Below are 72,089 nucleotides of genomic sequence, written 5' to 3'. Positions count from 1 at the left end.
CATGTGGATCCTCCCCATGTATTCACTTCTGTGCTATTCCTTAGAATCTCATGGAAATCTAATTCGGTGAAATCAGTCTTCTCTCACTCCCTGGTAGAGTGTTCCTTCAGTCACAACTCTATGTTTCTTTACAATTCCGACCAAAGAAAAGTGTTAATGACAGGAGAGTCAGATGCAATCATCAGGGGCTGGGAACATGGAGAGCAGACTTACAGGCAGGTGTGTTCAAAAATACCTGAGAGGTGGGCCATCCCACACCTGCTCTGGCTCTATTCTTGCCCTTGCTCTGGTCTCAGGCAACACAGCAAGGTCAGAGGATTTCCCCCATCAGTCTCTAACACTGTGTTTGTCCTTCACACCCACTGGTGACCCCTTCAAAGCACTTTGTTTACTATTTTCAGATTCCTCCTAAGTATTTCTGGATGCACCATTCAATAGTTCTTGTAGGAGTTACACTTGCTTTATTAGTGCTCTGAGATTTCTATTAACTTTGCCCCCCTTTTTTTCCTTTCTTAAGCATTTAAGTATGTACTTCCTTAGCTATTCTGATGATTAGCTGATTTTAAAAGTGCAGATTTTGTTCATGAAACTCTCAGCTGGATACGGCATCAACAGCAGTCTTTTGTGCAGCTCCTCCAGGGTTAGTGATAAAAATGAATTTGGATGGGCCAGACCAAAGTAGTTTTTCTCAAACTACAGCGTTTCTGTATGGAAAATGGGTCTGATTGAAATACTTCATCCTACCCTGCATGCGTTTTCTCCTCAGCTTCGAACATCCTCTGTAGACAGCAGATAAAAGGATTTTGTCCCTTTTGTCAACACCAGGCAGTTCTCAGTCTCCATTCTGCTGGGATGTCCCTGCACACCGGGGCCAGGCGAGCAGTCCTGCGCTGCTGGCAAACACGGGAGGTGTTTGGCAATGTCACAAGAGCAGGCTGGAGCCAGGATTTGCTTTCCATGGTGGCTCTTCCCTCGGGAGGGTCCTGTTGGGCAGAGGGTGGTGGCACTGCCCTGCTGCCCTGCTCCTGCATGGCTGAGATCCCAGGAACAGACACTCTGGGTGCTGCAGTGTGCAGTACACAAAATAAAACCCCCAAACCCCACAGGCTGATTAGGTTAGAACCTGTGTGAGGGAGTATTTGTTGTGTGCTAGGAACTGCCAAGGTTACAAAATCCAGATCTCCCACAGGGAGTTACACAGTCTGAACAAATTTCTTCCCCATCTTACTTTTGACAAGAAAGTATCAGTTTGTATTTTTAAGGAATACTGGGGATACAAGAGAGTAATCCCTTTTTTATTTTTTTATTTGTTTTGGGGTTAGAGATTTATAAAAAAAGCTATTGGATAAATTGGATGAATAACTGTATCATTTCTATTTTTTCCTGTCTTTTAAAAAATGTCAATAAAGAGATGGGAGCTTTTCCCATGCCTTTTTGGAGATTATTTCACAGAGATTTTGTACTGTTCCTTAGCTCAGACTTTCCCTTCTGTCATTTTTATCGTGCTCTCCTTAGCATCACATTTTTGTACACACAAAATAATTCTTTTCTGTCTGCCTGAACAGAGTAACCATAACACAAGTCATTACTCGCTGAAGGTATATATATTTAGTTCATCATCTTTTCTCATAAATCAGTCTTTTCAACCCCAAAATCATTTTAGCTGCTCTTTGAATTGTCTGCAATTTGGTTTTTTCCTAGTAATGAGGTGGCCCAGAACTGAATGCTGTATTCAAGGCAGGCTGCCACTAAAGTAATCGGAACCTGGATGATTTCCATTATCTGCTGTTTGACACAAACCTTCGTGTGAATACGATGCAAGCAAAAGTCTGTTCTTGCAAACGCAATAGTGCTGAAAATGTACATAATCTTTATGGTCTGCATTTAATGCTCTTGTTCCCAGGCATCTGCATTTCTTGTATTGTCCTATTTTTCAATCCTGAAGGTTTGCTCATTAAGAAAAAAGGGGGAGAGGTTTGGCCTTTCGATCCCTATTCTAGATGTCGTTGTCCAGGTAGCTGAGGACTGAAATATGGAAACTCTCATGTAACCATATACTTCTGGTACAGGTACAGCTGCAATTGTTTCAGCAGCTTCTGAAATCCTTCCTCAGCTCCAGCTCATGTCAGGTCACTCTGCTCAAGCCAAGCTCTCGGCTTGAAGCATTTCCTGATCCATTTTTATGGCACAGCCGTCACATAAATACAGCACCAAGTTCTCCTTATGGGCATCTGGGGACTTGCTAGCCAGTCTAACAGCCCTGTTATTTCGATGTTAAATAGAGCAGTAAGAGCAGAGCAAAACCAAAAACCAAGCCCCAAACAAAACAAGAACCCCCCACCAAGCACGGGGCTGCTGAAGATGATTTCCTTCATCTTTCCTTCATCCACGTTCTGGCTGCTCCTGTTCATCCCCGTCCCTCACATCAGTGATGGCAAAGAGCAAAAATCAATAGCAGGAAAGGAGGATCAATACAAACAGAAACGGCAAGTTTTGTTTTAAAAGATTTTGGCAGAGGGGTTTTAAAAAATTATGCCATCTGTGGTTTCTTCTCTCCGTCGACAGCATGTGCTGTGGATGATGCCAGTCCCACATCAATAACATCTGCTAATGCTGCTTCCTGACCGTGCAATCAATCCTGCCCAGCAGGCCCTGGGGCAGCAGAGTGAGCTCACAGACTGCTCCTGCCATCTGCAGCCCTCACCCCAAATCTGGCACCCCAAAGAGAGACCCCTGCCCCAGGCACGGGGTGATGCAGGACCAGTCAGAGCAGGGACACCCTACAATGAGGCCAAACGCCAACATTTGCTTTTCTCTGAGCTTGTCAGTCCTGGGTGGAAGCAGCAGTTTCCCACGAGCACCTCAGCACACCTGACACCTGGGACAAACCCCCTGTGCCACCATGGGGAGGGAACCCGGGGGGACAGACCTGGGCTGCCTCTGTTTTTGGGGAATGCAGATGGGGTGCTGTGGTTTGTTCATAAAACTTCTGAGGATGTGTTCTCAGCACTCCCAGGATGACAAGGAAGGGATGCAGGGAATACCCCAACACTGTTTAAGGCACACTGCCCTGCAATAACTCTTAGCTGTTACCCCAAGAGGAAAGTTTGATGAAATGGCTCTGAAGAAGTTTTGCTATATGAAATGTCCTGAAATCTGCTGGGATTCACTGTAGCACCCACCTGTCAGCCTCAGCCATCAGAAAATGCCCATTTTCCTGCTAGAACATTTTGTTTGCATTGCTTGGGTCTGTGCTGGCCCCAGGCAGCCCCGGGAGTGCTGGGAGTGCAGTGCCTGTCACACTGCACAGCACTCCCTCAAACCAGCCTCTCCAAATGCATTTATATAATGTTGCAATTATGGATGATTCCTTTGAATTTGATAGCAAAAGTCCTTGGGCAGTAGCAGAAAGGAGGTGGGACAGGAGCAGAAGCATTTTCTCCTGGGGCTGGCTGGGTTTGCAGCCTTCAGCATGCAGCCCTGGAAGCATCCATAAGGACTTGTGAAAGTAATGGGGGTTGGAATAAGTAAAATTAAAGAAAAAGTGGCCAAAGCACACAGACTTGATACAAAATCCTAATTTATGGAGGAACTGGCTTCCTGCTAATCTCATTTAATATCCTTTACTGCAGAAACACTGGGCTGAGGTGCTGGGGGAGGATGAAAACATAAAGTCCTCAATTTGAATGGAACATTTCACCCAAATTAAAAGGAATGGCTTTTCCCCAGAGTCTGAATGTGTTTGACAAATAGAATAATTTTATAAAAAACCTTCTAGTTTTTTTAGACCTGAAAATAGGGAGTTCACTTTGCCATCTATTTTTAGGCAGATTGTGAGCATTTATTGCCTTTTCTCCATGTTCAGATAAAACAAATGCTCCCCTCAGAGTTGTTTGCTTTCAATAGCGCAGAGCCAAGCAGTTGTTTTAATTAGATGGTTTTCTACAGACAAGGACATTTCCCTGATACTTCTCCTGCATCAAGACTGAACAGAATGGGAAACTTGCTGCAAAAATTGCTGAGGGCTATCCAAGACAACAAATACAGCCCAAAATGAAAGGAAACCTGACCAGTACCCAACCCAGCGCCCAAGCATTGCCAGTCTTCATTGGCACTATCATAAATGGAAACCTCTGTCCATCCAGCATGAAATTCAGTGCTCACAATGTCACTGGGACCCTCTGCCCTTCTCTGGCAGCAGCATCACAGCAGTCTGCACAATCACCATTTTGGCACTTGCAGGAATCTGGAAAAATGGAGCAAAAAGGAGAAGGAGAATAACACGGTGGACATGGTTAGATAAGGTTTCATTTGTCAAAGAACTGTTGAGGAAAAAGGCTGATGTATTCCAGGCTGTTGTATAGAGTATTACAGAAGCAATCTATTTTTGTTCTGCTATTATGCCATGGAGAATTCATCTCTCTGCAACAGTAGAAGCGATAAAGGAAAAAATTGGCCCTTTTCCTGTAAATCAACTCCAGTAGTTTGGTGCAGGTTGCTCTCCCTGCAGGGGAATGCAAGCCTGTGTATTCCCAAGGAAATAGCTGGAGCCAAGGTGCTCTTGAAGATCAAGTGCAAAACTCAATGACCTGGGACAAGAGAACAAGTCTTGAAAATAATCAGCCTGAGATGACACCTGAACAGCAAAGTAAATCAAACACTTTGAGGTCTGAAAAGTTCAAAAGGCTTTAGGAAAGATAGAATTGCTTGCCAAACAGCTTCTTATTTAATCTTGATTTTATTTTTTCTCTAAGTACAAGGAAATATTTCCAGGAAAATGGCACAAATTCCATGTTATCATTTGGAACAAAAGAAGGCAAAAATTATCCATCAGACAGCACAATTTAACATCTAGCTGCTACCTTTGATGACAACTGAGAGAAGAGTGTCTGGTGTGCTCCAAATCAGAGGCACTGCCACACACATGGAGGGGCAGCTCCTTGTGGCTGGGCCTTCTAAGAATGGTCTTGAAATAACACAAAGGAAAAGGAAGTACTTTGCATTGAAATCATTTGTGCAGTCAAACCAGAATCCAGCCTAGAGCTGGAGAAGTTTGGGAAATGTAGGGTTTTACCCCTTCTATCCCACATTTCTATGGTACTCAGCCATGGACATGGATCCTGTGGTACCAGGCAGTGACTCAGGGAGGCCAGGATGCTTTATCCTGAAAGGTTTGTACAGATGCACCTTCTGTGGCCCAGCAGCTGCAAGATGCACACCCTGGACTTCAGAGAGACACAAAGAACAGCTCTTGGCCAAGAAATGCAAGGACAAGTTCTCTTTGTCTCATGCTGAGGATGTTTTTTGTGGCCCTAAGTAGGAGAGGAAGACATCCTGGGAGGTCTGAGCTTCTTATATCCACTGGGAGTCAATCCCATCAGGGAAGGTCAGCAGCACCTGTGAACCTGATGCTCTGGGGCTGTAGAGGATCAGGTGGCCCCAGGAATGCTTTGGGAAGCTTTCCCAAAAAACTCCAAAATCACAGGGATAAAAGAAGAGAGAAGGAAATCTGGAGAAAGAAAACAGAAAAGAGAGAGGGTGAAGATGATGAGAATAAAGCAGCACAGGCTGCCTCTGTCCCTGCTCTCTCTGTAACAAGGAGGGGATGGGGGATAACCACATGGCAGCCAGGTGTGGTCACTCCTGTGGCTGTGGGACTGCCCCCTGTGTCCCCTGGGAGCTGCTGAGCCACAGCCTGGGCTCACTGAGAGGGGGAGAAGCAGGGAAAGTAGCCCTGAACAAAGCAGGGAGAAGCATGAAGGGGAAAGCCAGAAGGGAGGAGAGCCTCCCATCCCTGTCTGGCCCTGGCTCTTCCCCAGGCACCACAAAGGCACTGCCTCGGTCACACAAGGGTTACAGAGCTGCCTCACGTGGGGAGCAGCCCCTCTGGAAAAGGAAGATGCTGTTTACACGATTTACAGTGAGGTAAGGTGATTTATAATAATGAATAATGAATTCCTACAGATGTTAACTGGGGCAAAAACATAACAGCCCTTAGAGCAGAGTGCCCAGGGATGGCACAGCCTTGAGTCCTGGGGAGCCCTGTGAGGATGGTGATGGGAATGGCTCAGAGGCAAGTCCCTCTTCCTGAGTCTGAAAACAGGGAGAAACCTCCCCAGATAGCTGCAGCCCTCAGTCCTACACAGGCTGATTATTCATTGAGTGTTGTGGGAATGAAAGGGAAAAGTAATCAGAAAAAATGAGGGGTTTTGGAAGACACACAGGTTCTGATGTTCTGGCCCTGCTGCTAACACCCTGGGACATGGTTTCAGTGAGAGCTGCTGGGGGCTGAGGCTCTTTCTTAAATCTAAATCAAATATTCTTCTGAGCTGACTGAGTTGCTGAATCCCAATTTGCATTGCAGACATTTACACTTCTGCTCCATATTTTCCAGTTTCTGCTTACACACATTGTGTGCAATGAAATCAAGCATTTTCAGCCACACTAATTTTAATCTAATTTCAGACAGGTTGGTAAGGTAAGGTCAGCATTCTGTCAATGACAAATTTAATGAAAATAAAGGTCCAGACACCAAAATGTTATGGAACTGGATAAGGCTTTTTGATTGCTGTCATTACAATTGATAGTTCTATTCAGTCACTTGAAATTTTATTGATTTTTTTTTTCCCAAGCACTCCACCTTAAACTTATTTTTCATTTCAAGAAATCAATACTATGGATCCTTTGACACAAGACATGCAGCATTCTGCCACAATATGTATTTCATGATGGAAGGAGCTGGGATTGTTTTTTTTCTCACTTCCTTCATAGTGCAAATAAACTGGGAAGTCTCAGTTACTTATAAAATTACAAATCTTAGGGAAACTTCCTGCCCTTGATTCTCTGCACTAGATCACCTGTGCTGCTCTCTGCTGTGGAAATGTTTTTCCTGAAGCCCTGCTGGTGGAAGGCAGAGTTATGAATGTGTGATGAGGTTTGCCTAACAGCTTTGGTAAGTGGAAATTTTTTCTTCTGTCTGCTTTTTGTCCTGTTTTTTTTGGTTTTTGGTGGTTTTTTTTTTTCTTTGGGGTTTTTTTTTGGTGGTTTTTTGGGTCTTTTTGGGGGTTTTTTTTGTATCAGTTCTGCTTTCCTAGGCATATGAGGAAATATTTTTCCCTTTTTTTTTTTTCTTTTTCCCTTTAAATTTCATCAATAGAATGAAAAAACCAGGCTCTGCATGGGCAAAGACTCTGGGCTGGGGCTCCAGGTTATGTCACTGCAGCAAAGGCAGATGAACTCTGGGGTAGTGCACATGATGGGGGAAAAACATGTGGGGTGGTGAAATGTTATCAGGGATCTTGTGGGGCAGTGAAATGTTATCAGGGATCTTGTGGGGTGGTGAAATGTTATCAGGGATCTTGTGGGGTGGTGAAATGTTATCAGGGATCTTGTGGGGCGGTGAAATGTCATCAGGGATTGTCTGTGTGAGACTGGGGGTGGAGAATGACCCACTGAGGGCACCAGTTTGGTGACTGTAGGGGTGAATCTGCACCCACTGCCAATCCAAACCCACATTTCAAGCCCAAATCCAGCACCCCCAGGTGCCTTGGGACACCCACCCGGCTGAGCAGTGCCAGGGACAGGGACAGGTGACATCTCCTGAGCTCAGGTGGCTCAGAGCCAGCTCAGTCTGGGGGTTTGGGCAAAGAGTGAGCAGCAGCAGAAGGTGCTGCCCTGCACCTGAGGGGCTCTGGTGATCACCTTCACTATTCCATTTGATGGATGAGGGGCAGACATCCAGTTCCCAACTTTCACATCACACCTCTATGCATTTTTCTCAGTAAATGTATAAATTTCAAGGTCTTTTCCATGCTTGAATAATGCCCACCACTTTTCTCTGTTAGGAAATCTCTAGGGAGCAGAAAGAGCAAGGTCATACCTGAAGGAGGTGACCCCTCTGGTCAGCTGAGGGCCTCAGAAATGTCCTGTACTGGGGATCCAGCTGTCCTTCTGACTGATAAATAATTTAGATCTGGGTGTTTTGAATCCCTGGCCTTTTATGAATATAGAAATTTATTACCAGTACAGAAAGTCTCACCTTTATCAATAATTAAAATTGGTTACACAAAATGACTTTAGCAAATGATCTGAGATTTAAGTGAAAAAATGGAGTATTTGTCCTTCTTTTTCAGATAAAAAGAGAAGAGAGTGTTGAGGAATTGATAACAATGTAAGGGCACCTAGGAGGGGTGAGTGGACTACATCTTTCTTCTAAGTATCTCTCTGACCTGATGGATTTGTGGCTGCAGCTCTGTAATTTTGAGGTAAATTAATTCAATTCAGAGAGGTGGAGGGAAGTCTGCCATCCACATTCTTATAAGTGCAACAGGTACAAAAAACAATACCCAGCATCCATTTCTTATTACAACCACCACTAAACCAGAATGTTATTAGCAGTTGTGGCACAACAGAGAACAGGAGGGGAGATAAAGAAATAAAAGAAATCAGGATTGATGTTCTCTTCCTGTATTTGTTATCTTACAGAACCAGCAGCAGAATACAAATTAACCCATCCCATGCACAAGAGGGTGGGATCCTTTGAGGCTCTTGTTTTATGGATGAAATTAATTCAGTTGCTCTATAAATGTAAAGAAAATCTCACCTTTTGCATATCCTTTTCCTCTGGTCAGGAGCTTTTGGAGAGTGGTGTGAAGGGAAGTGCCAACAGTGGCCCAGGATGGTCACAGTTTTGCCCTTATCAGGAGAAATGATCCCATAGACTTCTTCTACTCCTTTCATGGCAACTCCTTCCATGGCAAGTCCTTCCTTGAGGAAGGAAATGGCACTTGGAGATGACAGTGAAATGGCACCCAAGGTATTCTTACTAATTTGTAAAAATTTTTAAAAAGGAGGAAAAAAAACGGGAGGGGGGAAATACTTTAAGAGGAAAATGAGCTGACTAGGAAAAAGTATGTGAGCAAAAGTGGAAAAAAAATATGTTTTTCATGTTTCAGCAGAGACCAACAGTCTGTTTTTTTCCAGTTTTCAGTTTTCTACCTGAAAACACAAGTTTATGTGTTTTACAGACCACATCAGCAGCTGTTACACTCTGAAGGAGCCTGTATCTCCCTGAGAACATGAAAACACAGCCAGCACCAGGCTGGCAAAGCCATCTCACCCCCACCACCATCTCCTGCTCTGCCCTGACAGCACTGCAGAGTTATTTCCCACACTGTACCTCACCTTGGAATGCAACAGAGATTTCACAGCTATCTTTAGGCTGGACAGCAAGAGATGAAGTTGAACTGAAAACGTACCCAATATATTCCTTTATCCCTATTTCTTGTAAATTAACATGGACACGTCAATCTAGAACTTTTCAGGTTTGTACCTTTTGCTGGAATCTATTGATTAACAAAGCAGAGTCAAGAAATTGGTTGTTATAACAATATCCCTCACAAGCACATATCTCTTAAATTTCCATCACAGCAATTATCCTAGAGGCAGTGGAATTCTTGGGGTTCCAAATACATCATTTCTCTGTGAAATCAAACCACATTCAAAACCAAAGGGCACTTTTCAGATTGGTGATGAAATTCTTAATTATGCCACATCAACCACAGCACTGCTATGGAGAAGCAAATTCTCTTACAAATTATGCACATACATCAAAACCACCCTCTGTTTCAGAGACAAATGCCCAATCATTCCAACCAATTTTGCCATCTACAGCAGACATTGCATCAGGCTATTTGATAACTATAAATTTTAATATGTCTTTCCTCACTACAGTCAGTCAACTTGTGATTATCCAGACTCAGGGAGGGAGCTGAACTAACCCAAATAAAGTGAAGCACAGTCAAACAAAACTGATGTAAATCAGGCTTTGGAAATAAATGTTTTATTTTCTATATTAATCTTGACAAAAACTGGAGCGACGATGTAGGAAAGGTCAATGAGGAGAACAAAAGTGTTTTATTTTCGGTGTAACAGGGTTCATTTGCAACTGGATAATCTGCCCACATATAATTAAAAGTTGACAGTGTCTGTATTGCAAGCTAGGCAAGGGAGTCAAGGAAAAAGCAAAGTTGATTTTATTTCAGTCTTTGCAAAGATTCTGCTGCTGAGTCCAAGTGATGGATTAAGATGGAGCTGGGATACAATTTACAGCTCTGTCCCCTGGGCAGACTTTTCAGAGAAAAGAAAGCAGCGATGCAACAGCACAGTGCTGATCGCTTGGCAAGATGTAACCTGCTGCCAAAACACAAGGGGCAGGGCCACAGACAGGGGTTTAAATAAAACCAGCTTGTGAGAGCAAGATCTATAGCCCAGTGGGAGCTGCAGCCAGTGCCCAGCCAGGTGGGGAGGATGGACCAAAGGCAGAGGACTCATGGGGAGGGAGGGATCAAAGTGACCATCACACAGCTCCTCTGGTGCTAAGTCATACAGGAGAGGTGTACATATAGGGCAGGCAGATAATGCTTAGAAGAAATTCTGTACAATCAATAATCATCCTTTTCTGTACACTCAATAATCTCCCTTACAGAGATTTGATTTCCCATTACATTATTCTGAATCTTATTAGAGGTCGCACACAGAATAAAGATTGGGCTCCCTCATTCTTTTATACCTCTAAACCCAGATGGAATGCTAGAAGACAAGAAAGTTCCCTTTCTTCTTTTTTTTTCTTTTTCCTTCCCTCTTAGAGGAAAAGGTGTTTAATAGTAGTTTTAAGATTAAGAAAGAAAATGGGTATTTAAAAAAGAAACATATTCCTCTTGGGTCACTCTGAAAAGCTGCTTCATTATTGCCTAGAACCAATGGAGATAAAGCCAGCATGTCATCAAATCCTTAATACAGCATTAGATCTAATTGAATCTTTTGCATCTATTTTTAATGAGCATCTTGTTTGTTTAATGTGATGGCTACATAATTATGAGTATGAGTTTGTTCTCTGCTTGGGACATATTGGTTCTAATGCAATGACATTTAATTACCACCTCTCAAGGAATTATAAGAAACAAGCTGCCAAGCTTGAAAATGCGGTGAATTATTCCTTGTTCATTGGATGGAAGAGCCCACACCTCGTTATCCATGAGGTGTCCCTGAGGGGGCCAAACCTTTCATCCTGGATTTCTCCATCCACTTTGAGCACTGGAGCTCTGTGCAGGAGCCAGCTCAACACCAACACGTGCAGATGGGTGAGACTTGCCATGGAATGAATCAAAATCCTCGTATTAAATGTGCAACAACTCAGAGCAGTAATAGTGAGTGATAGGAATGAGGATGAGGTCCAGCTGTTGAGACAGAGACAAGAGCACACACAGGGAATGCACATCTGTTTTCTAAGGAGCAGCATCATCTGCTTTCCTTGCACCCGTCTGACCCTATCTCTGTCTACCCAAGAGCCCAGAAATGGCTTTAGAAGCCACCAAGGCTCCTGCTGGGAGCTGTCTGCCCTGATTTCTGTCACCCAGGCCTGAGACTCAACCTGCTGTCCCTGCCACTGTCACTGCCCACATCTCCTCTGCTCTGCTCCAGTGGTTGGTTGTTGCCAAGGGAGGTGACAGGAGTGGAGTTATTGCTGGTAATAACATCCACAGCAAATCTGGCCTTCCTGCCACGCTTTGTCTTAACCAAACCTGTGCCCTAGGAAGGGATCAATCACTTGTAAATTCTCCCAGTGCTCCAACGAGGAGGGGTTCCCAAGGAACCTGTACCTGGTTGGTTTTCCCTCTTAGTACTTCAATCACAGGCATCTGCTCCCCAATAATTAATAAAACTCCTTAAAGATTAAATAATAAATCATTACCCTCCATCCAACCCCACCTCAGAGGGAACAGCCTACATCCCTTGACCTATTCTTTTTAACTCCAGTCAGTATTTCTATTTTCACTAAAAGTGGTTTTCCCCTATTTTCACCGAGCGGCTGCGTTGCTGTGCCTCTGCCCTTCCAGCCAGCCCCGCTCAGCAGGGCTGGACACAGGTCATTTCTCAGCCAGCCAATTTGCCATTCTCTCTCTTTATGCCATTACTCTTCCCTTTGTGTAAGCCTCCCTCACACACGACCCCATCAATAATGTGAGCTGAGCGCAGAGCTCCGCTCCAGAACCAGCCCTGGATCCTCACTGCTGCTTATCCAGCCCAGGCTTAAACACAACAACTGTCTGGGGCTGCTGGACATCAGGGAACCCCTTCAAAATGCCTGGATTGCTTAACAGTGTGTCCTGCCCGCTCCATCCCTGGGCTGCTGCAGTGGCACAAGTTAATTGGAGAGCAATCAGGGAATATCATAACTCTGCTGACATGAGTAACTGCAGAATTGCCATTATTTCCAGCAGAGTTACAGGGCAGTCCCCACAAATAGCTGTACAATTGACTTAGATAAACCCTGCTGTTGTTCTTCAGATGTTTTCTAGATAACACTGTTGTGAGAGATTTCATAGGTATGCATTAACAAAATTAAAGATTAAAGAGTTACGCCAAATTCAGGAACTTCATTGACATTACCAAATCAGACCTTGCTGGTTTATTCACATGAGATACAGCCCAGGTAATTCCTGCCACATTTTTTTCCCACAGAAGGATTTAGCCAGTGAAACAGCACTGTGCAGACATAGCTTCAGCTTTCTTATAGACTGTGCAAAAATGGTAACCCAAGGGACATCCAGAGCAGCAGTTCTGCTGCAAAAGTGATCTAGGAGATCACCCCATGCCAGGAAAAATCTGTATGGACTAGTGATGCAAATGTCTAGAGGAAAACAGAGCTGATAAAAGCCACTTTTAGAATTTCCATTATTTGTTCCAGCTTAGAACACCACTGCAAGATATTTTTAATTTTTTTTTTTTTTTTTAAAGTTGCACATTTTGTCCTTCCAAATGGAAGAAAGGCAGAGAACAGGAGGAGGAGAAGGGACAGCACAGATTAAAACACCAGCTTGGGCTGGCAGTGAAATATCACACTCAAATGCCTGAATAACCCACAGTGAAGCAAAAAATTAGACAAATGAACAATAAAACTGATTGTTCCATCTTGTCCTCAACAATGGGGATGGGGAAATAATGAAAATTTCATGAAAGATATATGGTAAAGTTAGTTTAAAATGGATTTAATGAAAATAAAAGAGGATGAGTACTCATTCTAGGCTACTGATTTTTATTTTCTGTATTTTAGTCCTCATAACCAAGTTCTGTCTCATTAGCCATTAGAAATTTAACACAGGGTTACACATTCAGTCAAAATCCAAGCAGCTTTTAAGACTTTGAAGGAGCAAAATGCTGCATTTTGAAAGATTAGCAAGGGCGTCCTTGGCTGGGTCCTTGCATATTAAAAAGTAAAGTTCAAACCTGGTTTTTTCTTGTGGGATTGGGGGATGGGGAATAATTCAAACCATCATGTCTTTTTTTTTCCTTGCATTGAACTTGGTATAATGTAAAATTATACCAAACTTGCAACAAAAGGAATAAAGGTTTAAAAAGAATTATCTAGAAAATGAGTGGCTCTTGTGAAAATGAAACATGCTCCAAAATTAGCTGAGGGTTTGGTTTGTTGTTTTTTTTTTCATTCTATATTCTTTGTCTTTCATCTGGTTGCAGATTTTAAGAAGAATGAGCTAATTTTTCCCACTTTGTCTCCTCGATGTTTTCCCATGGTATAAATAATAGATCACAGTAACAATATTTGGAAGAAGTGGGATCTGTGTTGGTGTCAGGTGTTGGAGGCAGACACAAAGTGGATGAGGGTTATGCACTATGGTGAAACCCTCCTGTTGAACAGTGAACAAGCAAACCATCCTCAGCTAGGTGTGCTGGAGGAACATCCACAGAGGGATGCTCAGGGATGAGCGACCTTTGAAAGGAGCAAAAATAAGCAGAAGTCCTCTATAAAGCAGGAGGTCACAAAGCACAGCCCCAGGCTGCCCACACTGCTCTGCCAGTGACTCAGCACTGAAACTGAGCCTCTCCTGGCCCCGAGCAGAGAGCAGCTCCTCTGACTCATCCCAGCACAGTCCAAGGCTGCCAGAATGCCAGCGGGGTCTGGTGACAGAGGTGCCACACACCAGCGCTGGGCTGAGACCAAGGCACCCACCCGCTGTAGGGAAGGGCAACGCTGGGAGGGCACACCTGACCCAGGCTGGACACAGACCTGCAGTGACAGCAGTGTCACCTCTGTCACAATGGCCAGCCAGGGGCTAACCAGCTAATAGTAATAACCTAATAACTAATAGAAAATGGCTAATTAGCCAGTAGGTAATTTAGAGTGCTGAAGCCACTGTCAGCTGTGTGAGAGCAGAGATCCAGATCTCTGTCGTTTGACAGCAACGTCCTTGATCCTTTTAGCTGTGTAAATAAGTGCATAAATAAACTGCACACACGTGCTTTCCTTCAGGAACGAATGGGAATTTTCCACACACAGACAAGGAGCATTCCTCTCCTCAAGGTTTCTCCCCACGCATGTCCCCAGGACTCCGGTGTGACAGGATCCTGCTGCAGCCTCCGCTGGCATCCCTGCACCTCTGCTGCCAGAAAGCAGCTGCTGGTGCTAAGTGACTTTCTGCACCACTGGTCCTCTCATGAGCAACACTGATTTTTCTTTCCTTAGCAACTGAAGATGCAGGGTGTGACTTCAGTCAATTGATTTTGATGGGGATCACATCCGGGGAGGAATTGGATGCGCCGCGAGTGCCTCGGTGCTGGAATGAACAATGGCACCAACAGCAAGGACGCACAGGCAGCACACCCCAGGCTGGCACAGCAGCAGGGACAGCCCAGCACCTGCAGGAAATGACTGTGTTACAGTCAATCCATCCACACACTGCAGTGAAACCATCCTGCTCCCAACCTGTCCCAACTCAAAGGGTGACTCATTTCCTGAAACTCAGCTGGGCTTTATTTTCCCATGGGTTGTGCGGTAACTTTGGAGCCCCTGACCAAAATGAAGGAATGCTACCCTAGCAAAGTGAGCTTTTAGATGTAAATTCCCCTGGTGCCTGCTCACTGTTCTGAACTCTTATTCTGATCCATCAGTATTTATAAACCACAAGCTGCTTCTGCTGGGGGCTTTTGCTTTTTCCATCGTGGCTTGACCTCTCAGGCCTCATTCTTGCTCCCAGAGAACAGTCCCACCATCACATCCCATCCAGTGAAGGTGGCCTCTGTCCTGTGACAGTCCTGCTGTGCTGTGAAAGGGTTGCCTGGGCACAGCCACATCCCAGCTGATCAAAAGATGGGGAGAAGTTGGCCAATGGCCCTGTACTGCTCTGTGTTTGATTTCTGGATACTTCTACCCCCAAAAACACAAAGTCTGCAACCAGGAGACTCTCAAACATCACAAGCAGGGCAGCCAGTTGTGTTTTCTCTTCTCCATCCCCTACCAGCACTGTGTGTCTTCTTCTCTGGTGCAGGGGGAACAAATATATTACTCACCACAGCAAATGCCACCCAGACAAACACAGGTACTCCTCAGGCCCTGGTGAGTAGGGCACATCTCTCCCCAGAGAATAATCTCCCTGTGATCAACACATAACACTGCAAGACAAATGAGAATGAAAAGGCCTCTCAAATTTAATAGCCTCCATGAATTACACTGCCTTTCGTCTACATGGACTGTCACTCTTTCCATTAAAGAGTTACTGTCATCAGTAATCCATTTTAAGATTTATAGATGTGGAGATTTATAGACTTGCTGTTCTTATCTGCCTTTTCTCCCCCATGCATCTCCAAGGGCCCCCAAAGGGTGGGATTCTGTCCAAAGCTTCTCTCTGCATCTGAAAATACAAACCTGTGATGGGATGGAGGGCTTTTGATTTGGATGCCAACAAAACTAATAATGCTGATAAGGACAGCAAGGGTGATAACTATGAGGGGGAGAGAGAAGCAATGACAAGGACAGGAAAGGATAAAAGATGAGCAGGAGAAATAAGAGGGGAATATTATAAATTTTTCTCAATTCTCATTCTATAATTCTATAATTTCAAGAGAAAAAGGGGGAGAGAGAGAAAGAGAGAAAGAGAGAAAGAGAGAAAGAAAGAGAAAGAAAGGGAGAAAGGGAAAGAGAGAGAAAGACAGAAATTAGGTTATTTTGACTCTGGTCATTTTTTTACTTAAGAGGGGAAAAAAACAAAAAGCTTGCATCCTTGAAGTAAATGTATTCAGGTTCCATTTTTGCATCCAGGAAGGCCACTTTACAATGCTCACAATAAAGAATATGCTCAGGTGGGAGTATGCTGACATTACAAAGTCTGTTCAAACAGCTAGAGGAATTTTAGTTCAAATGAGCCTCAAGCTACCTGCTTTGCATATTTTTATCTGATTCTAGTGCAGTGGCACAGTTTGTTCTGATAGTAGTTGAATACCCATATGTGGATTAATACCTCCAACACAAAAGCACTGGAGTGTGCTCATGCTGCTTGAAACCAGTCTGTTTGTATGTGCAACTCCATCCTGGATAAAACTGCAAATACTTAGGTGACTTAGAAATCAAAGTACTATTCAAAAGTTTCTCACTCATTCTGGATCTGGTTTTGGGACATGTGTGTGAGAAACTGTTCTAGATATCCTCACTCCATTATTCCTCACATATTATTCTATCAGTAGGTAGTCTTTGAAGCAACACTGAAGAAGAAGCTTTAGACTAAATTCCTTAGGTAATCTTAAAAATTTCTGTTCTGTGTCTTTCTTCATGTATTTGTACCTGCTTGTTTGTAAGAAGAACTAGGACAAATCTTTCCTGAGTTTTGCTGTTGTGTGGAGGAAAGCTGTAATGTTTGGTGAGCTACCAAAGAAAATTCTCTGGTACAAATGGCTATGGTGTAAATCACTGGAAGTCTGCAGGGAGCACTATCCATGTACATCAAAAATAAGGCTCTCTTCCCACATGCAAATTTACTTAAAGAGCAGTGAACTGTGGGGATTGAATGTGTAAAATATTCTAATTAGCTTCCTCTTAATCATAGCCATTACCACAGGCTATCATCATATTGGAAGCTGTGTCTGTGCTGATCCTTTACACCATGTACATGTGACAGCTGCCAAAGTAATTATCAGCACAAATTTCACTTTCTGTTTGTATTTTCCAGCTCCAGACAGAGAGAAACTAGTGGTGGATTAATTTTGCTGTGCTCTTGGGGATAGGCTGTGCTAGGATTCATTTCACATTGATCCTTCTCAAGCTCTTCAGCAGACAGAGCTATTACCCATGAAGTCAAGATCTGCCTTCCTGTGCTCCAAAGTGCTACACAGGAAGGAAACCACGAAGCCAAAGCTGTTAAGAGTCTCCTCCTCGAACAAACAGTTGCCTAAATAAATGTTCTGGGCTCATTGCCTTTAAGAGTGTTTTCCAGTGTTGCCTCAAACACTACCTGCTGTCAGAGTAATATGTAGAATAATGGAGTGAGGATAAGTAGATCTGTGTGTTACACACACATCCCAAAACCAGACTCAATATGAGTTAGAAGTTTTTGAATATTCATTTGTTGTTTTTTTTTTTGTCTGCATATCATTAATATGCTTGTATTTGTCTCCCAACAGCATTATTCTCTTCCAAAAGAGCTCCTATACTGGGTTTTCTTTGTACACCACCTCTTGCATGGCACACCAGCTATTTGAGAAATAAAATTCCACAGGGCAGAGGGGTAAATGCTGGGATTTTAGTGTGCTTAAACTGCTCTTGACCCATCTTTCAGGTGACACCAGAGATCACTTAATGGAGCAACAGCATTGTGGATACCTTGAAAAGAAGCAGGGTGCTCAGCTGCAGGGAAATTCTTCCTCTCTGAGAAGTGCTTTACTGTATTTTAAACATCAAAGAGATATTTGTGCTGTTCCATGGGCTAAGAAAATGGGAAAATAGTGCAGAACTTGGTCACCTTTCCAACTCTCCTCCTGCATCAGGAGGCTGTCCATGGTGGCCACCTCCTCTTCCTCCTCTCTGCCTGAAGACAGAAGTTTGAAAGTTTGCAAAACCTGGCACTTGGGCACATTCCCAATCCCATGGAAATGCTCATTTGGCAAACAGCCTCTCTCCTTCCCCACCTCCCTTGATTCAGATGCCCTCAATCTCCAGGCAGGGCCAGTTGTGCTGGAAGTCAGAGGGTGAGGGAGGACCAGAGAAGGCAGCAGCCTCCATGCCCACATGAGAGCTTGCAGAAGAGCATGAGGATCAGCTATTAAATAGCCACAAACAAAGCAGAAGATTAAAAATGCCATTTTGCAGCCTTCTGGCAGCAGTCACCACTTTGACAGGGAGCAACACAGCATTAGATGGGGGCAGAGCCCAAACCTCTTTTTTTACACACACATCCCACCTACTTCAGGTGGGACTTAGAGATCAGAAAAAGGACTTGGCAGTTTAATATAAAAACAACTTATTTCCTGTTTAGACCATCATGTTAATAATCTGTGTGTTATAACAATAATCAAGAGGAACAGAAGCTTGCTTGCAATTAGCCTCTTCTTCTGTCACACTCTACAGCATCTCAGGCCCATGGTTTCTAATTTTAGACATAGGTTTAAAATCCAATTTACATTTTGCTTTAGAAAAAAGATCCATAAATACTTGTGTTCCCATGGCTCTGTATAAAAAGTTTCCTGAATGACAGAAGGTGAGTCTATGGCAGCCCCCAGTGAAGAGCTGCTCCCTTCCCTCCTTTTGGCCCATTCACCCTTTCTGCTCCAGACAGCTGCAGCCCTCTCCCCATTGTGCTCAGGGAGATCCATTTCATTTATGGGTGCCACAAGAAGCAAAAGAGCTGCTGTGCCCCTTATGGCTTCTGTCCATGCACCAAGTGTGTCCTATAAATGTTGAAGGAGGATGCTTATTCCAAAAAATTGTATACAAGTCAGGGATAGAAAAGGCAAAGCCAGAAAATTATTCATCCAGGCTGGATTTGAAGTATTCAAGTGGTGAGAAAAAAACCTGGCTGGTCCTGCTGCTGCTCTCCAGCCCTTACCAAAAACCAGATTTAAGCCTATTGCACTATAATCCCCTCCTTTTACCCCTTTATTCTTGCTCTTGAATAATCTGCATTGTGCTGGGACTAATCCCAGCCAGAGGCCTGTTGTGCTGGAGGTTGTGTTTACAAAGCTAAAACCAGTGTCACACAGAGCTTTAAACCTCACTTTAATTTTGGTGCAAATTATTCAAAACAAAGTGTTCACAGCACCTTTCAATAACCTGGGGAATTCCATCAGGAATTTGTGTTATGTTGAAAAATGGAGATGGACTCTTTTTCCTCCTTTAAATAAAAGTAAAACAAGAAGCTCATCACCAAGAACAGCTTCTCCCAACAGTAACCTGGATGGTTTTTAAGCCAGCAAAGAGCCTTTGACTGATAGCCCTGTGCGTATCAAACCTCAGCTGTGCTGTGGTGCAGCCCTGAGCAACAACATCCACAGCAAGACAGCGCCTGTGCCTCTTCAACATCTTTATTAATGATGTACAGCCCAGCCCCTGCTGCTCGCTGCTGCTTACCACCAGATTTATGGACAACTTCCAGGCCTTTCCCAGAGCTCTAATTTATGATAACAACAGTGCTCACATGTGGGTGTCCCATGTCAGGGACAGCACAGGAGGTCTAGCAAAGTCCTACCAGTCCAGGAAAAGTCTCAGGGAAGCAAGTGTCTCCCAGCTAACAAGCTGCAAAGTTGCTTTCTCAGCCTTTGTACAGTGGAGGTTGCTTTTTTTAGCTTTTGCAGAGCATTTATCAGGGCTGTAAAGGGACAGTTTGCATCTGGGCACTGACTCCTGCAAGGTGTCCCCAGGAGGGTGGCTGCAAAACCGCTGAAGTCTGAGCTAAGCCCTTTCCTACCAAGTCATTGCAATCCAGTTCTTAGAGTGTAATCTCTTTTTCCCCTTTTTCAGCATGATTTGATTGTATCTAAACCTCCCCAAATTCCCACCTCAGCTCCAGCTTTCTGTTAAATTTACCTGCTTTTTTTCTTGCTGGGTTTTTCACTTTTGCCTGTATTAAAGGCTGGTAGTTCCAAAAGTGGTGCTCCCAGGGGACCACAGGCTTTTCCCACACCAGGAATTACAGAAGTGGTGATGTGATGGTTCAAAGCTTCCTTGGGCACAGCAATCAGAAAATCATCAATAGTTTCCTGGTTCTTGGGGAAGGAGGGGGGTCAGCAGACTGGCTGCCTTGGACTTTGCCTGTTTTAGGAGCTTGGCTGACAGAGTCTCTTGGGAAGCAGTTCCTGAAAGGCAGAGGAGTCCAGGAAGGCTGGATATCCTTCAAGAAAGAAATCCTAAAGGTGCAGAACAGTCCATCTCCATGTGCCAAAAGATGAGCCAGTGGGGAACACTGGCTGGGCTGAACCACAAGGATGTTGTGAGGTTACAGAGGGGGAAAATTAGAGGGGCCAAAGCCCAGCTGGAGTTTAACCTGGCTATTGCTGTGGAAGGTGCTGTAAAATGTTTCTATAAATACTTTACAAATAAAAGGAGGGCTAAGGAGAGTGTCCATCCTTTATTGGATGTGAGGAGAAACTTAGTGGGAGAGGATGAGGAAAGGCTGAGGTATTGAACACCTTCTTTGCCTCGGTCTTTAGTAGTGAGACCAGCTGTTCAGCAGGTACCCAGCCCCTGAGCTGGAAAACAGGGATAAGGAGCAGAATGAAGTCCCCATAATTCAAGGGGAAATGATAAGTGACCTGCTCCACCACATACTGTGGGGGGGGGAATGGTGAATCTAAACCATTTAATAGGAAATGATCCTTTCCAGTGCTTTTTTTAGCCATCCTCATAAAACTTTTTTGTTAGTAATATTTTATTAAATTTGACAAGGTGATAACAAAAGGCTATAGAAAGGTATTCAGCTTTATTATAGCCTATAGCACTTTTCCATAAAGGTTAATATGGACTCACCACTCCTAATAATTAAATGGCAGTACTTCTGCTCAGAATATTCAAACCTTATAGTTCTGCCCTTTCCAGAAGAATCCTTTGGTTTACACTCTGTCCTATTCCTCTCTTCTGTGGTTTTCCCCATGAAAAGGCTATATTTGCAGTAATTTTGGGTATCTTCTGTTTCCTCCCAAAGTGCTATTGGATACACTACAGTAAAATACAAAATAAAATCTACTGATCAAGACAATTCAAAAGCTGACAACATATTTTGTTCCCTAACTATATATCCAAATCATCTCCAAAGTATTGTAGTCTTCTCTTGGAGCTGATAAGCCATTTAAAATGCATTACACTGGTGACAGACAAGCTGGCATTTGCTACAAGCATTTTTATGATTCAGTAGTTTGCAGAGAGACTAGAAAACTAAGTAGCAGATTTACAGTATAACAAAATAAAAGCAGAGATCTCATCTGCCTGATGAACGACTGAAGCAGCTTTCATCTCCAGATTTGCAGATAGCTTGCCTGAAGGTGGAGAACTTATTGCTTGGGATGTGCTAATGGTACCCCCAGGCTACAATCACTGGCATCTGCTGAAGACTGTACACATGCAGGGGGTAGAGAGATTCCTAACTCTGGGGCAGTTTCCATCTAAGCAAGACATGTAAGTGCAATAAATTTGAAAGAAAAAGGAGACTCAGAGTAAAGAGAAGTGCCAATACATGTACATGGGCCCCAGCAGCTGTGCCTGGCTGGCTGCTCTGTGAAGTGCCACAGCAGACGTGGGGCTTTTCAGAAAGAAACAAATTCAAGGGCAACTGCAGCTGAAAGGCCATTACATATACAGAATTTGGCATCAACAGGCAGGCAGATAGAGTATTCCTGGCTGCCTTATGCCTTAGCAAACAGATATTAGATAATGCCTCCTTCTTGGCCAAGCGATGAGTCAGTGGTTGAGATGAAGGGGGAGCTCTCTTGACTTCCATTCTCCACATCTGTCCAGAGGTCACACCAGATGTCTACACCCACACATCTGAAAAGGTCACAACATCTGCCTGTCCCTCAGCACCAAGGGACATACTCAGCCCCCCTTCCACTTAGGGTGAACCAGGCTGTTTGAGCTAAAATGTCCTAGATGGTGAGAGAGTGATGGAAAATTCAGACTGTCCCAGCACCCTCTGATTCTGCCTCTCCATCACCTCTAATCTTTCATCTCCCTCTCTTAGGGCTTAGAATCATGGACTCATAGAATGGCTCAGGTTGGAAAAGACCTGTGAGATCATCAAGTCCAAGCAGTTTTCTCTGTACCCTATGGAAAAGCCCACAGAAGTCAGTTACTTTCCCACCAAGGAAATGGCCATGAGGCACTGTCAGGTCTGAGCTCATACTAAGCCTTCTGAGGCCAGTGGGAATACTGGACAAAACCAGCAATTGCATTTTCTATGCAGAGAGTTTTTGGTGCTTTCCGTATGATTTTTACAGCATGAGTAATGTCGGCTTTCAGAGATTTGTCCTATATTTGAACCTTGCTCACAGTCACTCACTTGCTTAGCTGTAAACATGATTTTAACAAAGCCATTTCAACATCTCAGTTACAGTAATTTCACGATTATAAGCCGCACTGAGTATAAGCCGCACTTCCGGGTGCCAGCAACTTTTCATTCTCTGTCCATACATAAGCCGCACCTGATTATAAGCCGCACATTACAATCCAGAGTGTGATAAAAGGTATCTATTCTATCACCATCTGTTGAGGGTGGGGGCAGTGATCCTGGTCTCAACGGCAGATATTCTGCTAATGGGCCATCCATTGGAACCAGGCAGGGCATTGTTCTTTATCTTTTCACACCCCATCCTTCCTCCAGAGTCATTTTCTGCTCATGGCCATTGAGTCCCACTGTGGGACTGATAAAATTACTGCATCCCATTGGGAGTTGCTCCAGCCAGCGGGAAGAGCCCAACATTTCTTACCAAGATAAAAACAGAGGTTTTGGGACACTAAGGGAGCCCCTTTCTCCACTGGACTCCAGAGGAAAACCGGATTTCTCCACATCACCACTGGAGCTCTGGAGGGAAACTGCACCTTGTACAGGAGCACTGCTCCAACTGAGCCACATCTGTCACTGCAGGAGGATGCAGCCACCATGGAATGGGACTGCTGCCAACACCCTACCTGATGGGGTGTCAGGTTGTACTCTGACTTTGTCAGGGTTTGCAGTTTGTTTCTTTGTAGTGCTGTATTTCTATTTTAATTTCCCTAGAAAAGAACTGCTATTCCTAATTCCCATATTTTTGCCTGAAAACCCCTTGATTTCAAAATTATAATAATTTGGAGGGAGGGGTTTTACATTCTCCATTTCAAAGAGAAGTTCCTGCCTTTCTCAGCAGACACTTGTCCTCCAAACTAAAACAGCAACTTTTCGTTCTTTGTCCATATATAAGCCGCACCTGATTATAAGCCGCACTTTGGGTTCAGACCAAAATTTTAGTCAAAATGGTGCAGCTTATAATAGTGAAATTACTGTAATTTGGTTCTGAGGCCTTTCTCTTTCAGACTGTGTAATTAAACTAAAAGAGCCTGGAAAAGCCCCTTACAGTAAATAATTTACAACTTCTTCCCTGGGGACATTTTTTAATTATAACTCCACTGGTCAGATCTTACTGAATAGTCTGAGATAGCATTCCCCGCTGAGATCCTGAAATATAATTAACTTATTCCTTTGGTAATGGTGTTTTTCCTTAGTCTATCTGTTTCTTATGCAGGGCAGGCAGATTTGTTTATAAACAAAGTGGAGATTGAGCGACACTTTGTCATGAGAATAGCAATAATGGCAATCGCTGCGCCAGACGGGGGCACGTCCATTTGAGGAAAGATGATACTGTTTTGAAGCAATTTTTATAAATCCTACCCTGACAATCCAGCATGCAGAGATACAAGAGAGCATCCAGACAGCCCCGATTCCTCTCGGTCTTGGCAGCCTGCCCTGCTCCCCGAGTGCCACTTCATGCATAGCAAACGTAAATAATCCTGACGCGCCCCCGCCCCCCTAACCTTTGTGCTTCAGGAACACTGCTATATACTATCAAACTGACAGTGATTTCATGTTCTGTGGCAAAAAGAAAAAACCCTGAGCGACAGCAGCAAGGCTGGGGATGTCAAATGAAAACTGTCACATTTATTTAGCTCCGTGATTCTCAAGACAATATACATAAATATCGTTTTACTATCCCCACCAGCTAAATGTTAAGAGCTATTTGCATCAGCCAGGGTCCTGCAGCTCCCCCAGCCTGGCTGATGAGCCTGTAATGATCAACTCCTGTCTCAGGAGAGGCTGGCAAGGAACAAAGCACCAGCTCCTCTTGTTCCCAATGATACAGTACATTAAATAGTCTCCTCATCCTTTCCCACTGCAGCTGTAGCCAAAAGGGCAGTTTGGAGTGGAAGTGGGAGAGAATGGCTGCACGAGGTACTGAAAAGTAACCTGAGACATAAGAAGTTTGAGGACACTCATTGCCTCAAGTCCTGAAAACCTTCAAAGCTTGCTTGCTTTTTCTACACCAATTAGTTCCAGCAACTCCAGTGAGCCCACAAGGACAAAGCTTGGTGCCTATCTGTGGCTGTGCTGGATGAGGGCCTGTGTTTTGCATCCAAAATCTTGTCTTTCATTTCCCCCCTCCTATTTTGAACCCTCACACAACAGAACCAAGTCCTTGTCTCCCAGCCCTTTGTTTCTGTCCAGCTGCTAGTGCTGGCTCTGAAGCCTCTTCCCCATATGCTGGCATTTCTGTACACAGTTGTTCACCTGGTACCATCCGTACTGAAATACCTACAAGCCAAGCAGCCCTTATTCTGGTGAATAAATCAAAGTTCAGACAGCAAGATCAAAAGCTAAACCAAAGGCCTGCACAGTGCTGGACCTAATACATGCATTTAAAACATGTATCAGATGCAGGTTCCAGGTTTCTGCTGTGACAAGCACTGGCTTGAGCATGGCTTTGCTGATTTTGGTGGCAGGCTGTGCCATATGGCACACTGCTGAGCCTAATGTGGTAGGGGAACTCAAGCAGCTTTGCAGACAAACCCACAAACAGGCCTGTCACACACAAAACCTGCCCCATGGTTTCATTCTGTTGCTCTCCATATGCTAATGGAAGTTCGGAAATGAAGAAAGGATTAAAGTACTGACATGACAGAGATTGTTAAAAAAAAAGGTCTGATTTTCTCATCACTTTTATACCCCAAAGGTGTGGACTGGTAGGACTCTGTCTCCCTTGTGAGAGGCAGCACAGCTGGGTACTCAGAGCTGAGAGGACCTGGGGGACACTCCACTGATTGCACCAGCACCTCAATTTCTGCTTGCAGCACCCTTTGTGCACCATGGACACACCTTTTTTTGCAGGGGTGACACAGAGTGATGAGGAAGGGATGGAAGCCAGCTCTGATCACTGTTTCACTAAACACTGCAAAGCCACCACTGCCTTGCCCAGGCTGCAGCTCTGCACACACGGGTGGGATGCCCAGCAGGCCAACACCAGAGGGATCTTCAGCCTGGCCAGATGGACCTTGGTTAACACAGCATGGAGAAGCACCAGGGAGCACAGGCCAGAGACTCCTCAGGGGCTAAGCTTATGTTCACCCCAGAGCCAGAGGGTTTAAATAGTTCCTGTATTAGCAGAATGGAAACAGCACTGTATACAAGCACTCTGAGATGAAAAGATTCACAGTAGTGCAGGCATGGGTTTGTTCACAAAACCAGCTGCTGTTGAGGAAGCCTTAAGGTCATTCCACTCAAGAGCTGGTCCTTAAGAATTTATGGATTTTTAAATGATGACACAGTAGTTTGGTGAAAATAAACACACTGATTTATTGATTGAGGGAAGAGTTAAGAACGCATAGAAAAGGTGAAGTTGCATTGAAGAAGGAACACAAAATTCTGACAGTTTGATTGATCCCATTGGAAATATTGTGTTCTTATACTACAAGGACAGTGCAGAGGAAACTCACTATCTTCTTCTGGATTTCCATGATTGTTTGGAGAAGCAGAGAACAACCAATCTTCCACCCAAAAATTTATTTCATCCATAAAACCTTTTCTCTGCAATTCTCAGCATCTAGTGCCACACAGTATTTTGGGACATTACAAATAGTTTATGTACAGAATTAGGAAACTTACAGTAATTTTGAATACTATTTTACCCAAAAAAAAGCTGTCTCCAGATAGAGAATTCCTTGACCACATTAAAATCTTGTATTCAGATAAAGGAAAGAACATACCAAAGTTATGGACATCAACCCTTTTTTATTAACAGGTACTCCCTTTATTTTAAGTCAACTGCAAGGAGCCAAGTAAACAGTCAAAATTATTGCATACACTAAAATTAATTAAGGCTTTTTTTCCCATCACCATTTTTGCCCAGTTTCCTCTACGGTATCTCCACCAGTTTCTTATTTTGCTCGTGGGTGCACACAATATTTAAGTACTAAGGACTTTTACCATTGCGAGTATCTAATTCCAGAATAGATCAAGAACTGTCATTACTAGACAGTTCACTTTTAAACCAGAATAATAAAACTGTTAAGTATCAAGAAGTCTGTACCTCAAAAATATTATGATAAAAAATGGTCCTTGCTGTAATAAACATTCATTCTTGTGTGTATTAATTCTAGAATAAGAATTCACACCAGACATTTGCTAATTAGAAGCAAATCAACACAATCCTCACTACTATTACCACAGTTACACTCTTTCTGAGGTTTTTGTCCCCAAACACAAACAGTAGATTTTATTGGTCCCAAAGTAATACATGACAATTAGAAAAAAAACATGATTGATGGATATGACACCTTTGGTTGCTTGCTCTGGAGGTGGTTGGTATCAAAACACTTTCAGCAGTCTTCATAAAGGATTTCATCTATTGGAACATCATTTTCTGTCACAGGCACTGATTCACAAATCTGTTCTCTAAAAGCCAAAGCAATCGTGTAAGGCTTTCCACGGGGATGTTTCATACATCTTTCAAGATAGGTATCATAATATCCTTTCCCTCTTCCCAATCTGTTGCCTTTTTTGTCAAACCCAAGGCCTGGCATGAAGATAAGGTCAAGACCTCCTGCAGAAAAATGAAATAAGCATTAGTGGATGCCCTGTGGATTTCCTGATGGCTTGACTACAAACCACATAACTTCAGATATTTGCAAGAACACAAGCTTTGTGTTTTGTAAAATGCTTCCCTTTCTTTGATCAGATGAAAAATACTTTGAATACTAAACCTGTAAATTTACATTTTCATCTTATCAACTGCATACTAGTTCAGTTGAAAAATAATTAGATCTTGAAAAGCTGGATGGGAAAAAAACCCCTACATTTTAACAAATTTATTTTATCATTTTAACCCCACACTTCCAAATACAAATGATTATAACTCTAAATCCAGGCTGAGACTGAACTCAGGGAAATTAAATGCAGGAGGAATCAGAAAATCAAATGAACTTCAACATCAGACACAAAAATAGAAAAGGAAAAGAATGCAAAGAAGATGTGTAAGAGAAAGTGGAGACATCTTGACACCACTGTAAGATGCCATGAACCTTCTCTTGACCTTGCAAACCCAAAAAGCCTTGAATACAATATATTCTGAAAGTGATAATTTGCCCTCTTATAGCAAGATGAAGATTTGAAGGCTTGTCCCTTTGTGATGTCAGGTTCCTTTTGTCCCAAAGGATTTTCTTTCTCGGCCTCCAGCAATTTTCACTGCTGTTCCAGCAGCACACAAGTCATTCTGCTTCCCTGCCCTAAATATTCCTCCTTCCAGGATTCTTGTGAGATTGCACTTGATTGGAACCCAAAATCAGCTAAAAAACTGAAAGAAGATGCATAAGCTGCTAATGACCTGGACTGGCTGGTGAAACCCTGACAGAAGACCCCACCAACCAGATCCAGATAAAAAGGCAAGAGTTCTGCTTTGCTCATGCTCCTCTTTGAGATGTGGGTGGGCACCATGCCAGGGAGCCAGCTCCAATTCACACCTGGCTGCACACTTGTTTCAGGAGCTGATTCACATCACTGAAATCACGAGGAGTGAGCCCCAGGCTGCTGCACATCCCCGTCACTTCTGCAAGGTACGTTCAGTGCGAGAAGTCCTTCACAGACATCCTCTAAACAAATGAGCTGGACTGGCCTGGTGCTGACTCCTGAACCCAACCCTGAACCCTTTCACAGTGCAAAGAAAGTCTTTTATTCCTTGCTGCTGAAGCAGACAGACACTTAAGGAGTGAAGGGCAGGGGGTGGAAAGGCAGCACAGACTAAAAGACAGCTGACACGAGTCTGGAAAAAAAGCAAATACAGAGTCTCAGTCCACTGCCTCTGCCTTCTTACAGGAACAGTGCTTAGCCTTGAGCAGCTTTTCTGTGACCAGACTCTGCTCCTTTACCAGAGCTTGGACCTGGTCAGGTATTTTTCTCTTTTTTCCATGTCCATACCTACCCCTTCCTGCCATTTTGGGCTGAGCTGTTTTTGCTACATCTGAGGGATGATGCCCACCACTGAAGGAGATGTGTTGGAAGTACTGGAAAAGCCAGAACAAAGCAGAGTTTTTCAGTTTAGAGGGAATCCCATCTGAGATGACATATCAACTCCAAACTCTGCCTGGAAGAGCATGGTAACAATTCACATAAAACCAACTCATTTGCACACACTTCCCAGGCTCCTAGAGATTTTCTTCCACTCTTCATTGTTCAGAGAAGAGTCACTGACATGAACACTCAAGCATCATGATCTGACATCTTAATTAGAACATTGATATAAAATATGCAAGGCAACACAGTGTGAAATGCTTAGAGAACATCAATCTTGCAAATCCAGCATTGTACAGTCAAGGAACACAGCTTTTCTAACGAGGTCAGGGAAGTAAGGGGAGAGAATCAGCCAAAGGACAGACCACAGAACAATACTGGTTGGATCAAAAAGGAGTCAGGGTGTTTTACCACACTGCAGTCAACTTCTGACTCACAGGACAGTGAAATGAGTGAAATAGCAAATGGCAAACAAAGAGAAAAAGAGGTCCAAAGGCAGAAGTATGGTCTCCCTGAAAAGAGATGTCATTTTCATGGTACCACGTACATCATATAGGACATAGCACATCACATCCACTCAGTTTGCTCTTGTCAATTGTCAGGCCTATGGACTAGGACCTAGAAACCAGCCCCGCTGTTAGCAAGGTCAGGAATGGATTTTCTGCAGGTCATATTCCACCCCCAAGTAAATCCTATTTATCCTCTCCACAACCTGCCTCACATCAGCCTTGTGCAGGTATTCAGGTGGCCCAGAAGGCAGTAAGTACCAATCAGTCACGATGCACAGAACTAAACACACTCTGCCTCACAGTCTATTTCAGCTGTTTTCACTCCAGGTGCCTCTCAAGACAAAAAGCAGGAAACATTTGCAGTCTGCTGCTAGCAGGAAGAATGCACACAGGGGGCAAATCTGCAGAGCAAAAAGGTGCCATTTCTCCTTACATTTGTGTTAGAGACACGAAGAAGGCAAGTCTGGGGAAACACAAGGGAAAGAGGGGAATGACAAAAACTGGGAAAGGAAGAAATGTATTTTTTATGGAGTTTAACTGATAGCATCAGGCACCTCAAGTGAATTTAGATGTATTAAAGCACTGTTTTCCTCTGGGTTCTCTGGAGAAACAGGGACTCTTTTAACAAGTTGGCTCCTCTATAATCATGGGGGGTTTAATGCTGAAGAACTCAAACACGCTTATGCAAATCTCAGTATGAAAAGTTATGCTGTAAATACTATAATAGCTACCCTTACATTTTTCTTCTGTGGAGCACATCAATACTGACTGCCTTGCTCAGACTCACAACATGTTCTCTGATATCCACGTAACTCACACTGCACAAGATTTAGTTAAAATGTCTTTCAAGACTTTTGGTAGAAAAAATGACACAACTAACCCTGCAAGAAGCCCAAGGGCAGCTCAAGCAGCATTAGTCCCAAATCCTGTATCAGGGTCTAGAATGGATGGCAGAGAGCTGCATGGAGTAAATGCTTCCCTGACATGTCAACTTGGGGAGCAACAAAACCTCTTGTGGTGTCTGTGGCAGTGTGGGGGAAGAGCTGTCACAGGAAGAGAGGTGACACACAGATGAGACCAAGATTGCAGACACTTCAGATTGCTATCAGCACTGAGGGTACATCAACAGGATGGCAGCTGAGGATAAGAACATGTCCCTTGTGCCATGGGATCCTCATGCTCCCCAGCTCTCCCAGCCCTGCAGGACTACTGCCTGCCACTCAGGACTGTGCCTTGCTCTTGTCCTCACATCCTACTGCCCTTGCCCTTACAGCCCACTGTGTGAACTGGCATCCTTGTCCCTGAGAAGACAGAGCACGTACTTGAAAATCAAACACCACATCAGGTGTTTTAGTGCCACGTAAAACATGTTAAGGGAATCTCATATTTGACATCTGCCCATCTCCTTGTAATATCCACTGTCTCCCATGTGTCTGTAGACATGACCTGGTGGTTCTTGGATCCCCAAGGGTCCTGTGACCACATGCCAGGAGCCCAGGAAAGCACATCCACAGTCAAGAGAGTTTTGTTACAGGCAAGCTGTGCTTCTCCTGGAAAACTTACATGTGGTCTGCAAATTGCTGAAGGCTGAAAACATGGTCTCAAAGCAACAACATTTTGCTCCAGCTTCTATGTAGAGAGTATCCTCGGTTCTTGCACACTTCAAGCTACTGGGTAAGGTCGTAAGGTTAGTAATTATGATGACAGTCACCTAATACTCAATGTATTTATGGCATAAGCTCTTGTGGCTACAGCTCCTCCAACTGTGAAATAATATACCCTGACTTATCTATCAGTGTAGGCATACAGCCCTGCTGACACGGCCACACAGGCTTCATTTATACTGCTAAATGCAGCACAGCCAGAAAACAAATTGATTTACAGGATCACAGGTGGTCAATACCTTAATTGTCAGCACAGTGTCTGGCACTGCTGGACCAGGTGCCACCCATGACTGCTCCAGGGGACAAGACTGCCATGTGCAGTAAAGACAGAAGGGTACAGGTCTGGCTCCTCCAGACAAAAGAAAAGAGGCCAAGCTCTGTGTAGTGCGGACAGGAGTTATCTGTGCCACTCAGCCCTGTGTTGTTTGGCAGGATAGATGCAGTCACAGCTTCTGAACCTGTCCTGTGGGTGTACAGGCACACTCTCTTTGCACTGACTCCCTTACAATGATGTAGAGATACCTTATGTCACAGAGAACTGAAATGACTGGCCCAAGGACTCAAGAAATGTGTGGTAAAACTACATTCAAGATGCAGGTGTGCAAGCTGCACATGCCCTGACTTGGGCAGCAGACCAAAGCATTAGCATGTCCTCTCGGTGTTTTAAATAAGAATACACGGTTTTGTTTCCTCTAGGCAGCCGCAGTGAACCTCAGCTTGGCAGTGCATTTCTCATTACCTTTCATGATGGTATCAGGTTTGATTTGTTCCCCAGGGAAGGATTTTCTCCTTGCACCTCATTACCTCTCTTCTCCTTAATCTGATGTTCCTATTTGAAATGCCAGCCGGCATTTTCAGGAGTGTTCTTGACAATGGTTAATAATAGAAGGGTCCATCAAATTGCACAGATACAGGTCATGTAAAGACTGCTGGGGACTTGTTCTGCCCTCAGAAGGAGCAGCCAGCACAGCCTCTCTCCTCCCAGGTTCGAAGGGGCTCCACCAGCCTGCTGTCACCCACTGTGTGGGGTCACTCATCTCCCCCTGCACAGCTTGACAGTCCCAATAGAAGCTGGAACTGAAATACTCTGTCATCCCAGCTTCTCATCCCTTGCTGCCACTCGCTTTGTGGGCACAGCAAACTGCCTGGGACCCATCAAAGTGGGAGCTAGGACTCTTTTGATCCTTTCCTCATAGACAGTGACAGAGGACAGGGCAGAGGTCGAGCTGCAGCAGCTCCTGTGTGCCTGTGAAGAATGGCAACGTGCTCACACAAACCATGCTCACAGCACAGAAGCCGCCTGAGCCTACAAGGGGTCAACAGTGATCAGCTCCGTGTCACTGCTGCTGCTCCTCACAGCAGCAGCTGTGCAGTTTGAGCTTCCCCTGAAGCACAGAAGTTTGTGCATTGTTTACTCCATCACCTCAAGGATGGCTGGATCCTCACAATCTGGTACCTCAGGCAAGAATGAGTTTTCCAGTGGTTGGTTTTGTTCCACACACACCTCGCTCGTGCTTTGCTCGGATGTGATTATGTAAGGTGCAGGAGCAGAAGAACCAGGTCAAGAACAGCTTTCTGTTTAAAGGAAAGAGTGTTCATGTTGCTGTGCACACCATAAACAATGTCAGATCTGTGCAAAACCTGTGCTGAGCTCACAAGTAATCGAAAGCAGCTGATTACAAGGCATGAAAACTTACTTTGGTCCTTTTATGACCTAGCAAAGACCACAACGGATTAAAAGGCAAACCCTGTTTCAGGAAAACGTTACCTTTCAGAATGAAAAGAGTGCAGTAACCATCAGCTGCCTCTGCATCTGCTACCCTGGCACAGAAGAAAAAAGTAACTCAATCACTTGATCCTAATATCTAAGTATCAGTCTTGGAGACACACAGGGCATGAGCCAATGAATTGGAATAACTCAGAAATTTCTAATTAATGACAGAGTCCTCACTGCAACTTCAATTACCGTCAGCATTAGCATAGTTAGGCCTCTTGGGCAGGTGTTTTCAACACACTCTATAGGGCATAGATCACCACCTTGTTCAGTATTTACACAGCACCTAACACTGTGGTCTGAGTTAATCACCAGATCTCATGGAAAACAACTCCACAAAAGTATTTCACTTATGCTGCAGCAAAACAAATCCCTTCCCCTTCATGGTTTCTCCTAGAACACCCTGGCTGCCCCAGCACCACTCCTGAGGTTACCAACACTTACTGTTTCCTTCCAGATAAAAAGGTTTCTGCCCTTTGGAAAAACCTGCCCTGGGTTTCGAGCACAGCATCTCTGCTCTTACACGTCTCTTGGTATAAGATCAAAAAGGGAAATGCCAGATCTGTTCACTACAGATCTGATCCAGAGCCTGCTGAGGTGCATGGCTCCCAAAGGGCTGGCATTGCTTCCAGAGGAAACAAGCTCTTTTCCCCACAAACCCTCAGAGAAGAAGACACTGTTACATGCCCAAAGAGACAAAAACATTATCCTTTGCTGCAACTCATAAACGTTTGAAAAAGAGGCATTCATCCAAACTCAATGAGGTGCACATCCAGTAACACAGAGAATTGCAGACATAAACAGCAACATTGCTTGCCTTGACCCCAGTCTGCTAAAACGCAAATACAATCGCTTAAAAAGAAAGGAAACTTTTAACTGATAATTCTTATTTGCTCAGATGATACATTGTCAGAAGCTCAGTGTGAATTCTCATCTCCTTGGAAACCCAAGTTACAACATGAGGGACCACTTCCCCAGTTGCTCTAAACTGACATTGCCCCATTGACTCCTCTCTTCATCCACTTTGAAAACTACATGAGAAATATCCCATATTACTGACATGAGTTGGAGAAGAATTAATTCTTTTCTCGTGTAGATAATGTGGTGTTGGTTGTTCATAAAAAGCTTTCCTTGAGTACTCACTCTGTAGACTCTGTAAGATCCCAATCAGACACCAAACAGGACTAAGTTATGTTTCATATTAGAGTAAAATCCAGCTCATTTTAAATGTAGTCAGTAGCTTTTCCTCCAAGTGTTTCTCCTGTGAGAACACCTTTAATTGTGCACTACCACATCACTTCAGCAGGACGTACTGTTTTCTACCTATTCACAGACACCTGTTATCACAGAATCACAGAATATTCTGAGTTGGAAGGGACCCACAAGGATTATTGAGTTCAACTCATAAGTGAGCAGCCCACACAGGGATTGAACACACAGCCTTGGCATCACAGCCACCATGCTCTGACCAACTGAGCTCATCTCAGAGTGCTGCTTCAGAAGGAGCCAGAGAGATACTTACTTTAAGCCAGCACAGGAATCAAAAGTTCAAGTATCATATCTGAATCTCACAGGCTCCATCCACAGCCTCCTGCTATGGGACACACCATTAAGTCCCCAAAGCCTCAACTCCTCCAGGGAGAAATGCTCCATACACCAGGGGTAAACCCCTTATTTTCATTTTTTATATGAGAATCACAGGCACTAGGAAAGTTTTGTCTCCTTTTGTCCCCTGAAGAACATTTTGCACACCCATAACCCACGTTTTACAGCCATACAGATGCCAAGCAGACTATCTCCTCTGAAATCTTTGTGCCCCAGCTGCTGGCATGACAGAGACAGCTTCTGTTATTACTTCAATAAAATATTTTACAGAAAATAGAACCATCAGCAGAATCTACAAACAAGCAACTGAGCAACTCAGCGTTTATCTGTCTACTCATCCATGTCAGTGCTTTGTGTCAGCATGAAACATTGGTCTTCACAGTTCACACTTGCCCTGCTGAACTACAGCATAATAAAATATTTATCCGCCTCCCTGAGAAACTACATGATAGCCATCAGTCATAAAGGTTTAAAACAATTGAGTGGCAGCCACTTGCCTGATATTAAACCTCAAAAACACATAATAAAGCTGCTTGATCAGCTCATCTGCTACTGAGCTGTGCTCAAGCAAATACCTCTGATTTTGAATTAGTTTAAACCAAAATCTTGCAGGTTTAGTGCCAATGCATCTGAAAAGCTCAGTGCACTGCACAACATCAGGTGTAGTTTGTCAGTCCTGCTCAAACAAACCTATCCTACTCCACAGAAAAAATACCCTTTCATGTTTCACCAGAGAAGCTACTGTACAAGGCTAAGACTTGTGTTTCTGGCTGGTTTCACATTGTGGAAATACTGTGTGAAGCTGTAACCACCACACTCATTTCCCCTGAGGTTTAGTTTACAGGAAGATGGGGACTAGAGTCTCATTTTCAGAGTTGCACCTAAAAGAAATTTTGAAAACTATTTTTCTATTTCACTATTATTCATCGAGCCTGTGTAAGCCCTGTAAATAAAACATGATCACTCAATGCCACCCACAAAATGTCTGGTCTTGCAAATTGAGAGTAAAGGAAAAAATAGCTTAGGACTTTTCAGTTATCAGACTGTGAAAATGACTTAATCTGTTTCTGATATTCATATATGTGAGCACAGTCTGATTGGGAAAACATGGGCAATCAAAACTGTTTGGTTCCAAGGCTTGCACCTGGATTCTCCTGTGATTTTAAACCACCAAAATAGTCTGAAACCAGATGTACCAAGGAGCAATTCCAAAGAGAGGAGAAATGGCATTAGAGTCGCTTTACAGCACATCAACATATCTTGTTAAATCAGCAAATGCTGACTGCAAATCTGCTCCTTTGCAGAAACTCACAAGGCATTGATGCCTGAACTGTTTATGTGGGGATACTGCTGCAGCCTAAAAGATAAGGATCTTTGTGTATCTTTATCTGCTTTTATGGGAATTTCTTTATGGTCTTATCAGCTACACTTCCATGGTGTTTGCCTGAGCATTCATTTAAATACTCCCACTGGATACACGTGCATGTCTTCACTCTTGGTCCTCTTTTGCATACTTCTGTCTGGGTATTTTTAAGTCAAAATAAGACAGAGGTGAATCATCTGGGGTTTTTTCAATACTTTATGCATCACTATCAGTATTTCCAATACCCTTTGACTCACTCAGCAGATCATAAAATACACAGAATTGCTCGTGAAATATAAACAGGTAAGACAACAACTTCCAAGTCAGAGCATAAACCTGGCTCCTGTAAGGAGTGACACCACTTGATGGGAATATCAGGCTGCCCACAGGCAGGGTTTATTGTACATGCAGAGGCAGCTGGTTGGGAGGTGATGGCACCCTCACAGTTGCTGTCAAATGTGTTAACACCACAACAGCTGAGAAATCCTGCTTCTTCCATCACGAGATTTTCTTTTATCTTTTTAAGCTTGCACAGTTTAAAAAATCTGGTTCTCCCTGAAATCCTATCCCTCTCTCACTTCAACCCCTGATTTTTATGGAAAATTAGGCTGGAGCATTTGCTCTCCTGTGTGTGTGAGTGCAATGCCTGGATGAGATTTTAATTATAGGAAAACAGCCGAAATTACACCAATGCTGCATGGCAAATGTATGGAATGGTGACACCTGCTGGCAAAAGGCTTCATGTGACTCCTGGACAGGAATCTGCCCTCATCTACCTCCCAAAAACTCATTCCCATCTCACATGCACAACAGCCAGCCCAAGCAGGGACTGAGTTCAGCATGACACCAAACATGAAGATCCAGAGCTATCCTTACACTGTGAAACAGCAGCTTGAGTCTCCTGCTCCCCAAAAGCCAGTGGCTCTGGGCCAGTCCAAGGAGTTTCCCACCATCCAGGGGAATAACTGTGTATTCTGAATCTCAGCAAAACCAGCAGGGATTAACTGTGCCAGAAAAACAAATCTTTTGTAGCTGGAAAAGTGCTGACCTGATTTAATAGCCCACTATGCTGGCAGAACACCAATCCTAGGAAAAAGAAAGGGAAAAAAACCTCACAAATTTCTGCCAGGTTCATGAGCTGAATCTGCTGAGCAGAAAGCAGCAGAGATGGTACCTGGGATGAGGGGAGCACAGAGCTGGGCACAAGGAAAAGGCAGAAGGACTGTCCCCTTTGGCACCAGGCAGCTGCAAGGAGGGCTCAGCTGTCTCACCAAACCACATCTTCAACTCACATTCCCCACACAGGTGGGCAGCAGGGAAAAGCTTCCTCTCCTGTTCCCCAGATTGTGAGCACAAAGGCACAGAGACGAGCTTGGTGCTGGGTGCTCCTTTCCAAAACATGAAAATAAAGGGAGACACAGATGTCTGTCTGGATTAATTACTGCAGCCAGAGACACTTGCACATTGGCATTTCCCCTGCATGAGTTGTTGTACAGGCTCCTGCCACACTACAGAAATGAATTTCACCTCTTATCAGTCTTTCAAAGACTCCTGTCTCTAGGAAACTGAATAAAAAAAAATGACAATGCTACTGTTCACACTCACTGGAGCAAAATTAGCCCTCTTTGAAACAAAACCCTCGAGAGTCACTTGCAGTTACTTTAAGGCCCTTGCCCATGTTGCTTTAACTTCTCTTCAAACTTTAATTGATTACAGCAGAAGTAATCTTTTCAGTTGTTTTGATGAGTTTTCTGCATGAAGGCAAACGTGGATGCGACACTTCAGATGATTACAAGGAAAAACCCTCTTTTAAAGCCTTAATGAACTTTATGAAAGCAAAAAGCTGTAGTGCTCCAGAGCTCTCAGCCTTTCAGGTTCACTGCAGGACACCCTGGCATGGGCTGTAAAATTAAACCACACGGTGCTCGTGGTTTAGTCTGCACGAGGGAAATTCAGGACATAAGGACACCAAAGGGCATTGCAAAGCAACACCATATAAACACATCAACTTTTGCATTTCAGAGCATTTTTTCAAAAGCCTTTAAAAAAAAAAGTCTCTGTAATTGTGTTATACATGTTTCTGAACAGAGGCACTGGGAGAAACTCAGCTAAAAGTTTCTGCCTTCATTTAGCAAATCAGGTGTTGATTGTTGAGCTGTTTCAGAGAGTTCTGGAAGCTGGTGCAGACCTCAAGAGAAGGGCAGGATGTAGTCACACATCTTTCAGCTGAAGGTTGGGATGCAGAAAAACCCTGAGGGAAACCTGCTATCACCTGAAATGTTTTCTATCCAAGAAAGCATTTTCCTAGCTCTACCTGCTAAGCAACAAACTCGATGGAATAATATAAAATTATTTTATAGATTTTAACCAGTGGAACAGGCCTTTTTGTAATGATGTGTCATTGTGGAACACTGGTGTGGAAACCAGTAATAGATCTGTCCAGTGAGCTGATCTGAAAAGCAATGTTATGGTAAATACAGAAAGAATTAACGTCTCCAGTGCCACTACATGTATTTACATGTATTTCACAGTACTTCTTTACCTGGGCATAAAATTTTCTCCCAGGCATCTTTTTTTCCAGAATAACATCAGAGAATCAGATTGCAAAGGTTGAAAGAGCAATGACTGCAACTCCTACAGAAAAGCTTTTCTACAAGAAAAATGAAACAGTCAAAGTTTGATAGAAAAGAATACAATAGATATAGTAAAGCTGTAACTAAACAATGAATAATAAAAAGAATGTAACTCAAACATCCTTATTTACTTCTCATCATAGAAAAATGAAGTATCCCTTAAACTGAAAGCAGCAAATTTAAAATGAATACAAGGAACATAATACTTCACAGGTCACAGGAGCATAATATAATATTAACATAATAGGGAACATAATATTTCACATTACAACTAACTAACCAGTACAACTCACAGCTGTTGGAAGGCAGCAGAGCCAAGGGCTTAATACAAATAAAATTAGATGCTTAGAGGAATGCTCCAAATGCCTGCTGGAAAGAGAAACCAGAACCTGTTTGTAAGGTGATAATCTGGAGACTGCAGCTGCAGAGGTAGGAAGATCCTTCAGTTACTGCTACACAGGTACAAGTTGTGAGATTCCTGACTCTTGTAAAACCTGTGATGCTGACTGCACGTCCAGATCCTGCGCTGTGAGGGGAAGGATCCTCTCTCCACAGCAAGATTCATGACCAGAATGTTAATGCCTCATTTGCACTGAATTTTCTTCTTCTTTTGCATATCAAAAATACTATGGATCATTGTCTCCAAACAGAAGTTCATTCCAAATTTTAAATCATTTCATTAAAAAATAAATTACATTAGCAGCTAAGCCTCGACTTTCAATTTTGCATTGTGCCATGCTCTCAGGTTTTCTTTTTATGACCAGTGTAAAAAGATTTTAAATTATAATCTGTCCCTTGGCATATTTTGTACTGCAAGTTTTAATCAAGTCTCCCAGAGGAAAAGAAAATCTAATAGTACCTTCAATCACTTTACAATCTTGTTTGGGGTATTTTTTTTTCCTAAGCAGAAACATTTAACATCTCTGCTTTTCACGTACCCATACTTCATTTATTCCAGATACATTCCTATCTGCATATAACTCATTAAAACATTCCCAGTTACCTCTGAGCATTGTTTACTACATATCTTTTTTCAGAATGATTAGCATAATTTTTTATGGTCCCATTATGCCTTCATGGACAGCTGTACAACATCTAATGCAGCTGAAGTAGGATATTAGACCTTCCCTGTGCTTCAAGCCACAGCATTTTCCACTCACAAGTGTTTTTTATTTCTAAACTCTAATGTGCCTCATCTTTCAAAATCCTCTCACTTCTGGTGCATTTTTTGGGGGGTGGGGGGAGGAACCCATTATCCTTTTTTTAAATCCCATTTTATATTGCAGTTCTAAGTCAAACCTATTCCTCTTAAGACTGTGCTGCCATCAATTCAGCCACACTTCTGAAGAACTGTGCTAAAATTTGGAATAACTAAGAATACTGATGGCATCATAAGGCCATCAGTCCTGGCAGCAAATGCAGAATCTTTGAATGCATGAATAAATAGCAGGAATTTAAAGACAGGTGAAAAAGAGTTTCTGCAGACAAAAATGCTTCTGCAGGGCAAATCCTGATGGGAAAGTTTCAAATAGGGTCAATGGTCACTCAGGAATAATTTCAAACTACTTGAGGTTTGGAACTCCAACCTAGAGGTAGCCAAGAGTTTCCTTGCAAGAGAATCACGTTCCCTGGCATAAACAGCTCTTATAAACCAAATACCACACACAGGTAAGCTGTCCCTGTCTGTTCCTGTTGTAATTTATGCTACAGCAAGTCTCACAGTGTTCTGGAACTTAAAAGGGCAGAAAGATAAAACTACTTTAACCTTAAAAGCCAACATTCAAAAGGTTATGTGAAAACAAAGCTGCAAGAAGTTACTGCTAGACATACGTATTTTCTGATTTTATTTCAAATTCAGAGCTTTTCTTTTTATTCATAATAAATTTTTTACCATTTTTGAAAGCATGGATTATCTAGTTAATATTTCATTAATTTTCTTGAAGTTATAACACAAATGTGATCATTAGGTCACCAAAGTTTTAAGTGCTGAAAATGCCAGAAGTCTCCAAACTAAATTACAAAATACAACTCAGGTTCTTAATACATTCATTTCTTAAAGCAAAAATGCATTATGCTGTAGCTGAGTAGCAGCAGATTATTCAGCATTCCCCTTTAAAGTTGCTATATTGTCAAATGGGGACATTTTTCAGCTTGGGTATTTATGCCAACTGAGGTGGGGGGGTGGTTAAGTTTGTTTTATTCCTGCAGAATGGTTCACTGGTTTCCAAAATCAAAGCTAGTAAAAAAAAAAAAAAAAAAAAAAAAAAAGGAGAAAAGCTCTGTTGTTCCATGCCTTGTAGCAAGAACTTGAAATCTTGCTTCACTCACCAGTGGCTTTAGCCCTGTCCAAAACCATTTAAGCCAGGCTTATGCAATGCTGCAAATGTCTAAAAGCTGCCATTGGCACAGGCTTAGGAGAGACATATCTGGGTGAGTTCTGTGGCTCTCTGAAGATGCCCCCCTCCCTGTGGCACTACTGGAGTCACATCTGCATGGGTGGCCCCTGATTCTCTCTAGGAACCTGTGCCACAGGGGACGTTCCCTCCATCCTGGATCCTCATTCCCTTCTCCCCACACACCTGGCACTGATGTGGCCACATGCTAAACTGGATCCACTCATCTGGGTTCAAAAAATCCCAACGAAAACAGGAGAGGGGAGGGAAATAATCTGCACCCAGAGCAGCAGGTTGATCCAGCTCACCAGAGAGGGGCAGGAATAGGCTGAAAACACAAGGAGGGAAAACTCCCCAAGTATTGGTGCACAGAGGGAGCAGATGGAGCTGCAGGCTCAGTTCCTCCTGCCAGACCCATCTCAGCTGTGAGGACTCTGAAGGACTTTCATTTCACTGGCTGCTCCAATTCCTGCTGCCTGGGGCAAGACTGGGAACTGAAACATGGAAGGAAATGATGAGTGAAGTTTCACTGAGACTTTTTTGGCACGACACCCATTTTCACAACCCCTCACCATCAGCTTCCTACCAGCCCTCCAGTCACATCAGTCCAAACCTGTGTGGTGGTTCTGAGAAGAGCCTTCTGCTGGTGCTGGGTTGCTCCTGACCAAGACTGGTTTCCCAGTATAGGTTCCAATGTGGCCACAGGGCCATCTGTGCTGGCACAGGAGAGGAGGAGTGGGGATCAAGAGGAGGAGAAAGGGCAGCAGCTTGTTTATACAGGCACTGCCTGAAAGAAACAATCACAAAACTGTGTCTTTTGTACAATTTAGTAGAAAAAGAACTATTAAACAGTGAAGTTTTTCTAAACCAAGGAAAAAGAGAAAGAAGTCAGCACAGTGGGCAAGGAAATGAGTAAATTGGGACAGAGAATCTTGTATGTCTGGAAGCAGACAAGTGAAAGAAGACAGAGCACATGATCTCCTCCCTTTTGGCAGGGACAAGCTATTTATGCTGGCCCAGCTGCTCCTGACATGACAGACTGGGACTGAGAGCAGGAGAAAGTGGGGAATACAGTGAGAAAGGCCAGAGAAGGACATTTAGGAGGGAGTTTCAGAGAGGCTGGGCAAAGAGCAGAAAGATGGAAAAGGACATTGTGGTGGTAGAGAAATTAAAGCTTGGAAAAGGAGTCTAGTCCAAGGCTGAGACAAATCTGGGATTTTTTTTTTTTTTTGAGGGAACAGAGAATAAAAATCAGTGCTGGAAAAACAAGCAAAAGGGTCTGTATTCACTGGGGGGCAGCTCCTCTGCAAAATTCAGGCTGCAACAGGATCCTGAGCCTCTGCTGCTTCTCCATCAGCAAACACCACTTAACATCTTTAAGTCACTGAATCCTGTAGTGATGAAGAGCCCATACAGAAATGCAGATCCCCATCTCCATCCCAATGTTTGAAAAACGCACAGCAGCTCTAACCTGAGCAAGGAGAAATCAAATGACTGAGCAGGTACTCGTTAGAGGCAATCATTAACAGCAAGAAGTGTTCATCTTCTGCCTCTGAAAGAGCCCAGACCATTTCATATGGGTTCATCTTTGAGGGAGTTCACACCTGAGGGACAAGGACCATGTACTGTGACATCAGGGCAGAACTGACAGAGATCAAGAGCCTGAATGAAGTCTGTACACATAATCCCATTTCTTGCATTTCTTAGAAAAGCACAACCCAATCCATTAGAGTAAGCAGATTCAGAGCTGTAATTTCTAATAACACTTCATTTCTTGGCCAAGAAAAATATTTAGGCCAAACTGCCTCTCTCCATCATGCAGGTGAATGTTAGAAAAGCTGTTTGTAATTTATTGCACACTTTCAGCTACCACTCAGTAGCTCAGTTATGAACAGTTAAGCATATTTGCTCAGGTCCAAATCATCCAGCTGAGATCCCTGGCCACATGCCTCCCTCCAAAGAATCCTCCAAGAATTTTACCATATGGAAACATTCAACCTAGTATTTTTCCCTTCTGTTTTTTGTTTCCCAGTAAGAATAATCTCTTTTTCAAAGGAATAACTTAGCTTTTCCCTCATAGTTCTCAGAGCAGGTCTAAGTAATAATAAATAACATTACGAATGGGGAAACCCATGTCCAGCTCGATGAAGTCACACCACCTCCCTAAACCACACTGAAAATGAAATTGCTGGTGAAGAGTTCTTTAAACTTCTGTAGGAGTAGACATAAAAAGCAAACAAGGAGTACAGTTTTATCTGATTTACCCCTTCCAAAGTTGTGCAAGGTTTCTACACTTCTGTAAACAAATCCTGCAACCTGCCTGGACTTTCACCAGCAGTATTACCTTGGGCAAAACCCAGTACCAGTGCACATTTATACCTCTGATGGGCAAGGATAAAAATGGGAATTGGTACCTATTAGGAAAATGTATCACAGGCTTGCCCCAGAAGTTGTCTAAGTCTTTTCAATAGCTATAGCTGGAAACAAACCAAGTCATGCACCTACACACAGCCCTGTGCCAAAATATCTGAACTTCTTCCACCTTTGTTCTTGCTGTTATTGTGTCCAAATAGCCTAAAGAAAGCAACTTTTCACATGCCAGTGAGTCACCCACACATGGTAGAGAAGATGACAGACTTTCTTCTACCACAAAAGCAGTGATCTTTGTTTATGCCAACATGGTGTGATGTGAGTGCTGCCAAGATGAAAAGAGGTAAACCTTGGTCCAACAGAAAAAAGGATCATCTCCAAAAGGAGGGGCTCGTGTCTATTCAACACTGCCCATGAGTGCTACCAAAGACTGGGAAACTCTATGCAAAAATTAAACCCAGTCTTATATTTGAGCTATTTTTAACAGTAACCATGCCTGAAGTTTTAAGGACAGTGTGAATTTAGGCTTTTTGTCATGCAAAATGAATACACTCAGAAATGACATGGCTTATTTATGTACCTGCAGGCTATTTCTTGAAAATTACATAGTAATTTATGCCAGCCATGGGAACATTACTAATGTAACACCATGTTATCTCCTTATAACAATGTAAATGCCTCCGATCACCCAAGTATTTGATAACATCTCTGAGATAAATGTGCCATCCGTGTGTCATTCCAACAATGGAGGATGGATGTAGCAGTAAGGCAATTTGCATTCCTGCAATTGTACCAAAGTTCAAAAAATATAATAGGTGACAAAAATATAGCAAAAGGAATATAAAGACATATTGAGATGAAGGTGTGTTTCTGTGGGGACAGATTAGTAGTATGTGTCTCATGCTGCAACAGTGGAAAAAACCAAACTTATTCTCTAATTTACAAAAACTGCTCTAGGATAAAGGACCAAAGTCTGACTTCCAATCCAAATGGCATTATCCCAAAATTACTGCACAAACAGTACAAACAGACTGAGTTTCAGGCAGAACAAGTCTGACATGCACATACATCAGTTCTTACAACTGGTCTCTTGGCACTTCTCTGTAGAGCACAGGAGCTTTTCTGGCACTGCCCTCTGCCCATAGCCTGGTGCAGAGAAGGAAGCAGCAGCTCCAGAACTTGCCAGGTACCAAAGTGTGTCCCTGCCTTCCCCACCTTCACTGTCTGGCACCCAGGTACATCTCAGTGCACTCTACACCTGGAAGTCCTTGCTCCCATCATACCTCAAACTGTGTGTTTACTCTGTGATGTCAGCAATAGACTTGCTAAATTCAATTAACAGCAGCTCACCAGTAGTACAAAAGCTTGTCCAGAGTGCCTGAACTAAACTCAGTCAACAGAAATCCAGATATTTTTTAGGTTACCTTCAAAAGTCCCTAAATCCCAGCAATATACACAATTTTTTGACAAACATTAGAAAAACAGCAAACAGTGCTAAATATTAAATGTAAAGAAGATGATTGTATGAAGCAGTGAAATCCCTTGTTAGCTAAAATGTAGACACAGAAAAGATTCTGAATTAGGAAAGAGAAACAAACATGGTGAAGCATTCTGGGAAAGTACATTGGCATCCCAAAGCAAATACAAGCCCAAGTTCAATCAAACAGAGTCATAGAAATGTTATGCTCTTTTATGAAGCACTAAAAAGCTGGCAAGTGTGTGAGGTGTGGAAGCTGTCTGCATGGTGAATTTCAACCTGGAGTAAATCTTCCCAGGCTGAGGTTTCAAGCACGAGTTCAATGAGTTTTCCATTAATAAGATTAAACATTTCTGCAGATGTTACAAGAAGACATTAAAGTGTTTACAAAAAGAATGCAACTAGTGAATGCAAATACACAAAAAGTAAGCTTGTTTAGAAGTAGGAGTTAGGGAATTTTAGGTTAAGAGAGAGGTTATTTGAGGATCAAAACACACATACACAGACACAAGTTTGATCTTAATGAACTTGTACCTTCTCAACCCTATGAAGAATCCAGTGTCTGAGACAGCATTACAAGATCAAAATAAAAATGTGAGAGAATAATGCTGGAAAAGACTGTAATATTCATGCAGGCTGCCAAGAAAGTCCTTTTATTTTCAGTCTAAGGTCTCAGTCCGGAGAGCTGTTCTGCAAAGGCAGGCTCCACATCAGCACTGTGATTCATCCAGGCCACACAATTCACAGGATCAAAGATTTCAGAAAATTCTCAGTCTGTGGGCATCACTAGCCTTTCAGGCAGCACAAGGCAAAGTTCTCAGAGTGTATCCTAAACCTGTGAATCCCCATGACTGTCAGTGGCAGCCTAAGCTACCCCAGCAAGCTCCTCTTTCCTTTATGAGCCTCTACACTCCGCTGGCTGAGACTGTGCCGAGGATGTTCATGGACCAGACCACAAAGATAATTTATCTGGAGAGTTTTCTTTCAGCTGGATCAGTGCAGTCGTGTTCCTGCTCTGCTGGCATGTCACAGGGGTGCCACAGGGTAGAGAAAAACAGGCAAGAGAAAGGAGCATCTCTCTACCAGGTATAAAACCAAGGTGTAACATTTAATTGCATTCTTGCTATCAGAGTATCTCCCACCTGCCTACAGGCTACTCCTGCTCAACAATCCCATGATGCAGCTAGAAAATACTCACCACCAGCAAGAGCTTCCTCTCTTGCAGTGTCATCATCACTGGGCTGAAGAATATTCCAGGATGTCAAAGCAAGTGAAGAAATGTCTTCAGCTGATGATAACTTCAGCATGTCCATGTGATTGCTCTGAGGTTTGTAACGGGGGATGAAACACTCTTTGCCTTGCTTAAAAATGTCCTTAATGATTTCTTCTGTCTGGACTTCATCTGGCATGCTCAGGAAGATTGCAATTCTTTTGGATTCTTGGTATTTGGGATGGTCAATCACCTATATGGGAAATTGACACAATCGTTTAATAAGTTTTTGGAAAGATCAACTTACCTTGATTGAACACAAAACCGGAGCAAAAAGTTCATTGAAAAGGGTAGAGATACAAACTTTGATGCATCATAAACAGAATAAACTGACTTTGCTGCCTACTCCAACATTTCTACCATGAGCAAAACCAAAAGAGGCAAATTTTTGCATCTTGTGAACTAAACACTGTAACACGCATTTGGGCCAGCAAAAAAGAATTTTGCAGAGAATCTTCCAATCCCCCAAAGATTTGTGCCACACAGTGCAGACATCCTCAAATGCCCAACATCACTGCAAAAAGATACAGCAGCCCAGAACTGGCAGCTTATGCAAGCCATGAGGGTTCAGCATTCCTTCTCTTCCATCCTTTTTACAGGCTGCATCTCTCCTCTGGGCCTAGGCAGGACGGGAGGTGCCTCAGTGATAATTACTCAAAGGAAAATTAGCACCAGAGCAGATGACAAAGTCTTCCAAGACCAGGCCCCTCTTTCTTTTGTTAACCTGGATGTCTTCCCTCCAGCAGGATGAGATATATGACTTCAAACATCATCTGCTTCTAATAGGTGATCTTATTACTGCACATTTTTCAGAGCTTGAAGGAAAGATGGTCTTGCCATTTTTTGCTTTTCATGAGACTCTGTGCTGAGCTTATAAAAGGCTGAATAGAGGAGGGAAAATAAAAAATGCTTATATGGTGAATATGTGTTAGCAAACTCATACCTCACTTGTCTCTGCCCGTTCCAGACTGAATTCCACATTAAAATTTGAAGGGAGAGTTTTAAAAGCTTATCTTCTCATTCTCTAGCACCTTATATATTTTGTCACTTACATCTGGATAAACAAATATAAATGTGTCCCTACTTATTTAAATGTGATTTATTTTACAAACTTACAAAAATCTGTCAAAAATACCAGACAATTGAGAAACTCTCTAGTATCTACAGAACAGAGATCACCAAATCTCCTGCCCAGTGTTTGTATAACTGCAGGGTAACTCACTCATCTGAGCTTTAGCCTTTGCCCTGGACTTGTTCTGAGATACAAATGCCCATATCTGAGCTAAGATATGGTTCCCACTACATTTTTTACTCTCTTTCCATCACAGCAGTTAAAAACCAGGTGAAATATTCACAAGATGGATACAATTTTGTAAGGGGAAAAAAAAAGAAAAACTTCAGACAAAACATTAGTGTATGTGTTGCTCGGCCACAGAAACATCTTAACAATTAAAAAACATATTTTATTTCCTTTTCTATCTAACCCTACATATGGATTTTTCCACAGGATTAAGCTCTTAAAAGAACAGAATTTCCATGGTAGCTTTTGCTGCAAAAAGCAGGCTATTTAGTCAAACTGCAGAGCCCAGGAAACAGCTGTGCTCATGTTGAGGGCCTCCAGAGCCAAAACTTCTCATGGTTTGGTGAAGAGACAAACTGAGACACTGAGACACTTTCAGACAAGGGCTGTGTGCTGGTCACAGGTCCCACCTGCTCTGATGTATCCAGTAACACATTAATCAGGTTGCATAGGAACAAAAATGAGGTTGAAGATGTAAGCCCACATGTGAGCAGGAAGACAATTTCAGATATTCTCAGAATTGTAAAGATGCTCCTGCTATGACTCGGAGCAGTTTCTGAGAAGACTGAAAAAAAATTTCCACACTTAACAAATATTACTTGCCCTTTGTTCACCTGCTGATGGCATTTTTTTCAGAATCAGAGCATGCAAATAGCATGACTTTAATCATGAACATAAGCATTAAAAAAGAATAATCATCTAGAAGCTAATTAAATGCTGGTGGCTAGGTTGGCCTGTGGAGCTATTTCATTTTGATTTTAAAGATTATTTTGAAATGAGATTTTACTACTAAAAATATTACTTGGGAGTTATAAAATAACCTGCTCACTTTTATTAGCTACAAGCACTGATGTGTGTTACAAAACTACATTTTTGGTCTTATATCATTCCAAGTATCTTCTCAGCCTTTTCCAAAATTTCTCCATGCCTGCTGTATTACCCACCCCCATGAGGAAGCTGACTCTGCTTTCTGCCATTTGCCATTCTGTCACAACCAAGCTCAGGATTTTCAATTTGTCAGATTAAGAAAATGGCAAGATAACATCAATTTATGTGACATTTTCTGATGCCTTCTTTTAAGCAAAACAAAGGCTAGATCTTTTACTGTGCTCTCACTAGAAGAAATGAGTGCTGTGTTGCTGTGTTTATCAGTAGCAGTTAGACAAAGGCTGAGGGCTCCTAAAAATTCAGTGCTATAGGGGCTAGGTGCTTAAAAGTTGGCTGAGGACTGAATTTTTGAAGGGGATGCATGCCAGTATTTGCTAAAATTTGAGAGATTTAAGTCTAGTATGTATGACTATTAAAACACATTATCATGAGAGTAGGACACTACATACAGATATGTTTTTTTAAAAGCAAGCCCAATGGAAAAAAAAAAAGGTTATGTAAATTCCACTTAAAACTTCCTCCAACCTAAAGTTTCTGTGCTGCCACATCCCACTCATGAAGTGGCTACACATTAGTAGTAAATGAAGTCTATAAAATGATTTGAGAGCCTCTGGCAGGAAAATAACCATATAAATGTAGATCATCTAGAAGTACCCGCTGGTGCTGCAAAAAAAATGAGGACTGTGCTCTATTACATGCAGTGACTGCAAAATAAAATTTTATTATGTTTATTAAAATGATAAAATACATCTATATAAAAACTGTGTAATCCAAACACAAACAGGACATTTCAAAAGTACATACCCATATCACTCTGTGCTAGGATACCAGTTAGGCAAACCCTGCTTGATATCTTTTAGAGTGTAAAAATTATATTAGAAATAAAATTGTGTGGAAGAAACACTGCTGGAAGATACAGAAGGGAGATGACAGGGCGTAAAACAAGAGGGCAAATCAGGCAGCGCCTGGGTTTTGTATGTACGGCTGGTGTGAAATGGCTGAGATAAACACCCACCCCCAGGAGCCCTGCTTGGGGTGTGTAGCTGCCCCTACTGTCACCAAAATCCACGGGTGAAGTGCCCCTAGCAACTCAGGGGTGAAGTGTGATCACCACGCCACTCCAGGGGTGAAATGTCACCAGCACCCCATGGGAGTAGTGTCATCAGCACCCACGGGAGCAGTGTCACGAGGACCCCAGGGATGAAGTGTCTCCAGCACCCACGGGATCAATGTCCCCAGCACCCCAGGGGTGAAATGTCACCAGCACTCACGAGAGCAGTGTCACCAGCACCCCACGGGAGCAGTGTCACCAGCACCCACGGGATCAGTGTCCCCAGCACCCCACGGGATCAGTGTCCCCAGCACCCACGGGAGCAGTGTCCCCAGCACCCACGGGATCAGTGTCTCCAGCACCCACGGGATCAGTGTCCCCAGCACCCCAGGACAGAAGTGTGTCCCACAGGCCCCGCTGTGGCCGCTGCCGCCGGCAGCTCCTGTGCGAGCGGCTCCGCCAGCCCCGCTCCCCTCACAGCCGCGATCGGGGAGGGAAGGCTCCGAGGCGGAGCTCACCCCCGCTCTGCGGAGCTCACCCCCGCAAGGCGGAAGCGCCCCTGAGTCACGGTTTCGGGCACCGGCGGCGAGGCCTGGAAAGTCCCGGCCGCGCTTCCCGAGGAGCCGTGCCCAGCCCAGAGCCGTGCCCGGGTATCCGCACCCACCTTGCGCCCGAGCAGGCGGGACTGGCGCTGCTTCTCGGCCGCGCCGAGCGCCCGCAGGCGCTGTCGCAGCTCCGCCCGCAGCTGCTGCTTGGCCGCCCTCAGCGCCGCCGCCATCGCGCCGGGCCCGGCCCGCTCCATGTGCCGGGCAGGGACCGCCCGCTGCCCGCTCCCAGCCCGCCCGGCACCGGCCCCGCCGACCGGCGGCTTTTGGTTTTTGTTTTTTTTTGTGGGTTTGTTTGGTTTTGTTTTGGTTGGTTGGTTGGGTTTTTTTTTGTTGTTGTTGTTTTTTGTTTTTTTTTTCTGGGGTTTTTTTGTTTTGTTTTGTTTTTTGTTTTCCTGGCGCATATGGCAGAGAATTTCCCTTTCTCTGATTTTGCAGCAGGAGGGGACAGTCCATTCCGGCGGGATGTTCAGCACCGCCTGCCCAGCAGTTTGATATCCCTGTGCAGCCGGCTCTGGGCAGGGTGTGAGTGACAGCCCCGTGCCTGTGTCCATCCGTGCCTGTGTCCAGGAGCTGTGCCCGCAGGGAAGATCCAGCCACATCCCAAAGGATCCCTCTGGGCCCAGCACACCTTTAACGCCCGGGGAGGGGTGGAACCATCCCTGGAAGTGCTCAGGAAATGACTGGATGTGGCACTTGGTGCCATGGTTCAGTTGACAAGATGATGGTCACCAGTCAAAGGTTGGACTCAACGATCCCAGAGGTTTTTTCAACCTAAGATTGAGGTTTTTTCCAACCTAAACTTTTCAGAGTTTTTGTCCAGCCTAACTGATTCTGTGATTGGATAGAGACATTTCTATAGGAGAACAGCTGTTTTCATAAATCTCTTCTGTGTGGCTTTTGATGACATTGCAGTTTAGCTGCTGTGTGCATCGATGAAGCCATCAGCTGTCACACTGTGCAGCTCTTTGACCTCACCTCTTGCTCTGGGAGCAGCACTTGTTCCCCTCTGGCAGATCCAAGGATCCCTTAAACAGCAGTGTCCCAGGACCTGGGCACTACTCAGTGTCATGTATGGATAACTTCACATCTACATTATTTTATAAAACTTAACAGCCCTGCTGTTTTCAGGTGTTTTACTATGCTTAGAATTGGGATGATACATCTCATCACTGTTTTTCTTCCTCTGCACTGAAAAAAGGAGGTTTTGTCCTGGGCCATTAATGATCCAGGCTTCTTTTGTTTAAACCCTGTCCTTACCACGAAGGCAAGTTCTAAAATTATTGTGTCACCTACATTTTGAAAAGACACAGTCACCCTTTATATTTAACTAAAAAACTGTATTTCTGAGTCTAAAGTAGGTTACTGGATCAGTGTAAAAGGAAGTGGATGTGATATTAATAGATTGGTGTTAGCCACTATAATATGTGCTTGCAGGCAGTGCTCAAAAAGGAACTGAGTAAGAATTACTGTTCTTACCATGAAGACTCAGACTGCTGAAAAAGACATGTGTGTTGTAACATGAAGATGTCATTTCTGACAGGTGCTGCCATGGGTGTTCTGGAGGTGGGTGTTTTCCTTTAGCTGCCCCTTGCCCTCTGAATGCTGCCTTCAACAGCAGCAGAGTTTACCTCACAAATCTTACCTGCATGCTAAATAATATTTCTTGTTTTCACTGGGGATGGAGAGGGAGAAATACATGTTCTAACAAACATTAACATCTGTTTGTGTTCTGTGGTTAAACACATCAAGGTAGGCTGTGGAATCACAGAACAATCCAGGCTGGAAGGACATTGAAAGCTTGGGTAGTTCAACCTTTCCTGGAAAAGGGAGCTTGGATGAAACTGGCTGGTGCCCTGTTCAGCTGTATCCTGAAAACAGCCAGGGAGGGGGACTCTACCTCATCTCTGGCAGGTTGTTCCAGTAAACAGGTGTTCTTACTGCAAAAAAAAAAAAGTCTTATGCTGAGGTGAAAGAGGGAGAGCCCGTGACCAGAAGAGGCTGATTCATTCTCTCAGTGTCACAAAGCTGGATTTTTTGGAGGCTCTGTCTCAGAGAACAGTGGTGGTGTGTGCCTCAGGCGGCTGCTGGCTCAGTTTGGTTCACCTCCCAACACGTCTAAAAAAAGAAAGGTGTTTGGACCCAGCCTCAGTTCCCTATTGGAAAGTCACTACAGTTGAAGAAAACCCTTCTCGAATGAATTCTTGAAGAACTACTGTTTAGCTTTTGAAAACAAATGGAATTTGAGTAGAAACATGAATTGCCCCAGACTGTAAAAGCCTGGAAGTCTCTTATATCACTCTCTGAATTAGCTGAGTTTTATGATGTATCCCAAAACACTAATTACTGTCATCAGAGCTGATCCAGTTAATTTGTTTTGCCACAAGATATCTGTTTCTTATACGAGCTACCAGATAGTACCTATCTGAAAATGAAAATTAAAGTCTTGACATCCATGGTCATCAGGTCAAGTGCATAAACTACTTGGATTTTCCAGCAGCATTGTAATAACACTTCTGAGATTATTTTACTCAGGCAGATCTTTTCCCATGCTCCAGTTTTTCTGGAAAAAAGGAGACCAGTCATGACTTTAAAATATGTATTTTAATACAGTTTCTTAAAATATTAGTGTATTTACAAAAATTTCTCATTTAAAAATATTTTGTACTTGCCTATTTTTAAACACCTAGTTTAAAAACCCTTCAGCCAGATGACTACATCACACAAATATGAAAGAACATTCATTGTAGACGTGAGCAATTAAAAAAATACAGCACAAAAACACATACCATTGCATTAACAGTAAGTGAGTGCACATTTTTAAGTTGCTAGCTCCCACAAACAGTTCTTCCCATAGAAATTACTTAGGCTTGTCAGTAACTTCTATCCACTTCTGCGTTGGAGTTCCCATTTCTTTTTTCTTCACAAAAATTCCCCCCCTTTTTCTTACACAGTGGTTGCAATAAAATGCATTACAGTAGTATTTCATTTACAAAACAAATGACATAAAAACTTGTTTCTTAACCCATTGGATTGTATTTCACTAAAACAATGTCTTTTCATGGAGATGCAAAAGAGATTCTAAGAGCTGTCTGGATGTGGAAAATGATCTCAAAGCAATTCTGCCTGGAGAGGTGGACTTGAATTGCTGCATGATGTTGTGCAGATTCCCTTTGGAAGGATCTCATCTTCAGATTTGGCAATTAGGATAGCATGTTAAACATTGTATTTAGACAAAATAAATACAAATAAATTAAACACAAATTATGGAAGGAAATAATTCTCTTGTTGATATTGCTTTGAGGAAGGCTGAGAAATGAAGCTTGTGGCAATATCTACACGTGAACAGCAGATCCTTTTACTTCAGTAGTACTCTCTGAACAAGGAAACAACAGCTATGAACAGGGCTGTAATTTTGGAGAAAGACAGTAGTGATCTTCTTTCAAACTTTGTTAGGAAGCCATTTTCCTGTGGAAAAGAACACACACAGGGACAGCTTAAAAACAGCATGTAGGGAAACCACACCTCTGTCTGTGTCAGATTAACAGTGCTGCAGCATTGTGCAGTAGGGACAGCTTTTCAGGGCTCTACCTCCAAAAGATGAATAGAGCTTTAAAAACAGGAGCTGAAAATAGCTGCACCTTGCTGAATGTTTGTTTTATCTCCAAGTCAAGACTGTGCCCTCCCTGTGTAAATAGAAACCAAACATGAGCTCTATCATCTGAGCCCACATCTTCCAGGAAGGTACCAGGAAGGTACAAGTACTATGTTTCTGATGTAGTGATAGACTCAGAAATATCTTCCTTTAAGCTTCCTTATTCTGCTATGATGAGCCACCTATTATGACAGAATGTTGCCAGGAGTTGATATTTCTCTGAAATAAAATTCCCTCTATTTGAAAGAGATGGAAAGAGAAGCCTTTGTAATAAATCTGATGCATCAAGGGGCCATGAGTCACTATCACCTTTTTTTTTTTTGCTGCTACAGAGAAGGATTAAAACAAGCAGAAAGAAAAAAAAAAAAGGGAAAGCAAGACACTGGAAAATAAATCAGGGGGGAAAAAATAGTAGGAAATATGAGAGAGAAGTGGGATGAGAGGGGGTGGAAAGAGAAAGTGACATTTACATATAAGTAAAGGAAAAAAGTATCAAGGAAATAACTGACTCTGGTGTCATTGATTCTCAGTTCCCCTAACAAAAAAAAAAAAAAAAAAAAAAAAAAAATTGGCATGATGAAACTTTGCAAAGCAAAAGGAACTTTCCCTTCACAAGCAGAATGGGAATTTCAGCAGCTTGGCAGAACAGTCCACTTAGTAACAAGTATTTTTCTCAGCACTGACCATTCATAGGTAGAAGTTCCAGGATTATCTCAGTCCAAACAGAAAAGATTTAATGCCAGTTGTACTTACCTGTACATTTATTGTAAGTAAAACTGATTTGGGGGATTAAATAATGGCTTTGTTGAAATCCACAGCAAAAGTGCTGACTTCATTTGTGAGGATCACACCTGTGTATTCTTTCCTTACCTTGAACTGAAGTATTTTTTGACCAGCTCCTCTATGAAAGCAAAATTGCTGCACTGACCTTAGGATGCCACTTAATTTTAGATTCAATAATGGAAATTTCAGGCTATGTGTGGTTTAACCTGCTTTGAGTGGGAGGCTGGACGAAATGATTTTCTAAGGTCATTCTCAACCTGAACTATGGTATGGTCCTGTTATTCAAAATTGGGAAGTGCCTTTTAAAAAGAAAGTTGTCTTTTATCACTGTTCTGTTTAAAGTAGAAGCAAAGTTCTCACTGTAAGTCTCAATGAGACATTCCTGACACCAAACATTAATCCACCAAATTAAACCCTGAATAAAATGGTATTGACAGTGTCTATAGCAATAATAAATGAAATCTCCTAATCTAGACTTTGGTGGAAAATGAGAAACTCACCCAGCCACCATTTGCACCAATCCATTCGGATTTGTTGTTGATGATGTACTCTGTGATGAAATAAGAGATCTCCTCCTTCTCCTCTGCAGTCAGCTGAACCCCATGCTCTTGAAGCTTCTTGGTGAGAAGACCTCCAAATGTAAATATGGTCATAATTCTTCCCCAGTTAGTATTTCCATCAGCAAACTTTTCATCCATGACTCCATTGAAAATTCTCTTGGCAACAGCTACAGAGGTGATGTCAATCCTGTCCAGGAGTGGCCTGAGAGCCTCCTCGGTTTGGTCTTGCAAGGAAGATGCCATGGTTCGCAGGACATGAGCAACCCTGGTCTGGGCTGGTCCCAGGTGGGATTCCTGGAGCACATACTGCAGATAATCCTGAGCTAAGTAATAAACGTAATAGAACTCAGCAGTTTCCATTCAATCCAAAATGCAGAGAGCAGTTCGCTGCTCTGAGTCAGGGTCAGCAGTGAGCAGCCACAGGACATGCACACGGTTTTGTTTCGTCTGGTTTTGATGGAATCTTTCTGGTTTTACCACAGAATTTCCTGTAAAAGGCAGTGACTTCATGGTGTGCGCTGGGGAATATGTCACAGAGGAAATGAAAGAAAAAGTATGTCTCCTTTTATGTCTTGAGTGATTTATTTCTCCAAATAGTGTGATTCCGCAGCTAAAACCAACCAGATTTTACCACATTCTTCAGCAGAATAAATTGGCATTTTCTAGGGACTTTTGCTACGTACCACTAGTGAAGGTTTGGCATTTGGTTTGCAAAATTCCAAGAATGGTGTGTGCTAGCAAAGGTTAGGCATTTGGCTTGAAAAAACATGCCCAAGAAGTGCATGCTGCTGAAGATGCAGCCCCCCCAGCACCCCCAGTCCATCTCCTCGCTGCCAGGGTCAAGGCTGCAATCTGTATTGCAGGTTTGTGGGTTATTTCTGGTCACAACTTTGTGAAGAAACTGGCAGATATTCCTAACAGGATGGAGGAATGGATAAACTTTCTTCAGCACTCAGGGAGTTTTACGGAAGTGCAAAAAGTGGGAGCACAACAGTGGTACAGTTATGGATGGACAAAGGGAAAAGTCAGCTTTATAGCATTATCCCTGTTCCAGACTTTCTCACACTCTCTCTGAGTGCTCTTCAAGGTCCTTCTTTGAAGATTTGAATGGGATACTTCAAAGATTTCCTTTGCCCATAGCATCTTTACAGCCATGCTGTGAAAGATGTTATAACTATGAAAGATAATGCTAATGCAGGGAGCATGTCAGAACATGGGATGGAAAATACAGGGCCAGTGATGTGTGACACCACCTGAATCTTTCAGGACAGGTAGCAAAGAAGTATCATGATACCTACAACTGCTCTTAGATTCAAATTTTCTGTCAAGCTGTTATTTTTGGGAGAAGAGGCAGGGGTATCTAGCTGGCTTTTTCTGTACAAACATCTTCCCCTGAGGCAATCTGATCTTGCTGAGGGTTGGGATGTGTCTGTAGAGAACTTCACCCCCTTGCAAAGGCTTCAACAAGCAGTTTGATGTCTGGAGACCCCTCCCTTTCTCCATCTTTATTCCTCTACTTCTTACCACCTTGCTTCCACTGCTCTTCCTTCTTTGAAAGCAAAAGGTACTACCAGCACCCCACACCAACTGCTTTTCTTTGTCCCAGGAGTGGCTGTGAGCCTGTGTCCAGTCCTGGGCACTCCCTGATGCTCAGACCTATGGAAGAGAAGCAGAGCTGCAGTCTCAGATGTCAGGACAGCACTGGCACCTAATCACACTGGGGAAAGCCCGTGTGGACTGTGAAACAGCTCTGGTGTCAGCACACTGCTAACCCTAGCCAGCCCCCAAAATGCATGTGCTCTGCTGTGACATCACAGATTTTGCAGAAACCCATTGAGTAGACCAGGGTAATTTCCATTTCCTGCTCAGTGTTTCTCTGTATGTGGTGAGTCTGGCTGAGAGTGACACAGTAATCTTCCATCATAGCAGGGCTTGAAACCTCGAGCTGGAACCAGCACAGCATCCAGCACTTCAGGATTATTTCCCTCACTTTCCCTTGAAAACGAAGAGAGAGGGGGCTTGGTGTTGTGTTCATCTTTGGGAGAGAATGTGTTTCAGAGGGCAGTGCAAGCTGGAGAACTCCAATGTTAGATGTTAGCCCTGGGAAGGATGAGATGCCAGGACTGGGAATGGGGTGGGTGTGGAAGCTGCATCTCCCCTCTTTCATACACTCACGTTCTTCCCAAAGCTCATTTTGAAAGTTCAGAGGTGTTTCCTATCCAGTACCTGCAGCTGTTGCTTTGGCAGAGCTGTCAGGCTGACTTTGCCTTTGTTCTGTTCAGTGATTCCAGCAAAATGCTATCATTTTATGAGGAATGCAAATGGGAAAAAAAGAAAAAAGAAAAAAGGATGTAACTGTCCCTAATTCTTTCCAACTGGACAGGAATTTTTAGTGCAGAGGGAAGTCATTGTTCACCCAGCCAGCTCCCCTCCTGTGAGATGCCTGCTGTAAACAGGGCTGAGAGAGGTACTAGAGCAGACATCACAAGAATCCTCTTTCTATATTGCACAGTCTGTGAAAGTATAGATCACTTCTGAATTTCTTAGTAATTAATCAATGAAAAGTTCTTTGTATTCTCTGAGAGTATAAATAAAATTTAATATAATATAATTTAATATAATATTATAGTATCATTAATATATAATATCATACTATATAATATATATGTTATTATATTATATATATCAACAAGTAATAGTTGAATATGAGAACAGTGAACAATACCTAAGGAGATCAGTTTTGTTTTCTTCATCATGGGCAGTAGCAGAGCACAGGCACATGCACTATTTCTTCATTAGTGGAGCATTTAGGATTCTGAGGAGAGTGATGAAGTGAGACTATGAATATGTCACCATTATTGAAATAAATCAGTGTTGATACCTTGGCAATTTCCGTGCAAATGCTGCTACTTACAGTCTCCTGATTTCTGAAAGGGCTGTGAGGTGAAGCTGAGGGCTCAGCTGCCAGGGTGGGGTGGCAGCTCTGAGCAGAGATCTCAAACTGTGTGACACTGTGACCAGAGCTCAGGATGGAGCTGTTGAAAATGCCCCAGGTGTCTGTCCTGCCGTGTTTTCCATGGAGTGCAGTGCAGGTGCAGTTCCAGTAGCAGTTGATGTGTCTGTACACACAAGCTGACAATGGCCAACTCTCAACACTAAGAAATCCGATTTGGAATCTCTTGCATCGTGCCACTCTAATGCATTGATTCTCATTTTCTCCATTTGGCAATGTTTTGCTTGCTTCTAGCAGACTTTATTCTAATTTTGTAGTTGTAAATTAATACCTGTGAATTAATGAAGCTTTACTTCATTTCCTACACGCTCTGTCTCCTCAGTGCTGCATAGACTGCATTCTCATACACTACACTACTTTTTCCTTGTTTTCCTTTTTGCTGATATAGTACTGTTAAATAAATATTAATTAAATATTATTGACGTGTTAATTGTTAATAAAAGGCTTGAAACAGAAACCAGCTTGACAGGGAAGCTCATATACAAACCCTCCCCTCACTACTTGGCAATTGGAAGGGGCTTCAGATACTTTGATTTAAATCTGTGCCCTGTGGATTTGAATCCACATCCTACTCTAACCTGAAAAGGCTTATTTTTCCAGAACAGATGGGGACTGAGTTGACAGATCCTCATAAAACTGACTTTGTGAGAGACGATGTTATCTCATCGCATTCGAGACAAAACCAAGCCAAATAACAAAAGCTTTGCTGAGCTATCTGTGCTGCATCTGCCTTGCCAGACTTGTTCCTCTTCCAGGTGATTGTGGGAACTGTGATTTTTTTTTTTTTTTTTTTGGCTGGAAGAACACTCCAAAGCCTTAAGAAAACCATTGAAGATTTCCTCCCCACCCTACTTTTCTTCCCTTTTTAAGATCCACACCGGGCACACCGGGGTGGGGTGGAATGATTTTAATTTCTAAAATTTTTTTAAATTTTTTTTAAATTTTTTTTTTCTGGAGTGGTATTGTATTTCATAGCAAAGAGCAGCTCGGTTCACCTGTGCCTTGGCAGCTGTGCACAGCGCTGGAGGAGGGCAGGGAGGTTCGGTGCTGTTCTGTGCCGCCGATGCCCAGTGGAGTGCTGACACCTAGTCGCAGCCGGGAGAGCTGCGCCGCACATCCCTGCTTTGGGGCTCTCTCTGCAGCCTAAAAATCCCGTGGGATTGGCATGCAGCCCGCTAATGAGCGAGGTTAATTAGTGATAATGTGTTTTTGTGCGCTGGGACACTGCTGTGTCCATCTCTGGGTGCGGGAAGGACATGGACCTGCTGGACCACATCTTTGCTATGAGGAAAGGCTGAGAATTGGGGTTGTTCAGCCTGGAAAAGAGAAGGCTTTGGGCTGAGCTGATGGCAGAGCTGAGGGGTGCCTTGGGGAAGGAGGGAGGGACATTATTTACAGGGCCAGGGATGACAGGACAAGGGGGAATGGCTTCAAACTGAAAGAGAGTAGGGGTAGATCAGATGTTAGGAAAAAAAAATCTTTGTTGTGAGGGTGGTGAGGCACTGGAACAAGTTGTCCAGAGAAGTTGTCTGCTCCATCCCTGGAAGTGTTTGAGGCTGGGTTGGTGGGGCTCTGAGCAGTGCTCTGGTAGAAGGAGCTCTTGCCAACAGCAGGGGGCTTGGGATTCGGTGATCTTTAAGGCTCTTTCCAGCCCAGCCCAGCCCATTCAGATTCCCTGATTCTGTGAATTCTGCCAGCCAGGAAGCACCAAGCCCTCCTGTCCAAAGCAAGGAAAGGTCATCTCCATTAATTTTGGGAGCAGTTAACTTTAAAACATTTAAGACCATCTCCTAATGTTTCTAGGATGGAGACAAAATATTAGGATCCTGGATCTCCAATTCTGTGGCAATTGAAAGGGAGACTGTGACCCAGTTTGCAACTCCAGAAAGGATGGGAGGATGCAGCTGGTTTTGCATCCTCTGGGCCAGCTGAGGCATCCTGGGCTAATTGGAAAGCCAAAGGGGTCCCCAGCATAAACTAAAGCAAGCAACTACTGCAGCTCTGTCGAGCTGTGGTGCCATCTAGGATGACTGAGGGCTGAGCAATTTGGCATAAGCTCTCTCCTGCTCCCAAAATACCACCCAGGAAAGGCTGAGAGGAGGTGCACAACATGGTTCTCCATTGCTCAAACATGAGAAGGTGGTCATTCAACTCCCCTCATGACTCCTCTGCAGCACTCAGAGACCTGAGGGAACTGTAGGAATGGCCAGCTTTGGCTGTGTTACTCAGGGTTCAGCTGCTGCCTCGTCACTTCCCCTGGTAACTCACCTCAAGTCAGAGCCTGTTTTCTTCTGAATCCTCAGTTCTGTCATCACCAGAAGTCAAGGAGCAGCCAAACATCCTTCTCCACTGTGCACGTGCCACGTGTCATCATGTGCATGTGTGCAGACACATGCTCCACATTCTCACGAGCCTTCCCAAATGTTTATCTTGGATTAGGAGAATTTGAGCACATAGTCATCGTTGTCAGCACTGAGCCACAGAAATGTAAAGGTCCCCAAGCTTCCCAGACAATGAACAAGTCTCGGTAGAAGCTCAGTAAGTTCTTGCAGATGCCAGCAGAAACACTGGAGTCAGCTTCATGGCTGAAAATACTCGCTCCCAGAAGGGGAGAAATGAAAATGTGCTTTTGAGTATTAATGAAATAAGTCAAGAGCTCAAGCCTCAAAATAATAACTTTGTGTGTCCCTGGCACCCACGAGTCAAGGCTGTCACAAGTCACAAGTGTTGGTTCATTCCCCTGGGGCAGGTGAACACGTGCACAGTCATTTGTGATTGGTCAGCAGCTTTAGTTCAGATCTGTGTCTTTCAGCAAAATAATGCTGCCAGGAGAGACAGGCATTCAGCACCTAAACCTATTTTAGACACTGGTGATACTCAAAATGTGGTGAGACAGCATTTCAGCGCCATATCTGAGCTTTGCTTAGCATACAGAGAGTCCCACTGAATCACAATTCCAAAATATGAACAAGATTTAGGCAAAGAGTTTCCACTGAGCATGGATAAGATATAGGTGCCCAGTTCCTTTAGGTGTCTTTGGGAAAAAAACCAAACAGCTATTCATTAAAGCTACTAATAGTTTAAAGTTAGGCATGCTTTTAAATTCTTTGCTGTTTCTTTTTCCAAGAGAAGATTATGTATCTCATGTTTTTCAAATAAATCACTTTAAAATTCAAGCTCACTTTACCAATTACAAGTTACCTGTGTGCCTTGGAGCTTTGCAGTCCTCTGCATCAGCCCTCCCAGGAGCCTGCTTGCTTCTTCATCTTTTAAATCAGCCCTGCATCTGCTCCTGTACTTCTCTGTTATTTAAATCAAGGCTGCATCTGCTCCTGGTACTACTGGTGACCTTTGCCCTGGGTCAAGTGCTTGTGATCCACAGATTAAATACCTTTCCTTTAGGGGAGAATGTATTCTCTTAATAAATAGTTTCACCCTCCTTTTTCCATATCTCCTCTGTTGATGACCCTATAAAAGAGGGTTGCAGCAACACTGCTATTTCTACTATAAATTTCTCTTTATTATTTAAACTCAAATAAACTTATTTAAACTCAGCTTTATTCTGTTTTCATGCATGGTTCTGGTCTGGGGGCACATTTGTTTTTATTCCCCTTTCAAATTGCTTTGATTTATAGTTATAAAATAGACAAAAATGCAAATGTAAAGTGTACAGATATTTTCTTTTATAATCAGTCCAGATATTTGGATTGAAATTATGATTAGAAAATTAATATGTAATAGGATTTCAGTAATTTTCATATGTTCAAAATAAATACTGATATTAAAACACGTTTCTGAACCCTTATTCAGTAATCTTATTACAGTTTTATTACCTTTTCAAATGTGTATTTGCATGAAAATGTCGTGATGTTGGTGCCTACTGGTTGAAGCCTCTGGTTTTTAATAAAAATTTTAAAAACCCCTTCATGTGCAAGAAAAAGACACAGACTACACTGCTGTTTGGCAGGACTTTTCTGAAGTCAGTTGTTGTAAAGGTCATTCCATCCACCTACAGCCTGAGAAACTGGGCTCCATGTGGTAGAATAAAATCTCCTTCATTACTCAACTGCAAGGAAGAGCTTGTGAACTTAATATCCCAAATGACCCTTCTGGAGGGTTCTTCAGCCCTAACCGCATTTCTCATTTTCCTGATTTGCACCATTGCAGCAGACACTTGGCTGGTGGCACTCTGCAGGATTTTCAAATGGTTATGTGTAAATTGCTGCGAATTATAGCAAGAAATTAGCTGTAACTCCCATGGCATATTTTTATCCTTGTGTTTATTATGACTTTCTAATCCTCCAAAAAGCATGCTGAGATGGCATTTCTGTGCTCCTAGGAGAAGGCTGTGAGCAGAAATAGCAAACTAATCTGTCTCCCCAGGTATTTATGCCACATTCATCACTGTGCTGTCTGAGCATGCAGCACTGTCCCCTCGATCTTTTTAGTGAAATGATGTCCTGTTAAGTGAGTGTGAAGGAAGCTGATGCTACCGTGACTAGTTATCCAAACCTGCTGCCATTCTTTAACCAAAGCAGAATAAAAAGAGATTTGCTCTTGAGCTCATTTTTAAATGATGGATCTTTACAGTGCTCTGTGCTCTGAATTACGTTTGTCCATCTTCATTGCCATGGCTGTGTGCAGAGCCTGGGGTCATCGAGGGAATTAAGCCTGTAAGCATCTTAGCAGTGATACTTATCCCAGGGCCTGCTCAGCCCCTAAAATGCTCTGTCTTTAAGAAAGCTGAATTCTTTTAGACCCTTCCAAATAACCTCAGCTTTTGCCAGTTGCTATGGCCAATAAAGCAACACCAAAATGCCCAGCTGGGCGTGGGGAGTGTTCTGTGGTGGGAATTCACCCGTCCAAGGCTGGAGGAGAGTCCTGCCCAGCCCCTGAGCCAACACAAACCCACTGGCCTCACATAACAGCAGGAGTGGGACTGGGAGAGTCTTTCACCAGGCAAGGGTGAGGGAGATTGCATTTAATCTGTGAGGCATTTTAATGGCTATCGGTAGCAAGAGCAAGCAAACTCCATACCAGCAGTTCAGTGCATGTAATTCTGAGTTTTCACAATAAAACCCCAGAATACCCACTCATCCTCAGCAGACTTGCCTTTGTATCAATTTGGGACCAGATTCTTGGCATGCCAGGGAATTATGCATCATAATGGCTTAATCAAGGGCTTTCACAGTGTATTCTGGAGCTGAGAAACCTTTTTAAACCCAAATGCAGATGGGAGCTTGGACCCAGCAGCGAGTGCTTTGCTCATGAAGTCAGAGGAGCTCTGCACAGACTGACCCCTGTGCCTCTGCAAAGCTGTATTGATTTTGGTAACTTCATCTGTGCAGGGATGTGAATCTATCCACAGGGAGCTAAATGAAGCCTGAAGTTATCGATTTTCAAGAGCAAAGAACTTTAGTTAAAAATCTCTTATGTTTTCTTAATTATTCCTGATTTTGAAACAAGGCATCACAGCAGAGTAATGATATTAAGAAGCAACAGTAAATAAATCAGCCAGTTGCACGTGATTTAATGCAGTAAGGGCAGAGAGAATGGACTGACTGAATTAGACAAGGTTTTTATTTGCTCTTTGTGCTGGATAACTGTTAATCACTCAATGAGAAACGCATTTCCAATGGCCAGTGCTCAAGCAACATAAATAATAGCAACATCCTTGTTTCTCCTTTGCCCTCAATCTCCTTTTGGAGGCTTGACAATAAACAATCTATTTCGTAACTCAGAACCAGATCTAAAAAGCCCCCACGAAACGTAATTAGTTTACTTTGCTTGTCTCTTCTTTGTATTCCTGAGCTAATAAATGGCCACTGCAGTTCCAGAGGGAGTTAATTCCTCTGGCTGCCTACAGGGGATTGAGAGTTGTAGTCTCACTTGAGCACAACTCAGTCTGTGCGTTTGCTGGGTCCATCAGCAGGGGCTATATTTGCTACAAAAGGTGGCAAACCACAAAATTTGCAATTATTATATCCAGTGTAAAACTTGGGGCTCCTATGGCATGGCAGACCCCTTCAACCTGTTGAATTTTGGTTTCCCCATCTATTGGATGGGCTCCTCCAGAAGATTTGCTGACTCTTGCAATATGACTTAACTTTCTAGCTATGCCTACAAATCCTGGAGGAAAAAAACACCACTGGTGTCTCTGTGACCCAGTTCCCCAGTTCTAAACCAGAGGAAACTTGATACTTGCATCCAGGTCTGTGCCTGTTGCCTGTGTTCAGCAGCCTCCCCGGGGAGGTGTGTTGGGGCAGGGGGTTCTGTGTGCGGTGTCCCAGCTGGGATGGACATTGCTCAGGTGTTGGTGATGGTAACTCTGCAGCTCAGTGGAGCTGAGGCAGGTAAGACTGACTCAAAGGTGCATCACTCCAGTCATTTGCCATCTGTGTGTGAGTCAGAGCCATAATATTTGTTTTCCATCCTCTGTTGGAAGTCAGTGGAGCTGTTTGTTTATTTATGCAGCAGCTGACACGCTGGGGCCTTAATCTGGGCCAGGCCTAGGTGCTGGTTTAGAACTCAGCCTAATGTTTCATGCTATGAGTGAGAGGCTGGGTCTGGCTTTTATATGTATGTGTGTCTTGAATCCCATTTTTATCCCTCATAACACTGTAGATAGCAGCTAGATCTGCCTTAGAGATGCCAAAGATGTAGAGCTTGTAATTCTTTGGACATGTGTTTTGGTTCAGTCACCTAAGATTGAGTGCTAGTGAGGCAACCTAAAGGGCAGTTTTATCAAGTTCATCTTTTCAAATCACTTTTCTTTCACAATATAGCTTGCTAGCTGTAAAATTATTCCATTAAACTATGTTACCACACTCTGAGGCAATTTGTTTTCTTGTGCATTGATCTTTGATCCAAGGTACTTGCTCCTGAAAACATTGTTCATTTTTAACCACTTAGATAGAAGTTAATTTTGTAGAAATTGGAAATTGATGTAGAACAGCATTTCTTTTGTATTCTGTCCTTTGTTTTTTGCTAATCACTTCTTCTGGATAGCGATTTTGCAAGTAGATTTCTATTCAGTCATGGTCAGATTCTTTAGTGTTTAGTGTATAAATTAATTTGTTTAGCTCTCCAAAATAGTTTAGAATTATAGATTTCATAAAGGGATAAAAATCTCATTTTAAAATAAAGAAATGGTTTTGCTAGTATGTAATATTTGGCAAATTGGAAACAACTGCAACAACAATAAACTACATTTACTGTTAATTAACTTGTAGTCTAATGGAAACTAATCTCCCCTGGAAGGTAAAAACCCAACACACTTGCATGATGCAGTCAGGTTTTCTGTTCATGGTGTCCAGCTGGATACCCAACAAAGGAAATGTCTGGGGGTTTATTGCAGCAATTCCTTGCCAAACAATGCTGTCTCCATTAGCCATGGCCTCGTGTCAAGCCAGGAGGTGTTTTGGGTGCACTGGGGACCTCTAGCTATTATTTCTCTTTGAGACACTGTTTTCATCCTGAAACATCCGTGCTGTCCTGTCCCCCTTCTTCCTTTCTGTGCATTTACAGCCTGTCCTGCAGGTGTGTAGGGTTTGCTGATGGGCACATCCTGCATGGAGGGAGGTGCAGTGCAGAGCAGGATCCAACCTGAACAGCTTCCAGCTCATTCCAGAGGGTTCTGAACCCTTCAGAGGGAGCAGAGCCTGGAAGTTCACACTGAATAGGGATCATATTAGCAAGGTAAGAATGCTGAGATGAACATTTACAACCCCAGTAACACACTGAAAATTGTGTTCTGGTGTGAAAAGTGACTCAGTAAAAATGTTACTTCCAAACAGCAGGGAGCTGCTCTCCCTCAGTCCAGACCAAATGTAAGCAGTTTACAAACAAAAGTACAATGTTTATTTATTAGCCAGACATATGAAGGGCCTGTGCTCTAGGTTGGTTGCCCCACAGCTGATGTAGTTGTTTCCCCAGGTAGGTGTTGTAGTCATGACCTGGTGATGCTTTGCCTCTGCTTTGTATTTGTATTTGCAACAGGGAGGTCAGACAGGTTGCAACTGGATGTGGAAAAGGTCAGGAAAGGTTCCTGCCTTCTGATCATGCACACCTGCTGGAATTGGAGCCTGCAGTCTGCCTCTTCCATAACACAAAGCAGAGAATTCCAGTTATTACTTTCTGTGTGTAGCTCATAAATGAGCTAAGACAGGCTCTACTAGCCAGATGAACCCTCACAGTTTTATAATTTTATTTCTTTTATTGGTTCTGCAGAAATGTAACACTCCAGAACTCTCTGATTCATACATGCCTCCCAACAACTGCTGTGGTTCTTCTCCCAGAGCTCTCACCCTTGGCTCTTGCGCTGGCTCTGGAGCTACCTGAGTGTTGGTGCAGCAATGATGTAATCCTTCTTTCTAGCCTGAGGCACCTGTTTGATGGTCAGCCAAAGTTTGTTCTGTACCACTGATAAGTGTTACAGGGGCTTCAATGGTTAAACAACAAAAATGATAAATAAAATACCATTAAAACTAAACACCTTCACTGCTGATGTCTTTATGACTGTGTTTTGATACATCCCTGTACTTATTTGAGTTAGGGTATGGTGAAAAAGCATTCTGTCACTTTTAACACTACATGAACTAATGCTGTTGTCTCCAGTCTCCATCTCCCCCTTGATTAAAGTTTGGTATTTTTGATACCTTCTGACATAACTGGATGAAGAAGAATGCTGAGTGAGCACAGCCTTTTTACTATGAATAAATGATTGCATCAGTGTTGACTCCTAAGAAATTTGTAGAAATTTATTTCTAGAGAGCAGTTGAGCTATCAGCCTCCAGAGAACTAAATGACAGCAGTTGGTTTCAATAATTACAGTGCTTTTAATTTGGCACATTGTCCTTTTGTCATCACAGGGCTTCTTCTTGCTTGAGGAGCCTGAAGAAAGAGAATATTGGCACTTGAGTGATTAAAATCTGGGAAAGTTTACTTCCAGTTTGTCTGTAGCATCTCTGCATAGACAGAACAATCTGTTGAAGTTAAAAAGATTATTAAAGCAATACTGCGCAGGGAAATTTTAGTGCCAAGAATTTAGCCATGTATGTCTGACCATATTAATGGGAATCCTACTGCTAAGTCCCTGTGCACCCTGGTACATAATTTACCTAATGATTTCAGTTAAGCACAAAAAACAAGCACCATCTGAAACTGTTTGACTTGCAGTGCTTGATGCACGGGAGCCAGAGAGAAAACAGCTCTGCAATGTGAGTGTCTCAGTTCCCAGCACTGGGAGTGAGGGGTGAAGATGGGCTCTAGGATAAACACATTCTGGGACATCAGTGCACACTGTAGTGGATCCATGGCAAATGTGTTGGATTCAGCTTTTATCCCACTGTGAGGGATGGACCTTTCTTATCCTCAGTCTCAAGAGTCCAGGTGGGCAACACTTGTCTGATTTAGGCTCCTGGCTTCAAAAATGGCACTCAACTGAAAGCTCCAGGGAACCTTTAATTTGCAAAGAATTTGGCATTGTGTCCAATTTGGACATAAACCACTACTTTTATGATAAACTTTTTCTATATCTTCCCTGTGTGTGAGATTTCAGCTTTGATGTATGCTGGTTTGGTATTTCCCATCTGTCTTTGGCAATAATTTTTCAAGGGAGGGTCTGATCATTTGTCCTCCCTTGTGGTACAGTTCCATTCATATAATGGTAGGTTATACAGGCACCATGACATGGACAGTCTGTTAGGAACAATCTGCTATTTCAAGTACTAAGTCCTCTCATAACTACATATAGCAAAACAGGGAATTTTTAAAAGTGACATAATAGAAGAATTTCTCACCTTCCCTATTTTCAGCTCTGATTTTATCCTTCAAGTATTCTGCCAAAGCAGAAATTTCAGCCCCAAAGCAGAAATTAGAGCAGACTGTGGGAACACACTAAGGATGCCTCATCTCTCAAAGTCCAGTAGAACGCTACATATCCTCCTACTACACTTAGGAAAGATTTGCTGTCTGTTAAATAAAGTGTTATTATCTGCATTACAAGTCAGACATCAGCAAAGCACCTACACATCCCCGGCTGAAGGCTGCCTGTCATCCACCTCCCACACATATCACATGTTGGGGCTGTAGTGAGTAAAGCTGTGTGTGCTCAGGTCCTGAGCCAAAGAGAGCTGGGCTTCACAAGTCACTGGACTGCTTAGGGGATATTTTAGAGACACTCATGCACTGCTAGAAATGAACCTTCCAAGTCACAGCCTTGTCCCTGAGCTCAGCTGGAAATATTGTGCCAAGCATGGACCCAGGGAACCTAATGCTTGTGGAAGCGCCATCATCACTCACAAGTGATGAAACGACCACAAAATACTTTGGAGCATATTTTTACAAGCAGCAGCATATCAGCTCTTATGTCCTCATCAAATTCCAAATCAAGCAATTACCTTGCAATTCCAAATGGCAATATTATTGTTTGCTTCATTACCTGCTGTGCTCACTAATGCTGTTTGTGCAGGATGGTCACTATTTCTCCAGCTTAGCAGCAGTCACGTTCTAGCAATGAGCAAAAAGACCCATTATCAGCCCTCCACAGCACCTTGGATCTCTTCAGGATGGATAGTGCAATATAAATGTAGAGGATTATTTAAAAACCCATTGCAAACACTTCTAGCGTATTAGCCATAATAATAGTCTGACTGTTTTATTTGGCAATAATCCAATTCCTTCATCAAGATACAGTACCTGGTGCATGTACTTGCAGACCAACCGACTGGCTCGTAAAATAGCAGGGTGGCAAAATTATCAGGAAAAACAATGATGTGCTTTTATATTGCTGTAAGTTATGGGTGTGTAATAAAAGGGGAACATGAAGTTCTTGAGCCAGTGAGCATAAAGGTGAGAGGTTTACAGCAGCTGTAAGTCCTGAAGTGTGCATTTAATACTGCACAGTTTTTAGCTGTTCAGTTCTGACTTTTGTGTACCTGACTAATAACAATAAAGGTGAAGCGGATAATGTAAGAGTTGGAAACTGTAGTGAGGCAATGTTTTCTTTGAGAAAATCGCAAAGGGAGATGTGAAATCTCCCTTCAAAACTAAAAATGTACAGACCTCTGTAAGTGCACAAATGAGGCATTGGCCTAAATTCTCTACACTCATGGTTTATTTGAAATCTGAGGAGCAATTCATAGAAAAGTTCACTTTTATATTTAAGCAATATAGTCATAATAATACAATTACAACCGATGTAATTTCTATGAGATTGAGTTTCTAATCTAGTGCTTATTAACAAATCTGCAGCCACTCTACAAAAGGAGAATGAGGCATGGCAGGGTGCTAGCACTAACAAAAGCAGATATATCATATTCATTGGCACCTCTGAATTATATATGTATGTATAAATGTTGATAATACGCATCACTATTAACCAAATAATTCCTGAACAAATGATGCCCGGGGATCTGTGCAACTGGCTGCTTATTAAAACTTTATTTTCAACCAAACATTTGTTTAGCTTGAAGAAGACCTCCCTGGAAGGGTTTCCTTAGCTGTGCTCTTGTGCTGTCAGTGATGGGTAACAAGTTTGGGTGTTGGTGTGCTGTGTGCACTCAAGGCTGGCAGAAATTCTACAAAAGAGACTTGTACTGGGCTCCAAACAGCTTAGTCCTGGAGCAGAGCATCTTAGGCTCCAGTACCATGATTTTTAGAAGCATCTCCATGAATATATAGGGATCTTCAGCCTTTGTGTTGCTGATTCAGTTTTGCATGGAAGAGGGGCAAGGTGATCCTTCATCACCCTGCCAGCCCTTGGCTGAGTGGGAGGGCTTGCCAATGAGCAAACCTCAGCTCACAGATCTTCCTTAGCACCTGATTGTTTGTTCCTAGAGAAGAGCCTGGAGATGAGCAGATCCTGATATCTACATATGGCTCAGCTAATTAAGAGATGCTTTAAGCATAGAGCTAATCAAGCCTTAGAGCCCTCTGTGCTGCAGACTCTTCTGTAACTACAATGGGGCTCTGCCATTCACCTCCTGTGAACTGTGCAGTCCCATTACAACTATTGTCACCAGGAAAGAAAGTGTTACTCAACACAAGTAAATGTGACAGCAGCTGGGTCTATGGTTAAGTCTAATCTACTCTGAAGTGAGAACTGACACAGGCCTAACCCTGCTGGATGAGTCAGTGGCAGAAGCAGGGCGAGAAGAGGAATCCCTTATTACCAGCTCTGTGATATAAACACAAGCCTTCCCTCTCTGCCTTCCCAACCCTTCATTAAAACAGCGGTAGCAGTTAGATTTTGTTTATTTTTTTCTCAAGATGAACTTTCACCTATTTTTTGACTTAGGTAGGAGTCCTTCTTCTCCTTGCCTTGCTCTTCCTCAGCTTTGTCTCTTCTCATAAAGCACCAGAGTGTCAGACTCCTCATATTACCAGCATATAACAAAAATTGCTGAGAAATACAAATGTTACATATTTGCTTGGTTGCCCCGTGCCTGTCACCTGGGTACAGCTCTTGTAGCTGCATTTCATTCTTTGTGGGCACTGCAACCCCACAGGAACATTTAAAAGCTGTGAGTCAGGCCTCCAAGAAAAGTCATGCATGACTTAAAATCACAAGGTTGATCAAAAACAATAAAATGCATATTTTCAAATTGCCTTTGGGTTCTCTAAGGCTGTGGGGCACACCCATTTCAGGTTTTCAAGCCCTGATTTGCAACCATTAAGGCTAGAAATTCAGGGTATTCATTTGTCATGGGCTACACATAATTCTTGTTTTCAGAAAAACAGGAAATATTATAAGACCTCATGGCCAAAATTGGCAGCACTGGTGCTAACACTGAATGTACTTACTGAAACTAAATGCAGGATTTTTTTGCTTTCCATCTAGAATGAGGGTTTTGCTTTTCACTTCAGCACAATGTCTCAGTGTTCAGATATGTCAAACTGCTTCAGAAGGTATAGATTGATTTTGCTGAGGCTGCTTAACAATAGTATCGATGGGTTGGTGTTGGATGAAAGTCACAGTGGGGTGGACTGTCCCCTGATTCTGCACTTTCAGCCTATGGTTGACTGTGCCACTGATTTGGTTTGGGTTTGGCATATTTGTTTCACCTCTTCACCTTCACACAGCTCCATACACTTGGACTGAATACCATTCTGAATTTACAACGATAAAAATAAGAAGAAAAAAAGGAGAGAAGACTAATCTTCTTGTTGTAAATTTTGGACGTCACAGCGAGATGGTCAAAGGCTGGACTTGGCACACCCCATCCTCCAGACCTTCAGACTAAACACCTCACTGGCAGCCACATCCCTCAGGTAAAAAGGATTCTGCAAGATGACAATGCAGCTTGTCTGGGCAGGGGACAGGCCACATCCCAGAGTAAATAATGAGCTCCCTCAGGGGCTCATGGCCGTCACAAACATCACCACCTTCTGCTTCCCGTGCGAGATGCAATTCCTAGAGCTTGTGCTCTTGGATGCAAAGACAGCACTAAGAGTACCTGCCAAGACATGTGGGGCTTCCCTTGGAAAAAAGGGTGAGAAAACAAAATACATATGATAGATGTTAGTCATGTTGCTTATTGCACTGTTGGCACACTCTCCACCTGGGGCTCCTGTACTCACATCCAGGATCTGGGGATGAGTCACACGTGCTGCATATGCACTTATGGGCAATCTGAGCATATGCAGAACATAATGGGAATTTCATGATGTCCCAACTTGCTTTTGCTTCACTTTGTGCAACAAGATGTCTGCAAATCCTAGACAGAGCCCTTTTTCTCTGAGATGAGGCTGCTGAATGGAAAAACACAGCATGCCCACAGGGAGCTGCATGTGTGGAACATCAAGGTTTTTTGCTACAAAAACAGACTAATGTTGCACGTTACTGCTGGCCATGTGGCCTTGGTGATGATACTCTGAAATCTCTGGATTCTGAAGTCATGGTAGCACTCAAGAATCTCTAATAAGGAAAAAATTTGCAGCCTCCACATTTGTGGAATAAAGCTGGTTCCGCGTGATTCCCCAGCATATCAGAAAACAAAGACAAATAAGAACACACTGAACCTGTATTTTGAAGACTGAAAGTCTGCAAGCAAATCACATGGCTTTGGGGGACCTGAAATTATTTCTGAACAGCTTGTGTTGACAACTTTCTAATTTTCCTTTAATAGCTGTGTCTGTGCTTGTGTGGTTCAGCTTCCTACACCTTCTCTAATAAAGCTATCAATGTTATTTTGTATATGGTAAACTTTGTTTTATTTTTTCTTCTAGTTCCTCAGTCAGTAACAGGAGATAGTGTTATATGCAGGGCAATTATTCAGGCTTTACAGGATGAAAATGTGGACCATATTTCCCTGGGAAATAATGTTTTCAGACAGTCTTTTCCACATATGGAAAAGGAATGAAAGCTTCAACACTGCCTGCTCTGGTTCCCTGCTTGCAGCAATAGATGTGTTGGGTTTTTGTTTGTCTTTATTTTTTTCTTGCTTGAAAAGAGAAGGATTGTTAAGAACAAGGATTCAAAAAGTAAGGACAAAAAAGTCATGGTGATAACATAAGATGTTGAAGGGAAAATGTTTGTTAGCCTTCAGTGGTAGTGCCCCACTTCCATGAGGTTGCTTTACTGCAGGCAAAACACAACAACACACAGCAATGAATAAAATACTAAATGCTGTGGAGATTTTTAGAAGGACATTTTTATAGTTCTACCAGGTGCAGTGGCATTCTTTAATTACCTGGTCATGACAAAGGATGCTGCAAAGCTGAAGTGTTAATTCTCTGCTATACATAAGGCAATAAAGGTAACAGACAGGGAAGGGAACTGAGCTGCAGAGAGAAGATTCTGATCTGTGCACAG

At 43.0% G+C, this 72,089-nt stretch overlaps 2 protein-coding genes across 2 annotated transcripts; both read right to left on the bottom strand.

The window, feature by feature from the left end:
• Nucleotides 1-25,632: 25,632 nt before the first annotated feature.
• Nucleotides 25,633-49,436, bottom strand: MTHFS (methenyltetrahydrofolate synthetase). Its single transcript, XM_033071077.1, has 3 exons — nucleotides 49,323-49,436; nucleotides 45,348-45,612; nucleotides 25,633-26,898 (listed from the first exon to the last, which is right to left on the bottom strand). Exons 1-3 carry the CDS (start codon nucleotides 49,434-49,436, stop codon nucleotides 26,675-26,677), a joined length of 603 nt encoding a protein of 200 aa, XP_032926968.1. The 3' UTR covers nucleotides 25,633-26,674.
• A 2,500-nt stretch (nucleotides 49,437-51,936) lies between these two features.
• On the bottom strand, nucleotides 51,937-54,754 carry BCL2A1 (BCL2 related protein A1). Its single transcript, XM_033070788.1, has 2 exons — nucleotides 54,202-54,754; nucleotides 51,937-52,731 (listed from the first exon to the last, which is right to left on the bottom strand). The coding sequence occupies exons 1-2, from the start codon at nucleotides 54,619-54,621 to the stop codon at nucleotides 52,627-52,629; spliced, it is 525 nt and encodes a 174-aa protein (XP_032926679.1). The 5' UTR covers nucleotides 54,622-54,754; the 3' UTR covers nucleotides 51,937-52,626.
• Nucleotides 54,755-72,089: the final 17,335 nt, after the last annotated feature.

This window comes from Catharus ustulatus, chromosome 12 (assembly GCF_009819885.2).
Source record: "Catharus ustulatus isolate bCatUst1 chromosome 12, bCatUst1.pri.v2, whole genome shotgun sequence".
NCBI lineage: Eukaryota > Metazoa > Chordata > Aves > Passeriformes > Turdidae > Catharus > Catharus ustulatus.
Note: the sequence above shows the minus strand (reverse complement) of the source record. Positions and strands in the feature narration are given on the sequence as shown.

Coding starts and splice junctions, on each gene's coding strand:
- MTHFS (XM_033071077.1), bottom strand. CDS start 49,436: ATGGCGGCGGCGCTGAGGGCGGCCAAGCAGCAGCTGCGGGCGGAGCTG. Junction 45,613..49,322: donor CCCGCCTGCTCGGGCGCAAG/GTGGGTGCGGAT, acceptor TTTCCCATATAG/GTGATTGACCATCCCAAATA. Junction 26,899..45,347: donor AGAGGAAGCTCTTGCTGGTG/GTGAGTATTTTC, acceptor ATTTTTCTGCAG/GAGGTCTTGACCTTATCTTC.
- BCL2A1 (XM_033070788.1), bottom strand. CDS start 54,621: ATGGAAACTGCTGAGTTCTATTACGTTTATTACTTAGCTCAGGATTAT. Junction 52,732..54,201: donor TTGGTGCAAATGGTGGCTGG/GTGAGTTTCTCA, acceptor TCTTTTCCACAG/GAAAATGGCTTCCTAACAAA.